The sequence below is a fragment of the Lethenteron reissneri genome, chromosome 6 (genome assembly GCF_015708825.2).
Source record: "Lethenteron reissneri isolate LAM-NWPU_2019-01 chromosome 6, ASM1570882v1, whole genome shotgun sequence".
In the NCBI taxonomy this organism is placed as follows: domain Eukaryota; kingdom Metazoa; phylum Chordata; class Hyperoartia; order Petromyzontiformes; family Petromyzontidae; genus Lethenteron; species Lethenteron reissneri.
This window is the reverse complement of record NC_083784.1, coordinates 395,710-467,798: the sequence shown is the minus strand read 5'-3', so window position 1 is coordinate 467,798 and position 72,089 is coordinate 395,710. Positions and strand designations below refer to the sequence as shown.

The 72,089-nt window shown below is 48.4% G+C and overlaps 1 protein-coding gene across 1 annotated transcript; it reads left to right on the top strand.

Annotated features, from left to right (window-relative positions):
- Window positions 1–29,927: 29,927 nt before the first annotated feature.
- Window positions 29,928–70,283, top strand: LOC133355057 (uncharacterized). Its single transcript, XM_061572329.1, has 12 exons — window positions 29,928–30,994; window positions 33,883–33,969; window positions 34,857–34,987; window positions 35,420–35,528; window positions 37,231–37,618; window positions 57,007–57,291; window positions 58,287–58,411; window positions 58,860–59,047; window positions 61,371–61,479; window positions 66,331–66,498; window positions 67,416–67,551; window positions 68,521–70,283. The coding sequence occupies exons 1-12, from the start codon at window positions 30,725–30,727 to the stop codon at window positions 68,586–68,588; spliced, it is 2,064 nt and encodes a 687-aa protein (XP_061428313.1). The 5' UTR covers window positions 29,928–30,724; the 3' UTR covers window positions 68,589–70,283.
- Window positions 70,284–72,089: the final 1,806 nt, after the last annotated feature.

Here is a 72,089-nt window from a genome sequence, read left to right as displayed (position 1 = left end):
CTGTATTTTTTTCTTATATGTATTAAAAATAAGTCAAAGTGTCTGCGTTCTCGAGTGAGCATGGGGCACTGCTCATCTCCATTGTCGACCCTGAGCTGTCATCGTCACCATCATCTATGATCTATCTACCACTGCGTGAATTCCACACACGCTCATTTATTTCAGTGTCTTGCTTACATTTTATCGACGTTTCACTCCTATCAGGTTGTTGTGCTGTTTGTTGTAATTTGCTGACCAGACCCCTACTGAGCTTCGTAGCTCATCGTCTTCCTTCAGGATGAAAACATATTCTTAATCTGATTTCATTGATCCGTCACTGCAGTTGGTGTCCTTGAGGAGGTGTTTCCTCATTTGGCTGCCACTCCATCATCAAGCTCGACTACCAGCTGTAAACTGTTCCTGCCATATCAATGAGGATTTTCCATCAGTGGGCTCAGGGCCTCGTTGTTTTACAGAATTTGAATTACCTGTAACTTGTAGTGGTCCGAAAGCCTCAATGTGAGCTCGGCTTGAGCCGTTGTGGCAAATGTTAACTACCTCGCCTGGTATACAGGAGGTCGTGAGTTTTTGTCCCGACCTCTCTGTCTCTCTCTGTGGTCTCTGTCTCTCTCTGTGGTCGCGAGGAATTTTCTCCAGGTTTTTCCTTCCACATTTAGAAACATGCATTTAGAGTAGTTGGCTGTTATACATTTTCATATGGTAAGTCACTTCGTTGAGCTATCATTTGTGGGCAGGTTGCTTCTGAAAAATAGTTTCATAGCTCAGTGGGCCTTACCTGGTAAAATAAAAAAAATAGTTTAGTTTTAGTTTTGAGCCGCTCAACTGCATCCAAAGACGCACGAGAGGCTCGGCCTTGGCTCGGCTCATCCTCAGCTCGTGCGGATCCTGAGCGGCGTGGCTCGGGCCATGCTGGCTCAGTTAAGCATGACTTTGAGCCAGCTCACTTGAGCCACAGTCAAGCTGGAGCCGAGTCGTGACTGACAAAACGGGCCTAAGACGAAAAATCCTACTCTTACATAAATGCCTAAAGTGGACCTGGATGTAGATTATGAAATCAAGAGGCAAGTGGGAGCAGGTTAGAGTGCTATCGAAAAATTAAATGGCATAATGAAAGCAACATACAACTGTGCCTGAATAAAACATTTTGATCAACGTGTGTTAGCTGCTATGACGTGGATTTGAAACATGGATGATCGTGACAAACAGAGTGGCACAAACATTTTTAAGCGCACAAAGAAGCACGGATAGATGGATGCTGGGAATGACACTGTGATCGGAGAACAAACTCAGATACATGCAATTGGCTGGGCAAAGTCACATCGCGATGATGGCTGCTAGTCCAGACTTGGTGATGGAATGGCAGTTAATTAAACAGAACACATCTGAAAGAATAAACACCAAGGAGATGGAGTGAATATATCAGCCCAGCGAGGTTGTATCGCAAGCCCATAATGGATGGTGGCAATGTGGGGAGTCCTCCATCATGGCTGTTGACGATAATGGTATCAACGATGGTAATGATGAAAATAATACGTAAATAATATGTCCTTATAATGCAGGAGGAAACGTTTGAAGAATAAATTTTATACAGGGGATTATCGAATACTGCACGGTATATTGATTTATTTAACGATTCCCACACAGAGCCAACGTTTCTACAAAATACATGTGGCGGGTTCTGTTCATCTCAACACCAGGCGTTACTTTTCGCCCCAAAGGCTTAAGAAAAATTCATCCTGACAGCATGGCTGCTCGGCAGTGACATTAAAGAGCTCAATTTGTGAACCCCATCTGTGAACTCCACGAACATTCCTCATCCCTCCATGCCTCCCTGCCCGAGAAGAATTAACGTGGCCACGGGGTGAACATGCGAAATCCAAATATACAACAGGCATCGTCAGGGTCGAACCCACGACCTCCTTCTGAGGTCACCGATTTGATGACCTCATAATATTCTGGGGGGGGGGGGGGGGCGACAGAAATAGGACGCCCTTCACACCAACATTTAAGAGCTAAGAATGAGTGACGAAGCGTTTGACTGCTTTCGACTAAGAGCATGAGTAACTGTCGATGAAATCCTCAAACTAAGATGTGGCTGAAACTGCACAGGCTGTCCTCGACTAGACTAGGAGCACGACGACAACACTGCTGGCTGAACGAACTCTGCTGTAGATGTACTGACACGGTGCTCGACATAGCTTGGTTGGTTGGATACTGGAACAGGGTGCCAGACAGCATAATAATCATTTACAACATTTAACGTTTTATAAAATGTTTTTTGTAATTGTCATTCTTCTGAGTAGTGTAATTTCATTCTTAACTTGTGTTTTCTTAAATATATGCAATTGCGCGCTCTGTAGTGATAAGTTACAAAAATATATCTCCGGTTGCATGAGTGAAAAATGGGCAACGTATTTGGCCAATCGTGGCCCAGTTGACTCACAACGTAATCAGCGAACCAAGGGCGCCGAGACGCCGACACTGTGGCCACAAAGAGACCAAGAGCCGGTCGATGCATCACCGGCTCTTGGCCGGGGGTCACGACTTGTTGAACGGCACGAGCAGCTGAACCTAAAAGAAAGCCAGATTAAGAATCTTCCACACAAACTCAATCTCATTTGGTGAATGCTTGACTTTAAAAAGGTCAATTATTGACCATTTAATGAACACAACTCTGTGGATTGACCAAGGTGAGTGTTAATGACGCAGCAGCAGACGCTTTGAGGACGATTGTATATTTGGCAGATGGGTCGGCTCATGGTTAATTCACTCAGCACTGAGTCGACAATTCGATTGTTGCTGCTTCTGCTGCTGCCACCCGCTGATTTATGTAAGTATAAACAAAAGTTTGTCCTGGCTGGCTGGCTCGTTGTGCTAATGGATTGAATAATGCGTTCGAGCAATCAGCTGGCACTGCTGATCGACATCCTGGCTTTCAACCCAGGCGGTCCACACATGATTAAAATGAGTTGATGATCTCACCAATGTACATGTATTAAAGCAGGGTGGGCTAAGAGGCCTACGTGAGGCAGAAGGCATGTTTGTCCTGCTGCTCACACGTGGCTCGTCTGCTGAGCTGCAACAACTCGTAGCCGGTGCCACTCTCGAAGAGGGCAACCTGCACCTCGACCTGATGATGGCTCATGACGTAATTTCTTCCATAATATAATTTTTGGGGTAGATCGCGTAAATATATAAATGTGTCACCACCCGACACAGCCAACTAGTAAGGGTTGTCACGTAAACAGAACATGCCAATTCGTCACTATTACAGCACACCGGTGTGTTGGAGAGCCAAGCCACAACATTTACAATCTGAGTATGACGTTTCGCCAGTAATTACAACCAGCTTCATCAGGCTGTCGCCGAATGACGCTATTATGGATATTGGTCGTGAAAGCCTACGTGTTCAACTGACATCATTTCTGTCAGCAGCTGGAGAAAACAGATATTTGACCTCACATTGGCCTCACAACCCAACTCTACAGTTTATTTGTGTCAGTCCACTGCTGGATGAGGGCTTCCCCATGCCTTGTGGGCCGTGGTGGATATATTGTCTATACTTCACTACACATGGTGGTCACACGTGTGACCACTCTTCAGGCGCACAACGAGAGGCCGACCGAAGTTCGGTTCCGGCGCCGAAAGTTGGCGAATGGCCTCTTCCGGCATACTTTCGGTTTCGGCCGAAAGTCGATTTTTTACTTTCGGTCTGGTTTCGGTTTCGGCCGAAACTGATATTGACTTTCGGCCGGTCAGTCGACGCTAGGCAATCCTATTAGATAGGCTGCAAACACACACACTTGTCAGCTGCAGCAGCAGCAGCTTGGGAGCGAGGTGACAGCCGCAACCAGCGTCAGTGGCCCTCTACGAGTCCCATCACACACATCAACATCAGCCGCCTCGCCCAGGCTGGTGACACGTGGGCTCCGTCCATTTAAAACCTTTATCAACAGTTTGCCTTTAGAGGCTAAGCCCCTTGTCCTGATGACGACCGCTTGTGTTGCGATCGAAACGTCGTAGCTTTTTGTTATTTTCTTTGAACCTATCTACGTGACTTTACCGAAAGACCCAAATAATATCAGAGACCTGCATACGATCGTCAGATGAAAACGGCAACAGTCGTTCATGCACAGCTAAGCGCTTGACAACTTTCCATCCGCTGTGTAGTGAGCTCAACACTGCCCACGCCAAGCTCAACATGTGATGGTATTCCTGTCGCCGACTAGAATAGCCGTACAACTCACGTGAATAATTAGAATTCAGCCCTGGCCCGGTCGCGCTGACTATTTCTGTTATAAAAAAAAACGCACCGGTAAAACGAGCGGCGTGGGAATCAGCGAGGCTCTTCGCGTTCACTTTCGGCAAACAGCACCCGGGAGTCCGTTCATTCATGTGGCAGCGGTAACAACTTGGGCAGCAACACACGCGGAACCGTCGTCACTGATACCGCTGTGGTGGTACTCAAAGACAATGTCACATGAGTCAAACTGGCCCGGTGCAGAGCACGGGCGATGCAAAGAGAAGGGGGCACAGAGAAACCGCGGGCAGAATCCCCAAACGCGGTGCTCACACAGAAATGGGTTAGCCACCCCATGAGTCAGGGACTGCGAGCGGAGCTGTGGATGTTTTGTTTACAAGGGGAAGCGAAGGCAATGGAAGAGGGGCAGAAGTGATGGGGGGTAATGTGGGGAGTGAGGGGGGGGGGGGTCCAAAAACAACAAGGTCTATGAGACAAAGTAGCCGACACGCACGAAGCGAACTTTGCATCGACACGAAGGGGCGCCCAGGTGGCGAAATGTTAACGCCCTCGCCTGGTATACAGGAGGTTGTGAGTTTGATCCCGAACCTGACGCCTGCTGTATAATTGGAGGTTGCGTGTCGCTCTTGGGTTAGGTCGCATAATGTGAAATGTGTCGTTAAACCCACCACAGCCAATTAGTGAGGTTTGTCACGTAAACAAAACGTAACAATTATCTACTACTCCAACACAGCGGTGTGTTGGAGTAGTGTGTTGGAGAGCAAACCCACAACATTTACTATTCGATCACCGTGACGTCTCGCTGGGGGGGGCGGGGGGAGTGAAGGGGCAACTGGGGGGGTTCGGGGGGAGAGCTCGGTGGGGGGGGAACTGGGGGGGGGTAACTGGGGGGGGGGGGGCAGCTTTCCCAGCTTCCCCCACCGCTCCGGGGCCGTGGTGAATGTCGCCGCAGTTTGCTGAAACATGGTAACGAGCATTGTTAGCCAAAGTAATTATCGCCAACCAGATCGATGTTGCACTTATACAAACAGCGCACTGACGCGGGGTTTTATTTTCAATATGACTGGTCACAACACTGGAGTATCTCTGAATAATGCATACGTTTTCTCCAGAATAAATGACTACGCTATATATGTGTGTATATATAGACCATAATACATCATGAATTGCTCATTAAAGCACAAGGACTGGAGCGGTGGCGCAGTGGTTAGCACATGGCATTGTGAGCCAGGCTACGGCTCACATCCGAACCGGTTCTACCCACCCGTTTTGACGTAAAGCTTTCGTGACTGCAGGCATTCATACTCTTGCGGTCTTTCGGTAAAGTCACTTTACCGAAAGACCCCAAGAGTATAAAAAATCATTTCGAAAACACAAAGTTCCTTCACTTATATCGATACGTCTTTCGTGCCATGAGTCACGTTGTGCTATAGCCATTATTCAAAATCAAGTGAGCCAGAGAACATGCGAGCGTTGGTCAAACACGTGCAAACATTGCTGGCATTCGCTTGGAACCGTTGCACCAACGTTGGCTAAAGTTCCATGCTTACTGGGGTGGTGGCGTAGCTATTGAGTGTGCAGGCGGTGCAGCTGCGTCAGGGACCAATGGGATGGAGGGGCCCATGTTCTGGGCTACTACGAGGGTGGTTGGGCGAACGTTGGACAAAAGGCCCCATTCCATTCGTGGCACCAGGGCCCAAGTCAACCCCGCACCTCCAATGAGCACGGTTGGTTATGTACGGTGCGAAAGAAGTTCAACACACTGTACATAATACTGTGCCACTGAATCCAGCGAATGCTGTTGCTAGCTATTTTCAGAAGTCAACTTTTGCCCATTCATGATACGGTAAGAGCAAATGTGTCCAGGTTTCGGTTGTATCCAATGCCAAGTTAGGGTCAAAGACTGCAAGATTAAAACGGTGGGAAAATAAATGGCTTTATAATGAGGTGAGCCAATGCGAGAGAGAAGATGATATATTGTTTTAAAACACTTTGCCAAAGCCATGCCAATTTGAATGTTAATATGCACCACATTATATTCCACAATAATACTCCTCACCATAACGACTTTTACATAACACTATTACAAAATACGAATTTGCTATCTGGACCTAAATCATTTGTAACGTGCACATTTTTTTTACAGTTTTTTGATATGTTTTTATTTAGTGTGTCACCTATGTATAATTTTGCTTATCCATTATTTGAATAATTTTTTTTGGTTTGTATTTATTAATCTGCAATGTAATTTGTGGGCTTCATGAAAACTCTGGGTGTATTCAAAATCTCCACTTGTCTGCATGAATGGTAATTTACGGTATAACCCTCGTTTCATTACATCTTCCAACAGAAGTTTGACAGATTTGTATATTTACACATATTTAAACACCTTGGGTGAAACAACGTCATATCATCATAAGCCATTATTAATCCACTGCTATATCAAGGCCTCCCTCCCCAAGTTCTCACAATCTTTCACGATCCTGTGTTGTAATAGGATTAATGAATGTATTCATATTGACAATCAGGTTTATGATACATGCATTATGTTGTGTGCGTAAAAAGCTACTTATGTTTCTTCCAACTTGCATGTTCTATACTAAGGGTCAATGACACCCCTACAGGCACTGGAGGCGCTACCATTCACCACAGCGCTATACATAGAATTCTTGGTGACAATTGTGACACATTTAACAAAATATTTAAAAACTAATATAACGTTTAAAAAGTTTTAAAAATAATCTGTTTACCCAGTTGTGAGTTAATGATGGCATAATACCCTGAAATGCAACGCACCACAATACTCCACAATATAACTGCCTTGGCCACACATCTCAGAGCCGATACAGAATACATAGTGCAGTTCTTTGTCAATACAATGGTCAGTGCGGGTTTGTGTAGACAGCAACAATAAACGACACAGTACCCGTAGTTATGTTTCTCCAACCAGGCAACGATATCACACCTCTCAGAAATGTTCTCGGGTTGTGCCATGTCCCACATGTCGCTCCACGTGCTGGGCGCTCCTTCAAACAATTGTCATGAGAAGCTCCGGGCACGTGGAGCGAAACGTCGTACGTACATCGCGCAAAACAATGCGCGTTGAAAACCCCATAGACACATCAGAGAGCTGCACACCGATGTAGAAAATCAGTTTTCTGAGTTGTCCCAAACCATTTTCTAACAACGACCACCACCATCGACCGCCGACGTCGTCACGTACCGATGTTCGTCGCACGACTCACAAAAGCGTTCTGACTCTCACACAAAGCATCTGACTCTCACACAAAGCATCTGCCTCTCACACAAAGCATCTGACTCTCACACAAAACATCTGACTCTCACACAAAGCATCTGACTCTCACACAAAGCATCTGACTCTCACACAAAGCATCTGACTCTCACACAAAGCATCTGACTCTCACACAAAGCATCCGACTCTCACACAAGCATCTGACTCTCACACAAAGCATCTGACTCTCACACAAAGCATCTCACTCTCACACAAAGCATCTGACTCTCACACAAAGCATCTGACTCTCACACAAAGCATCTGACTCTCACACAAAGCATCTGGACTCTCACACAAAGCATCTGACTCTCACACAAAGCATCTGACTCTCACACAAAGCATCTGACTCTCACACAAAGCATCTGACTCTCACACAAAGCATCTGACCCTCACACAAAGCATCTGACCCTCACACAAAGCATCTGACCCTCACACAAAGCATCTGACCCTCACACAAAGCATCTGACTCTCACACAAAGCATCTGACTCTCACACAAAGCATCTGACTCTCACACAAAGCATCTGACTCTCACACAAAGCATCTGACTCTCACACAAAGCATCTGACTCTCACACAAAGCGTTCTGACTCTCACACAAAGCATCTGACTCTCACACAAAGCATCTGACTCTCACACAAAGCATCTGACTCTCACACAAAGCATCTGACTCTCACACAAAGCATCTGACTCTCACACAAAGCATCTGACTCTCACACAAAGCATCTGACTCTCACACAAAGCATCTGACTCTCACACAAAGCATCTGACTCTCACACAAAGCATCTGACTCTCACACAAAGCATCTGACTCTCACACAAAGCATCTGACTCTCACACAAAGCATCTGACTCTCACACAAAGCATCTGACTCTCACACAAAGCATCTGACTCTCACACAAAGCAAACGTGTAAGGCGTGCTATCCGGGGGGGGGGGGGGCAAGGAAGCGCAGTTCAGACAGGACAGTGTGCACGTGGATAATAAGAGGGGTTGGGGATTGAACGGTCAGTGGATGTAATTTATCATTGTCTTGGCGGGGTTAATTTAAACAGCCAACTTTCCCTTATACCCCAAGCACATAGATGATACTCGCCAGCAAAGATCGCCGATAATGCAAGTGAAGGCTTGCCGACATAGAAAGTGAATTTGTAAAGGTCATTTACAATCCACGTTATAGTTTGGTTTCGCAAGATAATGATATACCAACATCGCATTGTTTTGCACATGTTCAATAAAGATTGTTGAAACTTGTTCTATCTAAAATGCACTGATTTGTGCTCAGGTATGAAATACGATCATGAAGATGATGGATTTATTCATTAATTGGTGAAGCGTGAATTACTTGAGACGTCATTTTTCAAAAGGTTAAATAATTTTTTCTACTAAATTATAAATATTCTTGGGTCTTTCGGTGAAGTCACGTAGATAGGTTCAAAGAAAATAACAAAAAACTACGACGTTTCGATCGCAACACAAGCGGTCGTCTTCATTTTTCCTGAAGACGACCGCTTCTGTTGCGATCGAAACGTCGTAGTTTTTTGTTATTTTTTGTTATTTTCTTTGAATCTATCTACGTGACTTTACCGAAAGACCCAAGAATGTGAATTCCTGCAGTCACGAAAGCTTTAGTTAAAGATTTAAATATTTGCTTGATTACACGTTTGCATACATAGACAGTGCTCTATGCACGGCAATCTGCACCTGTCCTGTGTTCGATTCCCACATTCCCCATCAGCGTCGAGTAACGTCTCAACTCGGTCCTGGGACCTCCACTCCTCTGCCAACGCGATCTGACCAGCATGGTGAAGTATGGTCAAACAATCTCCATAAACACCACCGTGGGAGGAAGCCTTCGTCCTGCTCGTGGATTGACAAAAGTGCTGACAATTTGAATTGTATTTAAATTATTATTCGCAATAGTGTGATGAGACGTTGTACACTTTCAGCGGGGCTTAATTGGAGGCGGTGTCCGCAGCGACATCCCGGACAATATTTCCCCGCCCGGCACACCACATCCAGTATACATCTCGGTATTGCTGTGGCTACCGGCCGTGTGACCCCTGCCACAGTCATGGAGACGGCTAAACGCATGCTCAGGTTTATAATAGAGCCGCTGTGGATTAAAAAAAAAACGGCTGATGCGTACTCGCAAGGACAGAGCAATACTTTATGTTTGAAGGCTCGTGACCTCCCAGCCAGCCCGCAGCAGCAAGAGAGAATTCTGCAGCGGATCACGCCTCATTTAACAAACGTCAGCCCCGAAGCTTCATTCCCTTAGCAGGAGCCGCAGTCGCCATAATGAGCAATCGCGATGCTTCAGGCAGAGCGTAGCCCGCGAAGGTGGCAAGCCTTCCTACGGGACTATACATTCGGTTCAGAAAGTTAGTACTTTATTGAATTAGTTTTTACTTGGTAGAGAATGCGTTTTTCTCTTCTTGTCCATGATGTTTCATGCTCAGGCACCAAAAGGCGACAAAGTGCCGGATGGGTGACTCATTGGGCGCCTAATAGGAGCGGAGCGCGTCCGAGATGGAGCCACGGCGGCCATGAGATGTTGACTCCCTCGCCTGGCACGCAGGAGGGCGTGGGTCGATCCCGACGCCTGCTGCTGCTGTATATTTGGAAATTGCGTGTCTCACTCATCATCATCACGGCGGCCATGAGATGTTGACTCCCTCGCCTGGCACGCAGGAAGGCGTGGGTCGATCCCGACGCCTGCTGCTGCTGTATATTTGGAAATTGCGTGTCTCACTCATCATCATCACGGCGGCCATGAGATGTTGACTCCCTCGCCTGGCACGCAGGAGGGCGTGGGTTCGATCCCGACTCCGACGCCTGCTGCTGTATATTTGGAGATTGCGTGCCTCTCTCCCCGTGGTCATGTGGATTTTCTCCGGGTCTTCCGGTTTTTCTCCTCCACATTTAGAAACATGCGTTTAGAGGATTTGGCTGCTTTCAATTTCCACATGTGTGGCCAGGTCGCTTCTGACAAAGAGCTATCCAGCTCAGTGGGCCTTGGTAAAATAAAAAATCATGTAAGGTCTATAGGTGGTAGCTACCTTGGCGACCCACTTTCTTCGCTGCAATTGGAAGGCATACGTAAGCGTGCGTTTGTTGAATGCAGGCCTCAATTTATCACTCGATGTGTTTTTTTACAGCTTGCCAGAAGACCGAAGTAAGCTCTTCACGAGTTGCCACGGGCATGGCGCAGGGTGCATTGTGGTGGTTTTGGTCGTGTGCGCGGTGCTTGGAGTGAAGCCCCAGTGAGACGCCGTCTGTCATTCCCTCGTCTGTCATTCCCTCGTCTGTCATTCCCTCGTCTGTCATTCCCTCGGGGTTAGTCTCAGTTCCCGGAGCGTCGCATCATCCAGGGGAAGTTGTATTGGAGGCAGTTCGATGCGAGAATGTTGACATGAAGAGCTGAACAAGAACATGACAGACTGTCTTCGGAAAAATGAAAAGCAACATTTTAATGTCCCTGAAAAATAATGTATTTAGTACACATCGCCTGCCGTGACGTGGATGATCAACATGGACAATGACGAAAGAGGAGGAACACGTGAAAAGTGCACAAAGTAGCATGGGAAGGAACACGAGCACACACGTCATGGAACACACACACACACGTCATGGAACACACACATGTTATAGAACACACACGTCATGGAACACACACGTCATGGAACACACACACAAGTCATGGAACACACACACATGTTATAGAACACACACACGTCATGGAACACACACACATGTAAGAGAGTCATTACGTGTGGCCAGGTTGTTTCTGAAAAAGAAGCTAATAGCTCAGTGGGCTTCACCTGGTCAAACAACAGAGTTGAGTGTTATTGGTATTTTAACAGATATCCCGACTGGACATCTGTGGAAAAAAGAGCTTTATAGCTAATCGGATTCCTCCAGTGTAAAGACATACTCTGATTCTGAATCGAAGGCCAAAATAGCCTCTAGCAGAGGCCCTTTCGCCAGCAGTGGCGTGAGCAAGCCATTGCAGGGCTGCCCTTTTACCATTAACAAGGCCACCATTAGATCGTCGCTTCCAATGCGCATCGTGTCGGACGCATCTCCAGTGCCCAGGGATGCCGCGTGCTGTGCCAGCAGGCGCCACGCGCAGTGCAGTCGACAGCGCGTGGCGCTTCCACTGAGCTGCAGTTTTGTGTCGGTCTCGTCCGCAACATCCTTGTTTTAATTAGACGACCACGAGGCCTGAGCCCCACATCCCAGGGGATGCGACCTCTGTGTGGGCAGGGGCTCCCACAGCCTCCAGCCAGCACTCATTACAACCAGGGGCACAGCCACTGTGGAAGTTGGGGGTGTGCCAATACTGTGTGTGCTGTGTGTACTGACTGTGTGAATGTGTGTGCTGTGTGTACTGCCTGTGTGTATGTGCTGTGTGTACTGACTGTGTGTGTGCTGTGTGTAGTGTGTGCTGTGTGTATAGTGTGTGCTGTGTGTGTGTGTGTGCTGTGTGTGATGTGTGTGTGCTGTGTGTACTGCCTGTGTGAATGTGTGTGTGCTGTGTGTACTGCCTGTGTGTGTGCTGTGTGTACTGACTGTGTGTGTGTGCTCTGTGTGTGTGCTGTGTGTGCTGTGTGTGTAGTGTGTGCTGTGTGTGTGTGTGCTGTGTGTACTGACTGTGTGTGTGTGCTGTGTGTACTGCCTGTGTGTGTGTGCTGTGTGTACTGACTGTATGTGTGTGCTGTATGTACTGCCTGTGTGTGTGTGCTGTGTGTACTCGTCACCTGCGCAGTCCCTGCCCTGCAGGTGACGAGATCGCAGTCCCTGCCCTGCAGGTGACGAGCTCGCAGTCCCTGCCCTGCAGGTGACGAGCTCGCAGTCCCTGCCCTGCAGGTGACGAGCTCGCAGTCCCTGCCCTGCAGGTGAGGAGCTCGCAGTCCCTGCCCTGCAGGTGAGGAACTCGCAGTCCCTGCCATACAGGTGAGGAACTCGCAGTCCCTGCCCTGCAGGTGAGGAACTCGCAGTCCCTGCCCTGCAGGTGAGGAACTCGCAGTCCCTGCCCTGCAGGTGAGGAGCTCGCAGTCCCTGCCCTGCAGGTGAGGAGCTCGCAGTCCCTGCCCTGCAGGTGAGGAGCTCGCAGTCCCTGCCCTGCAGGTGAGGAGCTCGCAGTCCCTGCCCTACAGGTGAGGAACTCGCAGTCCCTGCCCTGCAGGTGAGGAACTCGCAGTCCCTGCCCTGCAGGTGAGGAGCTCACACTCCCTGCCCTGCAGGTGAGGAGTTCGCAGTCCCTGCCCTGCAGGTGAGGAACTCGCAGTCCCTGCCCTGCAGGTGACGAGCTCGCAGTCCCTGCCCTGCAGGTGAGGAACTCGCAGTCCCTGCCCTGCAGGTGAGGAGCTCGCAGTCCCTGCCCTACAGGTGAGGCACTCGCAGTCCCTGCCCTGCAGGTGAGGAGCTCGCAGTCCCTGCCCTGCAGGTGAGGAGCTCGCAGTCCCTGCCCTACAGGTGAGGAACTCGCAGTCCCTGCCCTGCAGGTGAGGAACTCGCAGTCCCTGCCCTGCAGGTGAGGAACTCGCAGTCCCTGCCCTGCAGGTGACGAGCTCGCAGTCCCTGCCCTGCAGGTGAGGAGCTCGCAGTCCCTGCCCTGCAGGTGACGAGCTCGCAGTCCCTGCCCTGCAGGTGAGGAACTCGCAGTCCCTGCCCTGCAGGTGAGAAGCTCGCAGTCCCTGCAGACTGAAGTCCCCCCGGCTGCAGACCTCACCACCTGTTTAGCACGGCTTCTCTCTCTCTCTCCATCTCCGCTTCCCCATCTGTCTCTTGAGTCTTTCTATTTTATTTGTCCCCTCTATTACACGCTGCCACTCGGACATCCATTGTTGTAAGGGTGCCTTATCAATTTGAATTTTTAAAAAATCCTGCTCCGTATCTAAATTAATGCATGTACGAGAAATCTGTGGAACAAATGTATCAACGCACCCGAGCTGCACAAGCAATGCATCATCTTAATAGGGTGGAGCGTTAGGGAGGAGAGCCTCCTTCCAACACAAATCTCGACTCTGGGACGGTGAACGGTACCACTACAAGCCCTCGGCTAAGAACAAACATCCTTGTCGCGACCAAGAGCGCAGATGTACACGACGGCGTTCCTGAGTGTTTTCACAAGTCGCGTGAAACGCACGCAACAACCTCTGCTTTATGTGTCCGTTCATCCCGTGATGGGGTATTGCGTGAGTATCGCCGGTATACAGTGGTGTGTGTGTGTGAGAGCAATGTGACCTTCACAGCTCTCTCCATGCCGTGGCAGTCTATGAATAGAATGTTGGGATATTCTCTTCCCTTCTCATCCTGTTCCCATTTCATCCTCCAATAAATCCTGACCTTGTTCTGAAACAACAACGGTATGTTAAAAGTATATATAAAACTAAACTATAAACTACACTTTTTTATTTTTATTTTACCAGGTAAGGTCGACAGAGCTACGTAGCCCTTTTTCAGAAGCGCCCTGGCCACAAATGACAGCTCAACGAAGCGGCTTATCCCGTGGAAATTTATAGCAGCCAAATACTCTACACGCGCGTTGTTAAATGTGGAGGGAAAACTGGAGGACCCGGAGAAAAATCCACGCGACCACGGGGAGAAAGACATGCAAACTCCAAATATACAGCAGCAGGCGTCAGGGTCGGGATCAAACCCACGACCTCCTACGTACCAGGCGAGGTAGTTGACATCTCCTATCCACTGGGGCTCCTGTTTAACGCGGCCTCCTCTCTCTCACTCTCTCTGCTTCTGCTAGATCAGCTTTCGTCATACATCGCAGTTAGCCAGGCGGGTGGCTGAGGGCTCTAACTCACAGTTGACAGGATGTTGAGCTCAAATCTTGGTTGAATGGTGATACGACCCATCATTCCTCTGGAGGTTGATAACATAATCACGAACGAATGGCTCAGAGGTTAACGCTCTCGCCTGGCTCCGTTTGAAATCTTGGGTTTGATTCCGGGTTTGAACAGCCTCTAATTAAATCACATTTTCTAAAATAATGAGTTCATGGTCTCCGAACAAGACACCAATGACTGCACACATCGCGTCAAATTCGGTGCCGCATGCAATTCGTAGAAAATTCCAGCTCCGAGGATGAATACAGTATATCAGACTGGTTGTCACGTCACAAATATGACTCATATTTCATTCTATTTCTTGTACATTTCCAATTTTAAAGACATACGTTTATTAGAATTTGTATTCAATTATTGTTAAATATCGCCTAGATTGGTTGAATCTCAATGTTCACATTTTCTGTTCTATATCTCAGGTTGCTCTTGCAAAAGTGGCAATATCCCATGTCTCTTAACAGGTCGATGCTTCATCTCCCGGTTAAATCAAGGATACAACTACTCTACGACTACTATTACACATGTCAGAGTGGGTGGGGAAGTGCTGCCGTCTTACTGTGTGACCCAGAGGTCACTTGAAGAGAAGTCAGAGGTAGCTCTGCGGTGTCTGCTTACGTGGTCCGTTCTCAAGCACGAAGGGTCGTGCCGCTCTGCAAGAGACCCAAGTGGATGATTCCTTCTGATGACGCGACGCCCGATAGCACGATCCGGTTAGACTGGGGGCTGGGAGTTGGGGGCTGGGGGCTGGGGGCTGGGAGTTGGGGGCTGGGGGCTGGGAGCGGGGGGCTGGGGGCTGGGGGCTGGGGGCTGGGAGTTGGGGGCTGGGAGTTGGGGGCTGTGGGCTGGGAGTTTGGGGCTGGGGGCTGGAAGTTGGGGGCTGGGGGTTGGGGGCTGGGGGCTGGGAGTTGGGGCTGGGGGCTGGGGGGGGGCTGGGGGCTGGGGGCTGGGGGCTGGGGGGCTGGGGGCTGGAAGTTGGGGGCTGGGAGTTGGGGGCTGGGGGCTGTGATCCGCCCCTACTGGACATCTGTGAAAAAGAGATTCAAAGCTCATCGGGTTCCTCCTGCAGTATGAGCACAGTCTGATTCTGAAACATTCTAATGCTGATTGTCCCACGAGACAGCTTGTCATTGCCAAAGGAATGCGGCACAAATTCAGGAGTCGCAACACTCATCAAGGCCTTCCTGGGATAATTGTGGCATCAAAATGTGAGGGATGGTAAATTCATGGAGAGTCCTTCATCCAGCAGAGGATAAACAATAGCAGATACTGATGGGTACATGAATATATGTTCTTATTATAACTGCGAACGTCGTGGGGAGTGGTGGCACAGTGGTTAGTGCACTGCGATGTGAATCCAGCAACCCCGAGTTCAGTTCCGAGCTAATGCTCACCTCAGTCCGAAGTAATATCTGAACTGGGCTGGTGTGTCCTGCTGTCACGAGGTGCCCAGCGTGGTGAAGTATGGTCACACAATAGAATGTTATTTATGGAACTGAAAGGATGATTCTGCGATCCAGCATTATTTCAAACAGAGTGTTGCGTTTAAATAAAGGTTTGTTTTCTATAAAGATATATCCGAAACGCGATAGCTGCATAACGCAATGTCCTTGTGTCAATGTCTCGAGTAATTGAAGTGTTCCTTGTCCTCTCTATGAGGGACTGGAAAGCCCTCTTCCTTGAGATTTAATTCAACAAAAATGAGGAGGATTTTATGACGCGTAAGCCATTTTATAATTAAATTGCGTCTTCCGATAAACATGCAAAATGTTCACATTCAAGGCATTTGCCCTCCGCATTGCTTTCATTGCAATTTTGTTTGCAGAGTTGTGAAATGTGCCATTCCATTACCCGTTTTGCACAGATTACAACTCAAGCCAAATAAATTCCTCAATATGAATTTGCATTGTTTTTGTGTTAAAAAATTATTATGACATGTATTTTCTTAATGTTTGGGTATATTATACATTTAATAATTTGCACACCGGGTAAAAGTCTAAGAGGTATAGGTGTGATCATAGTCTTTACCAAACGTTGCCTATCCACTTCTGGACGAAGACCTCCCCGTCACGGATATTTCTAGCAGTCCTACAATGTCACAATTCACCTCCCCCACGTGGGCCATTGGAATTACTCCATCTCCACGGTGCACATCTTCTTCAGCTTTGCCAAAAGACATGCAGGATTCGGCTTCAATTTAGATGTTTAAGTCTTTACTTATTAATTAAACAAGGATGTTTAAGTCTCCACTTATTAATTAAACAAGGATGTTTAAGTTTCCACGTAAAAATTCTTGTTTAAGAAGGCGTTCACATAATTTGATCCATAAGAGGTGTTTTGAGTTAGGTCGCGTAAATATATAAATGTGTCGTTAAAACCCGCCACCACCCGACACAGCCAACTAGTAAGGGTTGTCACGTAAACAGAACGTGGCAATTCGTCACTAGTACAGCACACCGGTGTATTGGAGAGCCCAGCCACAACATTTACAATCCGAGTTTGACGTTTCGCCAGTAATTACAACTAGCTTCATCTTTAGGCTCTCCTTTTATTATTATTAAACACGTTAATTGATAGGTTTTTATGCTTTTTTATGCATATTGTTTACAGCTCCACGATTGAAGAGCCCTATAAAGTCAAACATTTCTTATTATCCTTTGACTGCCATTCCATCACCAGTCTTGTCAATTGGCCACAAACCCTGCGAGTAACGTGTCTCACCAAAGCCCAAAGACTTGTCTCAGCACGCTCTACGATGTCTCTGGTTTGCATTTGTTACCTAATCGGTGTGTTCCCCTTCCTCTCTGTAATTATGAAAGTTCTGAGCATGAATCCATGCTTCTCTCGGCCCTTTTCAGTTGTGTTTAAATTATCTTTGTCAGTGTCAATATATCTGATCAAGACGTAACGCAGGTGGGCATCATACGCACGTGACATGAATAAGAATCGTGTTATTTAAGTCGTACATTCCGCATCCATGTAGACTGACTTGACGGGTTACAGACAAATGTCATCTAACAGAGAAAAGATTGTGAGTGCAGCTTTCACATGTAAGCTGTATACGGTACTTGTGTTTCAAGTACTCTTCATGTGTTTGTGTGGGTAATGATGTGTATCGATCTGCCAACGCACGGAGTGATTGCGCAGTAGTTAACACTCTACGCTACAAACCCGGCGACCTGTGATCGATTACAAGGCATCATTAACATCAGTCGTGAGTGATATCCAAATCGGTCCTGGGTCTCCACTAGGTAGACCCAGCCTTAAGCGAGTACCCGTTGCGGTGTGACAATGCAACTGGGGAGACAAAGGTGGACGGGGCAGCGCTGACCACAGTACCCCCTTGTGCGTCGTGCTCACTCACAGCACTTGCCCCCACAGTGTGAACAGGCTATACGGGGGGCCTTTGTCTTCGTGGTCTACTTTGCGGACAGGCAAGAGAAGGACACTGACACGTGACGTCCCCAGGCGCCCTGTGCTGCTGTTCAACTGGTGAATAGGTTCGAGCCAAGTCTTGCAACGATTCGTTACGTAAAGAAGAAAAAAAACCCACACCCCACCAGGAGTTGACAATATTGTTCACTCATCATTATGGAACATGCAGGGGCTTGGGAGCGGAAAAATAAGTTAATTAAAGCCGATATTCCCAAATGTCATCGCAAAGACAAAATATAACTGCACGATGTCCTTTCACAATGCCGTGTGTGTTGACTTGTTTCATCTCCTGTGTATTTGTGAGCATTATTCTATTCACACAGATAAGGCAGTGCTGCTGTGATTAGCACGCGGAATTTTATTTTGGACAAACTGAGTTCCATCCCTGGCCTTGAACACCATGACACCAGTGACCAATGATAACCCAACCCGGCCGGGGCCTTCTCCTGAGGTCAACTCGCCTCGTGAGTGGTGGCCTGCTCGTTGATGACGTTCGGGAGACGACTTGGGTGAGGCCCACGTGGTGCTGCTCCTCACACCAGGCCCCAATGTCCTCGGTAGGGCCTCGTTCATGGCTGTCCAACTAAAACAGAACATCTTTGTTTATGTTTAAGCAAGTTGTCCACATGAGCCTATTATACATTTTAAATCGTCTAGATTGAAAACTCACCTCTTTTAGGACTGGTTTTTGTGTTTAGTTTGTTGTCCTTCCCCGCACCTCCAATTAGCACGACAGCCTACGTACGGTGCGAAAGACGTTCAACGTACATACAACGTACACGCACACTGTAAGAAGTGAAACATTTATACGATTAAAGTGGCACTGCAAGATAACTCAGCAGTGGAAAACGCTGGCCGGAGGTGAGAAAAAGATGGTAAAAGTGTATCTCCACTTTTCGGACTTGTAGAGCAATTGTGTGTGACCCCTCTCCGTTAAACTTGGAACTTTCTCACTCGCCCATGATGGACATCTGTGAAAAAAGAGCTTCATAGCCCATCGGATTGCTCAAGTATAAATACATATTATTCTGATAATGTGTAAAGCAACTTTTACATGTTTTTCTCACCTCCGGCAATGTTCCCCACTGCAAAGGCATCACGTTGTGATACTTTCATCATCATCATGTTTCCTCCACTGCGTCTTAAAGTGTTTTTAAATCAATATTGTATATGTTCTATTTCAGATGATATCTTTTGGCATATCACACATTCTAATATTGATGGCATACTGTAATTCATAAGCACGGTACGCGCTGTGGTCACACACACGCGCCTCGTAGAAAGTAAAGCCTCGGTTCCATTCCCGACTCAGGCGACGTTCTGCGTTGAGTGCGTGCAGAATGTTCTCCCTCTGTTCATTTCTCTCAGCTCGCTACATCTTTGTCTCTTGTCCATATTTCTTCTACAATCTCACTCGGAGATTATAAATTGAAGAAAGCGAGATCCTCAAAAATAGTTTTGCTTTGAGGGCTCAGTGAGGGTCGGCTCAGGATTGGGACCAATTGCTTCTCAACAGCGAAATTGGAGAAACTCCCAGTGACCCAAACCCTTTCACCACCACTGCACACATGGACAAAACCCGCATTCGGGTGCTTGACGATCTGGTTTGCCACTAATGGACCACTGGGATGGGATGCTGCCCTTGCGCCATGGGGAGCACACAAAAGGTTGCCGATTTCATTTACTCTCCCGGCACGGCAGTTCAAGCAAAGACCACGCTCCTTTAATTATCCCACCTCTGTCCACCTCGCAGTATAAACGGGTACAAGGCAGGTAGTCTATCGGCAAGTCACGTGTGGTGGGGTAAAGTGTGGGTACAACCTCCTCTTCCAAGATGTCTGGCCAGCATGGACGAGCAAGTTAAAATGCCATCTAGAGATGCTCTCTAGCGCTCCCTCGAGTGGAGGCCCTTCTGCCAGCAGTGGCGTGAGCAAGGCATTGCAGGGCTGCGCCTTTACCTCTTGACTGTGGCAGATAATGCGGCAATGAATGTGGATCCCCTTAAGCTTTGAGAGGGCATTATATGGCCTCTGCTTCTTTCACTGATCAATATTCATTGACTGATGAATACAGATGTTGGTATTTAATGTTTTAAACTCTAATCTTGGGTTGCTGTAATACAGCGCAAGAGAGCCGGTGAATAATTCATCCTTGATTTATGGCACAGAGCTAAATCGGCCAACACAGAAGAGCGGGGAAGAGTGGTCAGTCGGGGATGACTCTGCTTTGGGAGATTCGTTGCTTTGCCCAAGAATTAATTCAGAGTCTGAGAAATGTCCACATAAAAACAGCCGTGCATTTGTCATTCACCCCATAACGCCACGTTCTCGTTTAATGAGCACCTGAGCAGCAACTGCGAGGTACAGAAACCTGGGACATATCATGGAAAGAAGGATGTCTCACACTACCAGAAGACGGTGGTACTACATGTAACTGAATTGTCTCGAGTGGTGTGTTCGTACACAACTGATTAAAAAACACAAGCATTTAATACCCCGGGAAGATTTACAGATTTCCCAAGACAGCGACCAAACACAGAGGGCAATATTATCCGGCACCTCCAATTAGCACGGTTGGCTACGAATGGTGCAAAATAAATTAAATATATATACATATGTAATGACAGAGGAGTCAGCCTGCAGTGAGAGTGGACTGGCGACCACGGGAGGTAATGACAGGGGAGTCAGCCTGCAGTGTGAATGGACTCGTGGCCACGGGAGGTAATGACAGGGGAGTCAGCCTACGGTGTGAGTGGACTAGTGGCCACAGGAGGTAATGACAGGGGAGTCAGCCTGCAGTGTGAATGGACTCGTGGCCACGGGAGGTAATGACAGGGGAGTCAGCCTACGGTGTGAGTGGACTAGTGGCCACAGGAGGTAATGACAGGGGAGCCAGCCTGCAGTGTGAATGGACTCGTGGCCACGGGAGGTAATGACAGGGGAGTCAGCCTGCAGTGCGAATGGACTAGTGGCCACGGGAGGTAATGACAGAGGAGTCAGCCTGCAGTGCGAATGGACTAGTGGCCACAGGAGGTAATGACAGGGGAGTCAGCATGCAGTGCGAATGGACTAGTGGCCACGGGAATGATCGAGAATAGGAGCGTGGTCAGGTGACGCAAGAGGACGGTAGAGTCAGCTGGTAGAACGAGTGGTCTAGAACCAGCGAGAAGGTTCGGGAATGGGGGCGTGGCCACGGACCGTATAGAAGGGAGATGCGCGGGTGACTCGGGACTATGGAGTGGGGGTCTCCGCCTGTCCGAGTGTGAGAACGTGGCTCCTGAATAAAGAAAACATTCCCAGGACAAGTGTGTCAAAGTCGTCTTTCCACATACATAGCATATTTATGGGACCGTTTTGCCACTATCAAAAATACAAATAAAATAAGAACTGGCTTTACCTTCTCTGCAATAAAACAGGAGGTGTTAAGATGTTCAAACACCACATAGATACACCTATTGCAAGACATTAAGTCTGCATTAGCCATACATACTTGCAAAAAACAAACATACTCTGCTTAGTTTCTGAGATGTTGATGAGATCGGACACATTCGGGGTGTTTTGGCCATAATCACATGTGTACTACTGTACCTAACAATACACACATATAAACATTAATTCTGGTCCACTCAGCGTGTGTACATTTTCCAATGTGCTTTTAAATGTCATGTAAAACATGTTGTAGACGAGCTTTTAAAAATCTATTTACCTCTTAAAGTAGTCGCCCCCCCCCCTCCCCGTTTGTTTTAGCTTGACCTACAGAACGGAGCACTCTCTGCCCATCCTTTGAGAATAGCTCCACTGTGGTTATGAGTTGTACGGGTCAAATAGAATGCGTTCAGTACGCATTCTATTTTACACTGGATCTGGTTCAATTCAAACTCGATCATCGAAGGAACAGCTTGAACCCCATTAAAGTGTGCTTGTTTAGCCACAGACAATTTGGCATTAGAATAATACGAATGATATGTGAGAGAATATGTATAGACATGCTATAGATGGGGTACCGCGGTGGTGAGATGTTAACTGCCTCGCCTGGTATACAGGAGGGCGTGAATTCGATCCCAACCCTGACGCGTGCATATTTAGAGTTTACATGTTCTCCCTGTGGTCATGTGTATTTTCTCCACATTTATAAACATGCGTTGAGAGTATTTGGCTGCTAGAAATTTCCACACGAGAAGCCATTTCGTTGAGTTATTATTGTGGCCGGGTCACTTCTAAAAAAGAGGCTATGTAACTCAGTGGACCTTACCTAGTAAAAATTACATAGTTTCATGTTTAGTTTAGAGCTAATACTGCTGCTCATTTATCTGGGGATGAGTGGGATTGGATGATGATGGTAATGATGATTAATTTCATTGATAAATGATATGTTGGATGACGATGATATACAGATTACCATCACTAAAATGACGATGCAATGATGAGATGTTTAGTTTTACTCTTTGGGTCTTTCGTTAAAGTCACGTAGATAGACAAATAATAGATCACGACGTTTCGATCGCAACACAGGCAATCGTCTTCAGGCGAGAAAGTCCTAATTTCCATGCTGTCATGATTAGCACACTGGACTTGCAATCGAAAGGTCACTGATTCGATCTTCCGGTGCGGCAGCTGAAACAATGGCGATGGTTTTCTTGGATCCTCCTCCACCGCTGTCCATCCCGGAGTATAAAACACGACGATGGCGAGGTCACGTACGGCGGGGTAAAGTGTCGGTGCTGTACTCCCAACTCCTCCGAGACACCTGGCCAATCGCGTTGCCACGTGTCCTGGCTTTCCCAGGATCGTCCTGTTTTCGAGGTAGCTGCTGTCCTAGGGTATTTGTACGTTTTTCTGGGGTATTGACATTTTCGGTTGTTGCCAGTTTCATTATAATAAAGCACTCAAGGCAGATGACTGACATGTCGTTCTCCCCTCGTCCAGTATTGTGAGATATTCTTTGTCGCATATGTCCCAGTTTTTGTACCTTAGAGGTGAAAGCCCTATTGGGCAGGATGGAAGAGTAGGCCAATTACCCTCTATAAGAGGCCCTCTAGAGCTCATCTAATGCAGGTCATGTCGCCAGCAGTGACGCGAAGCAGATATTTCAGGGCTGCGCCTCTACCTCTATGTTACCTCTGACTCGTGTTCAAGCTTGCGCACTCCAGACGTGAAGGTCTGTGCCCAGTTTCCTCTTGGTCTACGATGGACAGTTATTTATAGAGGCTGTCACGAGGTGATCTATTATGTTTCTAGCCGTACGTACACAACTGAAAGTTAGTCATCTGTTGAGAATGCTTCCTATAATGTGACGCAGAATGTTCGAGCATCATGAAATGAATGGACGCGGCTGTCTGTAAAATTGAAATATTTAATCAATGATGGCCCCTAACTGGAACGGCTAATTTAATAGAGCAGAGACCTTCAATCAGAAAGTGCGAATTGGCTGCTGTTAATGTGCATTCACCATCGCCGTGCAATGTCGGAAATTATTGACCCAAATCACTCGATAACTGAGCTAATATTTATATAATATTCTTTGGGCCTTTCGGTAAAGCCACGTAGATAGAAAAAATAATTAAAATATCACGACGTTTCGATCGCAACACAAGCAATCGTCATCAGTTGAAAAAAATTGCGGGGTAGAAACCCTCCCCGTAGATGCGGTTAAATATTGACTTAAAGCTTGCGTGACTGCAGGATTTCATATTATTTTATATTATACTTGGGCGTTCACGACCAATACGATGTTATCGTTTACAATTGTCAACATTTTGCTCGCTTTTAAACATTTCAGTCTGCTGAAAACCGAGTGGCATATTTGCCCACGTGGCAACTTGATTTGCTTGGCTCTGTCGGGTTGTGCAGGGTTAAAGTAAAAAACACATTATACATTTAGTATGCTCTAACACACAATCAACAAATCATAGAGCTAAAATTGGTTGAAACTTTGCGCTGAAAAGAAAACCATGTACGTCTGTCGGACTGTATCTGGTAAGAGCATCAGCATCATCAGTTGTGGATTTATGGTCAATCGACTGCTGGATGAAGGGCTCACCAAGCTTCCATCCTCTCTCACAATCCTATGATGGAACAATTCACCGAGCTCGTGAAAGGGAAGAGCATTACCTTACATATATGTCTGTGCGTCTACTACGACAGCAATACAACTTTCAGCTTAACCAGCAGGAAGCTTTCGCAACCAATATCATCCATAAAAGAGTTTTTTTTTGGGTTAGATCGCGTAAATATATAAATGTGTCGTTAAAACCCGCCAACACCCGACACAGCCAACTAGTAAGGGTTGTCACGTAAACAGAACGTGCCAATTCGTCACTAGTACAGCACACCGGTGTGTTGGAGAGCCACGCCACAACATTTACAAACTGAGTATGACGTTTCGCCAGTAAATACAACTAGCTTCATCAGGCGACAGCCAAAGTTGTGGAGAAATCCTCCGCTGGTGTTGTCGATACCAACACAATGAGCCCATAACACTGACCATTAAAATAGGCCTTCACGTCAACAGGTCTCTTTACCCACACGAGGAGCACCACCTTCTAACGCGCAGCATAGATTGTCAATCGCGTGAAAATTAAACTAAAAGATTAGGTCTCAGAGATGGAATAAGCCATATTATGTGAAAACTCAAATTAAAAAGTTACGTGGGAGTTTTTTTTGCAGTCATTGATGAATGGGTTGAGACCACCAAAGCACTACCCATGAGAACCCCGTTAAATCACAGGAGGCTGAGACCCAGATGCTAATGCTGGATCTCAGCGGTGCCAGCTCAGGGCTCTGACCTCTGAGTCACTCGGCTACACCACAGAGTAATTTTATGTGCATAGTAATTAGAAGGGGAAATTGTATAAACTGAGCGCAAAGACGGGGCAAAATATATCCGAGTTTCTCATCGATTTGCCTGTTTGTCCTTTCCATGCAACTGTGTCTCCTGGATAATTGTACCATAGAGAATTGAACTTGTTAGGGTCTTGGGTCAGTCCCAGACCGAAATCATGGTGATCACTTTAGGAAGCCTGACACGGAGTTACTATTGTGTGGCCCCTACAGATTGACAATGCAGGTACATTAATAAAAAGGTTCAGCACTCCAATTTCTTACCACGCCACTGCTGCCAGAAAGGCCCCCAACAAGCAGGAGGAGCTATGGAACGGAGAGGGTATTTGGTCGACACTTTACCTGATGAGAAGCGACCTGTTGCTTGACTGTGGTGATTCCCAGGTATTTATGCTACAGGCGTGGGCAGCTGTGCTGCCATGGCTTGATCTTCTGCGCCTGATAAATAATGAATCCGCCGTTGTGGGTTGCTGGCCAAATAATAATACCGGCATTTTATATAGCCTCATTCATGCTAATTGCATCCCATAACGCTGTACATGTATTATATATAAGGACAAAATCCTATATACAGCCACACCAAGAAAATGAAAACCCTGCTACCAAGAAAAATAAAATGAAAAATGAATATACAAATAAAGAAATAGCACCTAAAAAAAGCACAAACAACAAAGGAGTTACCACAACAAATAAGAAATGAGTCCATGGACCACAGTCCCAACCTCCCAACCAAGCCAGGAAACTTTCACAGGAGGGGCGGTGGAGTGTCAAACACGTGACGACTCATTCATGGTGACGATGGAAGACGTTGAGGGTGACCCTGGTGGGAGTCTCAGAAGGATCGCACTAAGTCCGCCCCCAATTTTCCGTGTATATCGAGTGAAACTGTACAGCAGGTACATGCCGTACATCACGCACACGCACCTACGACTGGCTACTTGGCGTGCGCTTCTGCGGAGATAATGGTTCCGTCGCCAGCGTGGTGAGCATGTGCAGTCCAGCATCACGTGGGTGTCTCTGAGCCACGCACCGTGGGGGCATGCGGACACCCACAATATAGATTTTAAATCTGGATTGAAAACGCATTGCTTTCGAACTGATTTTAGTGTTTGAGTTTGTTGTCCTTCCCCGGCATCTCCGATTAACACGGATGGCTACGTACGGTGCGAAAGAAGTTCAACATACACCACCCGCAGTGGCTGCGCCTCTGCCAACTGCTCTCGTCATCGACCTCGCGGCCCTGACGGTGGCGCGTTCATTGTGATCGTTCTCCTTGATGCGAGCACCCAACGCTGCTTAATTAGGCTTAAATGCTACAGCAGGCATTGCAGTAAAGTCTCATTAAGGGTACAGCAATATATCAGGTGTAATTAAGTTTTATTCCGCGACTCGATAATAAAGAGAGAAATACGGCAGCTTCGCATTACACGGGTGATTATTCACCGCGCAGAAATACGACATCAACAGAGGAGTTTTAATCAAGAGGGCACTCTTTAAGTAATGCTGCACGGGTTTTATGGCATTGCCCATGAGCCTGACGATGCCCCTGCCACTTTGCTAGCCCATCAGCAGACGCGATCGTTTTCAGGATGACCGTGCTAAGTAGAAATAGCACCAATCGAACGCGAAACCTTTATCATCTCCCCAAGCCCTGTATGGTCTCGTGGTGTAACTCGCCGAAGCGCAGGTCCGGCTGTTACAGAAATAATAAACATGTGAGTGGATGCCCGCGGCAATGAGCACAGGACGGCGGTCGTGTTCCGCTCACTCCGAGCGAGTGGATCTCCGGCCAGGTTTGAAATCGCAACCTTCCGATCGCAAACCGCGTTCTCTCTCTCTCAGCACTGCATCGCCTGGCCAGCTCAATGGGAAATGAATAACTGCAGGTAGAGAAGAATAAATGCAAAACTATTTATATATTCTCCCTAACACCCACCGTTCTGGTTCCAGTGAGACTACGTGTCTCAATATTTGGTCAATTCTGAACGAGGAGAGCTTTGAAGTGGCACGCAGATTCTGTGGCGTTAGGTGGTGTTAGGTGGCATTAGGTGGTGTTAGGTGGTTAGGTGGTGTTAGGTGGCGTTAGGTGGTGTTAGGTGGCGTTAGGTGGCGTTAGGTGGTGTTAGGTGGTGTTAGGTGGTGTTAGGTGGTTAGGTGGCGTTAGGTGGTGTTAGGTGGTGTTAGGTGGTGTTAGGTGGTGTTAGGTGGCGTTAGGTGGCGTTAGGTGGTGTTAGGTGGTGTTAGGTGGTGCCGTCTCCCCGCGACAGGCGTGCACGCGGAAGGGCTGACACGCACGACTTTCACTCTCGAGCTACACGTGGAGTGATGAGCTGAGACGCGTTCATACGTCGAGAGCGAATGGAAACCAAACGGATGAGTGGACAGAAAAGGAGTATGTACCAGCTCTTGTTGTTGTAACAACTCGCTCGCTGGTTCAGCAGTTCCACTGCTGCATTCTTATTTTCCGCCTGAGGACGACCGCTTGTGTTTCGATCGAAACGTCGTGATATATTATTATTTATTTTATTTTTCTACCTACGTGACTTTACCGAAAGAACCAAAGAGTATAGAAACAGAGTAATGAGGAGATTCTGTAGCAGGTTCAGGAGGAGAGACAATCTCAGAACAATCCAGAATAGGCACAACATGTACGTGTGCTGAACGTCTTTCGCGTGGTGCGGAGCCAACCGGGCTCATCAGAGGTGCGGGGTAGGGACAACAAACTAAACACAACAAAGCAGTTCTAAAGAATTTAGTTTTAAAACTCGATTTACAAGTGCATAGCTCTAGTGGCTTTCTAATATCGGAAGGGAGAGCGTTCCAGACGGCCGCAGCAGCGCATCTGAAAGTGCGCGACGATGATGCTGTGACCGCCGCCTTTGTTCGATGGCTGAGCCAGAATCTGCTGCTGCTGCTGCTGCCGCTTCTGCTGCTGCCGCTGCTGCTGCTGCTGCTTCTGCTACTGCTCCTGCTGCTGCTGCTGCCGCTGCTGCTGCTTCTGCTGCTGCTTCTGCTGCTGCTGCCGCTGCTGCTTCTGCTGATGCTGCTGCCGCTGCTGCTGCTGCGAGGATGAGCGGAGGAGTTGGCGTGACGATAGTTCACGATGCTCTTTGACGAGATCAGCGGCGAGGCACTGTGTTCTACTCGTGGCAAGCTCGTTGTGTGTAATATCTGAATTGGACGCATTCTCACTGGCGGTAGCTGATGTAGGAAGTTCTGGAAGGGGTAGCGATGTTGAGCGAGAGGCCCCAAGAGACAGAACGAGACAAATTGCCGCTTGACGAATGCAAGGAAGGCAGGGCCGGAGAAGGAGGTGAAGGTCGGACAGGATGTGATGCGATGATGAAAACCGACATCATTCAATACATTGGCAGGAGTGTGACGATGCATTGAAACATGCCGTAAAATCGTATTATTTGGGTCGTTCGGTAAAGCCACGTAGATAGAAAAAATAACAAAAATCACGAAAAAAATCAAAATCACAAAAATTCTATCTATGCGGCTTTACCGAAAGACCCAAAGAAGATGAATTCCTGCAGTCACGAAAGCTTTCAGTCAAGATGCTTGTATTCATCCATCCGTCAATAGGTGTATCTCGCAAGCAATCACCATTGACCAGTCACCCCACTCAATGTTTGTTTCCCACTCTGCAGGTCACAACCTCTGAAAATAAAAATTTGGATTTTGAAAAAAGGGAAATGTGTTTGGTCGTGTTGGGTGTCCTGATCAACCTTGTGTTCGTGTCGGTTCTCAAGGCATAATGGTGACAACCAGCTTTCAATAATACATCACGAGCAGTCTGACAGTTTAAGTGCCACGGTGTCTGTAGTGCTGCCTATCGGTAAGCAACGCTGAACTTGCCAGCACGAGTTTACTCTTAATACTTCGTTTTCATTGATTCCCTCAATTTTTCTACGAGTAGAAATGTTGTCGATTATTCTAAACAGCATAATCATAACAATCATAATATTTCCCATCCCTTTTTCAAATCAATGATCCATGAAGGATTCACTTTGCCACGTAAGACGCGGGGGTGGTTTGGCCATACTTCACCACACTGGTCAGTGTGGGTGGATATCACCCACCACTTATTACTTCTAATTGTATTATGTATTCATGTTGTACATACATAGAATGTGATTTACTCCACACTGGTGTTTGTATTGTGGACTGTTGTCAGTCTTGGGCATGTGGAATCTCCACCGCTGACTCCGTGTCCCATTGTCTATTTGAGAAGGGAGACAATGGCTCTTATCAAGTCTTACAACTGCTGTATTGTATGTATGTTGTATGTATGTTGTATGTATGTTGTATGTATGTTGTATGTATGTTAAACTTTTTTCGCACCATACGTAGCCAACCGTGCTAATCGGAGGTGCAGGAGAAGGACAACATTAAAGTGTAGAGATGCCCAAACACAAAAACTTAACACACTCGTTCACAACATCGACTTATAAGAAGAAAATATACAATCGTCGACGTTTCAGGCAATGGTCCTTTTTCATAGCTCATACACAGAGACGTCACATAAACAAATAAAAAGAGCCAGGGCCATCCATAGCGGGGTGCTGGGTCTGGGGCAATCACACTGCAAGCCCCCTGACGCCTTCAAACGACATCTGACACTAAATTACAAACTAAACTACGTTGATTTTACCAGGTGAGGTCCACTGAGTTATACTTGGCCACACATGATAGCTCATCAAAGTGGCCTATCGTGTGGAAATTTGAAGCAGCAGCCAAATACTCTGAACGTGGCGTCGACACGCCGAGCCCCTCAAAGCGCGGGGTCCGGGGCGGTCGCCCCGATTAGGAGCGGCTGTGTGTAGAGTTAATGAGAGTTAAAGACTGCACTTAACACCTGGGTACCTGATGATGCGAATTAAAACATTTGTCTGATGACCAGTTTCTAAGTGGGCATAGGAACAGTTACCTAGTAGTAGCTATTGAGTACCAAACAATATCTTCAATATTCAAAAGTAAACCCACTCAATAAACGAATTCACATTCAAAGTTAAATCATGAAATGTTGCTGGCACAACGCATGTCGGGTGAGTTTGTTCTCGTTAGGACAAACGAGGCACCATTTTCCCGGGCGCAATTACCATTTGCTGCTTCGCACTCCCGGCTCCGCGATCTTGGCCGCGTTTTGTGCCGAGCCAGGAGGCGCGCCCAGGCGGGGTGAGAGCGGCACCGCTCTCTCTCTCTCTTTCGTGCGGGCTGGAGGCACCGCTCTCTCGTGCGGGCTGGAGGAGGCTCTCGTGCCACCAACCCCGAGGCGGCGCCCTGAGCAGCCGGACGAAACTAGAGCGCGAGCATTTGTTGACGATTCGGAGCAGCCAGTGGTCATGTGAGCACCGACAGCCATTGTGGGTATTTATCCCAGCAGCGACGAGCGGCTTAAACTCCGTACTCGAGCACTCGATCTGTGTGTGTGTGTGGATATTGCCACATCAGCATCATTGCCTGTGTCGACTTAGCGCAAGTGTCCTCGCTGAAAGCTGCGTGAAGTGTACATCTGATGCTCATTCCGTAACTCAACGGCAATGAGTTCATTGCGTGCGGAGGCATTTATCGGTTAACAGGATACATCTGCCACGGTTGGTAACGTGGATCTGTGACAATGTCCAGCCGGTACCCAAAACAAGCCAAGGATATTCATTTGACATCGGTGGATTCCATTAGTCATCTGAAGACTTAAACAAATCAGTTGACTGCCGTCTTATAAACAACATCGCGCTGTATGGTTATTGCAGACATATCCAAGATCGAAAAGAGCTGAACTTGCACGGCTGCCGACATGGACTACACCTAGAGCCGTGACTTAATGCCTCTTCACTCGTGATGAACACATGAGATCGCAGTGGCTTTGGAAAGAAGAAAATGAAGAAGTCATAGAAAACGAAGATCCCACGAGGTTCACAACTTAATTAGCAACAACGGCAAACATCAACGCTGTGGTGTCCGAATCGGACAGAAGATCGATCTCGTGGTTGTCCTTGGCTGGCACCGCCACCGTGACTTGCGACCCGCGCGGACATGAGCAGCAGCGACCAGAGTGGGCCTCTCTCGGAGGGGCACGCGAAGTGCCGCGCGTGGAGCCGCGGGGCCGAGGGCGCCGTCTTCCAGCTGGCCTCCGTCTGCATGCTGCTGGGCGCCACGGGCGGCTCGGGCCTCGCGGGCCGCCTCTACTCGTACGGCCTCTTGGGCGCCGCGTTCCTCTGCCTCGTCGTCTGGGCCTGGCTCGACGCTTGCGCCATCGACGCATTCGGGTGGAACTTCTTGCTGCTCGCGGCGTGCCTCGGCCAGGTGAGCGCTCTGCACCTCACCTGCTATCTTCCCGGTGGCGTAGGTAGCGACATTGTGGCCGCGATGGCTCACGTGGAGCCCCAAGGTGTGATTCGTCTCGCATGGTCGCACTGAGGCTATTGTATATCGCGGCTCATCTTGCCCAATCACATCGCCGTTACGCTCACGGTATCGAACATTTAGCGCTGTAGGGGCGCTCTGTTTTAAATAAGTGTTTGTTCTTTTACACTGCTGTTGAAAACAGATCTCATGGTGGTTGTCAAGGGGGCCCCGACTCGTAGTTTTCGTCACTGGGGGGGGGGGGGGGGGGGGGGGGCGCAAAGCACCCCCTTGCCCCACGCTCGCTACACTACACAAAGACAAAGATCCCCCTATAGCCCCAACAGGCTGCTGGGGAAAGTGCTGTTAGCGAGCACCGATGAATGCTGTCACGGCACACGAGGGGGTGCGTGACCTACACTACGCACCGCCGCCTTTGTCTCCCCAGTGGTGATGTTCACACACCGCACCAGCTACTCATTTGAGGTTTACTACCAGTGCCGCCACCACCACCACGAGCACCATTGCCACCAGCATCCACAACCAGCATGGTCGACACATGGACACCTCTCCCTCCCATTGTGACAACTCTGGTAATGACCAATGGGCCAGTGTGTAGATCAGTGGTGGGGAAACCTCTTCATTTATTGAGAAACGAATGAGAATTTCAAATTCCTTTGGCCAGCCACACATTACTAACACACACTTCAGTCACGTCTGTCACTACAAGAGGCCCTTGTAGTGACAGAAGTGACTGAGAATGTTAAACTTCTAAAATATTCCCCTCTGGTATTCGATTGTTACGGCTCATATGTTTCCAGTAAATAATAAATGTTGTTTTCGGTAGTCGTCCTCATGTGAAATTAAGTCAGAGTTAGCATTTGGCCCAAGGGCCATTGGTTCCCTGGTGGAGTCGGTAGCTTTATAGACAGAACTCAGGGTATGTTTTTTTTTAAATAAACAAGTTGACTTGGCAATAATGTGAAGGGGAACGCCGTGAGCCTGCGTTTATTCCCATGCTGCCACTCTACTAATAAAAAAATAATTTCATATTTATTTATACAGGAAGGGTCCGCCGAGTCTCGTACAGGGGAGGCGCGCATTTTTGCTCGTAGCCCAACTGTTTGTGGCAAGTAAAGTGTTGACATTCAGGCGAGAGCCACCCGCGAGACGGAGTGTCTTGTAAACGAGAGGACGCCGAAGTACTCGGAGAAGACCCACGACGGGCGCTGCGGGGAGTTGATGATGTGGCACCGATTTGTGATTGTGCAATGTTTTAGATCTGCCATGCGACGCGGCTGTTTCTTTGTTGTTCTATTCCTGTTTGCTTCTTGGCTGCGGTGACCTTTACTATTTCGTTTGTTTTGCCTTCGCCATGTTTGGTGACCCAGCACACTCTTGCAAGTGAGACTGTCCCTGGAATCTTGAGTTCCCACCGCTGGTTGAACAAAATAACTTAAACTTGGCTTCGTCGTGGAGTGTGCACGTGGTGCAACTGCAGCACCGCAGCACCGCAGCACCACGGGTTAGAGAGGCCCAGGCGCCGGTTGTCGAAGGGACACATTTCGAGGTCGCAAATGAACCACAATGCCTGCCTGATCTTGTCAAGGAGCATACACCATCACGCAAACTCCGGTCATCCTCGCAGCGGATTTTGGCTACACATCGGACAAAAACGGCCACTGCATCGCGCGCTTTTAGATGCGCTACTGCGGCCGTCTGGAATGCATACGTAAAGTAGAGGGGGGTAAATAGGACAGGGGCCCCCCATTCAATGTATTTCACCAGGGCTCTAGTGAACCACGCTTACCCCCTGCTGAACTCACTTCTCTTGGCCACCTCACAGCACAGCCGCTATTTGCGTTTCACGAATCTCTCTGCGATCCACCACCCGGGGCCCTCCAAATCGCCGAATGGCAAGGATGGCAAGGATGGCAAGAATGGCAAAGGACGAACGCCACCGCAGTCAGCTGGCCGAGAGCTTTTCTTTCTCTTTGTTGTCAAGATGCAAGTTGCTTAAGACTCGATGAGGTGGGAACAGGTTGGCAACCCTTGAGCCAAGGAGGACGCACCGTTTCAAAATCTAGAGCAGCAGACAGGGCTTACTTCGATACAATTGACTCCCGGCCAGAATATCGAGCAAGGGTCCGCAACCTGCAACGGCTGCTTCGTCAAGTTAGTAAGGAGCACCACCTTCTCGTATTCACGTGCCATTACGGCTCTTGAAATATAACTCTAAAAAAGTGCCGACCCCTGATCTAGAGGTCCCACTCTTCTCACTTTGAGTTGGTGGTCTGACATGGCAATGCATGATGGGAGGACTGAGCCTATGGTCACAATTACCCTCTGCTGCCTGTACAGACACATGCCACGAGTGTGTCTACATCTGTGTCAGTGTAATACATCTGTATCAGTGTATGTATAGTATTTGAGTCACGCTATACAGATACAGACTCGAAAGGTGTGCGTACAGCATATCTCTACGAGTGTGTGTGGATAACTCTGTGTCGACATCTCTCTGTGAACTCGAAACAAACGCGGACTGAGTCTTTCGTCTGTCGTCCTCCCCCCGTACCGCCGATGAGCACGGCTGGCTGCGTACGGCACGAAATAAGTTCCACGTGCACACTGCGAGTCTTGCGCTCTGCCTTTGTTTGGCCATTTTCCATAAAGTCTCTTCCGTTTGGTTTCCTCCATGCAGGTGGATTGACTAAAACAACGTTGCGTGACTGACCGGATGATGAAGTTGATTCTGCCTACACACACACACTCACACACACACTCACACACTACATACACACACTCACACACACATACTACATACACACACACGTGTGTCATCGCTGCAGGTGTTCTATCTCGCATACCAACTGAGACCGGCGCAGTTGGACCAAGCCTTTGAAGAACTTTACACGAGCATCTTTCAGCCTCTCCAGGTACCAAATGAAACAGTTGACAAATTTTGGCCAAAAAAAGAATCACAGCTTAGTGTTGCAAACATCACACCGCGGCCTTTCATAACAACCACAGTGTTCACATTAAAGAACTCCCCGTGCCACTGCTGTATGAGTCATGGGAGTTGTTTGAGCATACTTCACCGCACTGGTCAGCATGGCTTGGGGAAGGAGGTGGAGTGGGGCGGCTAGGGCTGGATCAGGTTCCGCTCGCCACTGATGTGAGCCGTGATCGGCGATTGGATTCAGGCTGCTGGTTTTGTAGCGCAGCGCGCTCAGCGCGACACCACCGCACTCTCGTCTTGCACACACAGACAAAGATCCCCCCGATAGCCTTTACCAGACTGTCAGGCCAAGTGCGTGTCTGTATAGAGTTATTCATATAGACACACATTGATACAGATAAACACAAATACGAATGTTCAGTTTGATGTCCTTACCCCGCACCGTATGTTGGCTACATATGGTGTGAAAGAAGTTCAACATGACACGTTAGAGCAAGTGCTGTAAAGTGAGGCACCTATGAAGGCCGGCACGGCACACGAGGGGGTGGATGGCCAGCACCACACCCGGCGGCCTTTGTCTTCCTAGTGAGGCTGAGTCGACCTAGGGGAGGCCCAGGACCGATTCAGATAATCGTCACTGGTGTTGGCCGTGAGCGGGACTCTAACTCGGATCGCCGGGTTCAAAGTGCAGCGGCGCTAACCACTCCAGCACTCACCGCTCTATTGGGCAGCTTGTGTCACTGCAAGAGGCCTGACACAAGCCAAGACCTCAGCACGCTGGCCAGCACGGCTGGGTGAGGAGTTGGTTACGGCTGACGGGCGTTACGCTCCTCCTCCTCCTGTCCGTGTGTCGCGCTGGCCAAGGTACCACGAGAAGCCTTCCGCAGGGTCATGGCGTGCAGCGCCCAAGAGGTTCTGCTTCTCAAGCCCCACCACCTCTACGCCATGGAGGGCATCACACCCATCGACAGGCTCTCCATACTCCTGGCTGGCAGGTGTTCCGCTCACTCGCCGGCACCACCACCACTGCCATCATTGTCATCATCATTGCTATTAGCACCACCACCACTGTCATCATACTGACTATCATCATTACTATTATATCATCATGATCAACATCGTCAGCACCATCGCCTGCACCACCGCCTGCACCACCATCATTACCATCACCACCATCATTAGACGATTTGGAAGATGTGTTATGCCCACACTTTACCCCACCACAGGAGGGTTTGAAGAGATCTATTTATACCGTCTTGCCAGGAGACTAAACTGGTGACCTTTGGATTGCAAGTTCAGCACGCTAACCACTACTCACGGTCCTCCATAACAATGGATGAGTTCGTGTTGTATCTGACGCACACAGACGAACACTGAGCGTCGTCACACCCGAGTCTTGTCGGTGTCCGTCACTGTCTAACCCCCAGGATAAGGGTGACTGTGGAAGGCCACTTTCTGCACTTCATCCATCCCTACCAGTTCCTGGATGCCCCAGAATGGGAGTCCCTGAGGCCGTCCGAAGATGGGAAGTTCCAGGTGAGCTCGTGTGTGGCTGTGTGCTGGTGGTGGTGAGCTGCTGGTGGTGGTGAGCTGCTTGTGGTGGCGAGCTGCTTGTGGTGGTGAGCTGCTTGTGGTGGTGAGCTGCTGGTGGTGGTGAGCTGCTGGTGGTGGTGAGCTGCTGGTGGTGGTGAGCTGCTTGTGGTGGCGAGCTGCTGGTGGTGGTGAGCTGATTGTGGTGGTGAGCTGCTGGTGGTGGTGAGCTGCCTGTGGTGGTGAGCTGATTGTGGTGGTGAGCTGCTGGTGGTGGTGAGCTGCTGATGGTGGTGAGCTGCTGGTGGTGGTGAGCTGCTTGTGGTGGTGAGCTGCTTGTGGTGGTGATCTGCTTGTGGTGGTGAGCTGCTGGTGGTGGTGAGCTGCTTGTGGTGGTGAGCTGCTGGTGGTGGTGACCTGCTTGTGGTGGTGAGCTGCTTGTGGTGGTGAGATGTGAACTGCCTCGCCTGGTATAGAGGAGGGCATGGGTTCGATTCCAACCCTGACGCCTGCTGCTGTATATTTGTAGTTTGCATGTCTCTCTCCCCGTGGTCGCGTGGATTTTTCTCCGGGTCCTCCGCTTTTCCCTACACATTTAGAAACGTGCGTTTAGAGTATTTGGTGTAAGCCACTTCGTTTAGCTATCACTTGTGGTCAGGTTACTTCTGAAAAAGAGCTATATAGCTCAGTGGGACAAAATAAATGTTTTTTTTAAATTGTAGTTTATAGTTCAGATACAACACATTAACAACCAGGTTGGTTGTGATTACATGCAAATGTGACCTTGATACCTCCACAAGGATATCCAAATAGCTGAGATAACATATCACTCAGGGAGTATATCAGAAGAAATACCACAGAGCCAGGATATCACGCAGCTTGAATATTGATCAGTAGGACTCTGTGGGATACGTGTTGATCAGTAGGACTCTGTGGGATACGTGTTGATCAGTAGGACTCTGTGGGGATACGTATTGATCAGTAGGACTCTGTGGGATACGTGTTGATCAGTAGGACTCTGTGGGATACGAGTTGATCAGTAGGACTCTGTGGGATACGTGTTGATCAGTAGGACTCTGTGGGATACGTATTGATCAGTAGGACTCTGTGGGATACGAGTTGATCAGTAGGACTCTGTGGGATACGAATTGATCAGTAGGACTCTGTGGGATACGAGTTGATCAGTAGGACTCTGTGGGATACGTGTTGATCAGTATGACTCTGTGGGATACGTATTGATCAGTAGGACTCTGTGGGATACGAGTTGATCAGTAGGACTCTGTGGGATACGAGTTGATCAGTAGGACTCTGTGGGATACGAGTTGATCAGTAGGACTCTGTGGGATACGTGTTGATCAGTAGAGAGCAGCACAGTCCGGTGGTTAAGTGCAGTGTGATGTATCCTCTTAGCAGCAGAGGCTTTTGGTTCGCGTCACGCGGCTCTTTCACACGTGCTTCTACAGCCGTCTAGAACGCTCCTTCTTCCGATATTATAAAGTGACTGGAGCTATGCACTTTTAAATTTGAAAACTAATTTACTAAGAACTTATTTTTGTGTTCAGTTTGTCGTCGTTTCTCCGCACCTCCGATTGAACCGGTTGGCTACGTACGGTGCGAAAGAAGTCCAACGTGCACGCGTAGACAAGACGGTGAGTCTGGCACCATCAAACACCCCCCCATCCTCCGTGCTCTCTCCTCCACGTGCCAGGTGACGCTGACGGCCGACACGGCGTGCCGCTTCGTGTCGTGGCGCCGCAGGGAGCTGTACCTGCTGCTGGCGAGCGACCGCTACGCGGCGCGCCTCTTCTCGCTGCTCGTGGCCCACGACGTCGCCGAGAAGCTCTACCTGCTCAACGGGCGCCTCGGCGGCCCGCGGGGGGCCTCCCGCTTGGACGTGCGGCTGCCCGGCCTCGGCCGCGACGCCGGCGACGCCGACGGCCGCGCGAGCGTCGCTCCGGCGAGCCGCGTGCGGCGCGAGAACCCCGACGGCGGTGGCGGCGGCGGCGCGGGGGACGAGCCGCGAGCGACAAATGTCGGCGACACGACCCGGGCTGAGCCGCGGAGGGAGGGCGGCCCCCACGCGAGACCCGCGCGCGGTTTTCAGGGGGGGCGGTCGGCCACAGAAGAGTGCGCGCCGAGGTTGGCACGGCGCGACGGGTTCCCTCCGGCTGCTGCGGACGGGCGAGGAGAGTTGCTCCTGAGGGGACGATGCTCGCAGGAGACGCGGTCGTCGACGCAGACCCTGCACCTCTGACCGGAGCGTGCCCGGAAGAGGCGGCTTTCCGTCGGCGCCACAAACTCTGCCGTCAACTTTGAAGTTCGGTTATACGCAGAGAACCCATTCCTCACACGCGCTGTCCTCGTACCTGGCTTACGATCGCCGCTACGAGACACCACCATAGATTTTGATGTACCCGAGAAATATTCCTTTACAAGAACCCGTTCCTGGCTTTACGAACGCCGTTTACAAACATTGTTATAGAAGATGTAACTAGATGCACGAAACACATTTTCGACAACAATTCTATAACACCTTGTCTTCCCCGCTGTAGTTTAGCCACCTGTTTCGATCAACCGTGAAGAATATTACTGTATCCATCTACAAGTTCACGATCCCACCCCTGTCTACGACGAAGCAATGAAGATAAATCACGCACGCGTATGGTTTACGTAACGCTTCACAAACATGCGGCTGTCCTCTTAAATGTTTTTTTTGCAATACGGAAGCCAGTGGGGCAACTTTCAGGGCAACACGAGATGAGCGCGTTGCAAGTTGCATGTTGCAAGTTGCGTGTTGCAAGTTGCGTGTTGCAAGTTGCGTGTTGCAAGTTGCGTGTTGCAAGTTGCGTGTTACAAGTTGCGTGTTGCAAGTTGCGTGTTGCAAGTTGCGTGTTGCAAGTTGCCCCTTTCAGTGTTGGTTTTGTGTCTGCAAGTTTGGGGTAACCCTTGGGCTGGTTTTAATAGTCCATTATCGCAAGACAACTTTCAACCACAGGCTCATTCATATTGGATCACCTCTGTGAGAGTTGCCACGTGCTGCTATTACAGACACAGACGGACGGACGTGAGGTCCCCACACCTCCGATTGGCACGGTTGCCGACGTGCGGCGCGAAAGAAGTTCGAAATGCATCTCTACAGGGAGCTGGAACACTCGCACTTTCAAATGTTGCCGCAAAGCATGAAACATGCTGATGCCCAAAACGTGCGCTTGTTTTACTGCACACGTTTCACTTATACGGCAGTGTCAGTCAATTGTGGATAGTTTCAGGAGATAGTTCTGCACTGTAGTTAATGAACGATGAAGGTCATTACCAGACACAGTAACGTCTTGATCTTTTATTTCCGTGTCTGCTGATGTGGCAGGTGTTTGTTATACACAAACGATGGACAGTTGAGAGTTGACGCTTTTGAAAAATGCGATCGCATATTGTCTGAGATCACGCTGCTGCTGCACACTGATTGGGAAATGATTCACCGTCCTTTCCCTGAAATTTTATTGGAAAAATCAAATTGATTATTCATCTCACTTCTGTCTGCTTGCGTCTCCTGCTCCGCGTGGTACGTCTCAACCTGCTTTAGAATGAAGTTAGCATTTGCACGTGATTTAATATGAAATAATTTATTTTGTCATGGACTTAAAGTGTCATTTCATTGAAATAATCAATTCATATTTACATGGCTAGACTTGCAGATGGCTGGACTGTTTGACCATACTTCACCACAGTGGCCAGTGTGTGGGTTATTGCAGGCAGGGGGCCCTGATCACTCATCACTGATGTTAGTCGTGGACAGATATTAAACTCAGGTTTGTAACCCAGCATGCTAACCACTGCACCATTGATCAACTCCCTTACCCTTGGGTATGTGCCCTTAAAAGCTTCTGTTAATACTGTGAAATATTTTAAGCGAAAGTGTCCACTTCATGCCAAGGAGCGGAAACGTCGAATTGAACGTTCGCTTTGTAAGTCGCAAGACACAGCAAAAGTAAAAACTTTTTGAAGCTGCCATGAAGCTGCAATATTCTTTCAAAGCCAATAAGTTAAATCGGTGGTCACGTGAGTGCACAACATGAAGGCGACTAAACCGAGACGGTGCATTCTACGTCTAACATAGGTGAACAAAACTACGTTTTGTATCCGAATTTAAACGAATGTTGGATGATCTATTTGTTTTATCCAGGCCATAAGACATTACCCCGGATAATCTCGAGTTGAGTTGATATTTGTTGCAGCATCACCGATCGCACATGACACTGCCAATTGTCCCAAGTGCAACGAGAGACGCACGTGTCTCGTTGTGCACAGAGGCACCTCCTGGCCCATCTCCGTGCCACTCAAGACGACATCGTTTGACACTTTGTTCTGGGTCAGGGAGTCTTCTGTCGCCCTTGTGTGCAAAGAACATGACACCAGTCCTGATGGACGCGTCACCAAGTGCCAAACTGGACAGTGATCTGTTTGAAGGGAACAACTAAATGGGAATAGTGGCGTCGACTGTAATTGCGTGCGTGGCAAGTGTGGCACGTGTGATTTGGGAGGAATTTGAAGAGTGAATCTCTCTCTATTCCTGCGCACGTTTCGGCAGGTTACGCTGGTCAGTGTCTTTGGGTTTCCCCGCGTGCTGTTCTGCACAATGTCTGATGTTGAGAAGCGAATTCACTTCCCGAAAGAAGCTCACAGCACAAGGAGCGGAACGTCGGACATTGTGCCGAACAAGATGCGGCACAACCCAACGCACATCAGAGATATAACCGTTATCATCCTGCGACGCAGCGTGGGGGTTTTGTTGTGTATCTGTATGTACCGCTGTACGATGGCTTCCTGCGATGCGGGTCGGATATTTGTTTACAGATAAGCCTGCGTGCTCGCCGTGAACCAGACAAGAGTAGATCTCGATTGCGACCGTTGATGTAGCGGCTGATTTAAAACGCCGCGTGAGATGACGCGTTATCGCGCAAACACGTGCTTCCCCCGATGAGAGGCTGGGCTCCTGTCGCATCCGATCTTATAATTGCCCGTTACAAACAGAATGACCTAGAAAAAAAGTTAATATCTTTAGTTATCACCATTCAGCATAAATGTTCCCGTTACAGACCAAGTTGTCATATATTTGGTTTGGGTTGGTGAGCATATATGCTTTGGATAAGTCTAATGACTTCAATTAACAGAGATAAATTAGTAGCACATTAATTAAATCACATTCTGTTCCATCGCTCTCCTTAAAATATCTTTGAGCGGCCTCTGGGGCCTTACAGACTTAGGGTAACGATCAGCATGTCCAAACTCTGGACCAGTTTTACCCATCTTGGGCTCATCAGCAGAGTCCACTGTGCTAAACATATCCTGCTGGTTTGCTGCATGTTATTGGTAAGTGTCCTCTCTCTACACGACTGGCCATAAGCATAGAAAACAATATTCTACAGAATGTCACTGAGCATTGTCGTGGAATATGCAGGGTAATAATGTAGTAACTTATTAGCAAACAATTAAACAGGGGTAGGATTAAGCGTCGAGTTATGTTGGAGATCAAGGCTTTATAATCTTGCACTAATGTCTGGAATATGCTATAGTTATAAAAACACGACCTTGGCTGCCCTCTGCATGTTGTGCCCTCTGTATTTACAATGGATAACGGCACACGAAGTACTCTATAGCTGAAATAATACAAGAGACAACACCGTGTAAAATTACCTAAGGCACAGGCACACACAGCATCACCTCAACGTCCTGTAATTATGTACTTAAGGTAAAGGTGCAGCCCCTGCAATATCTTGCCCCTTACGCCGCTGACAGAAGGGCCGCTCTCTATGAGGGAGTTCTGTGTGGCTCCTCTATATATTTGTAACGATGTGCAATTTAGGGGGGGAAAGGCCGCAAAGATTTTTCTTAAACACATGATGAACACCCATGTTTCAAGGACAATTTAAATCAGTAATGAGCATATGTCCTAAATCTTGCTTTCGTGCCTGCAAGAATTCATATTCTATGGGTCTTTCGGTAAAGTCACGTAGATAGGTTCAGAGAAAATAACAAAAAACTCCGACGTTTCTATCGCAAGGCAAGCGGTCGTCATCAGGAGGATGGAATGACCGCATGTCATCAGGAGGATGGAATGACCGCATGGCATCAGGAGGATGGAATGACCGCATGGCATCAGCAGGATGACGACCGCTTCCGTTGCGATCGAAACGTCGGAGTTTTTTGTTATTTTATTTCAACCTTGTTTCTATTTTTTGTTATTTTATTTCAACCCATCTACGTGACTTTACCGAAAGGCCTATATAATATCATGTCTTCTAGTTGGTTATATATATATATATGTTTATAAAAGCAAACTATTTTTTTAATGCAAAGGTGGAGTTTTTTTACTCGTTGATTTTCATTTGGGCCAACAACTTCATGGAACTGAAAATAAAAAAAACATCCGTTATAAAACACCGTCTATTACAGACTATCGCAGTCAATCACATCTGCCCTATTTCCGCTGCCAAGGACATACATAAATATTGAGGAATCTAAGGGCAACAAAAGAGACCGGTGGTGAAAGTCAACATAAGAACGTTGATTTTGAAAAGCCCTCGTATTGAAAACTTGACATGTTGCTTTTACAACAGACATCAGATGCACCGCATCTTTATTTCAAGAGGTCATCGGTTAAATTCTATCTCTATGCACGGCAGTTGAAAGCCTGGTGCACGTGTCTGAAAGCTCTATTCCTCTGTCCACTCCAGCAGGATAAACGGCTAGTCGACCACAGAGTGGTATGCCACTCGTGGTGGGATAAAGTGTGGGTACTCCACCTCTTTCACGACATCTTTCCAGCAAAGAAGAGTAGGCCAACATCCCCTCTGCAGGGCCTCTCTTGAACTCCGCCTTGTGGAGGTCATTCCACCAGCAGTGGCGTGAGCCGGCAGTTGCAGGCCTGCACCTTTGCACCTGTATACTCTACCTTATATATTCTCGCAGCAATTGCTAGCACCACTCCGTACATCTATTTTATGTGCAGATAATGTCAAGACTTGCATTGTATTCCTCTGTGTTTGTGTACGCCCGGCAGGCAGGTTTGGTTTTTTTCCATCCAAGTGATCAATGCGCAACATTTAAGGCGTGTTCCGAGTCCCAAAGGCTCTCCTCACCCCCACCTCCCCCCGTTCGTCCTTTGTGTGGAATGACCGCATGGCAATTGGGGGCCGGTGCGAGCAATCAGGGCTGTAAATGTCAGCGTGATGTGTGCCACTTATAAAAGGGGACACCCATTACCGGCCCCGTTCGCGCGCGACGTTTACAGACCGCGCTGCGTAAATCAGTGGCTGCTGCGCCGAACGGGGGAATTTGTTTCATAATGAGACGCCTCGCCTCCACATGCACTCCCCGTGGGCCCTGGTGCATGCGCATGGGGGGGGGGGTCTCTGTGAGAGACGGAGCTTCCTCCTCGCGTCTTCACGTTCTAGCCAGAGCAAACACATCCACATGCAATTCACGAGTTGTTATATATTTACATATACAAAGATAAAGACACCCCCCCCCCGTATAGTCTTAACATACTGTTGGAGCAAGTGCTGTTAGCGAGCCGCCTCTGTCTCCCCAGTGGTGATGTTTACACACCGCGCCAGGTACTAATTTGAGGCTGAGTCAACCTAGGGGACGTCTGGTCAGTGTGGAAGAGTAGGCCAAATACCCTCTAGAAGCGCGAACGAGCTTTTCTCTTTGTTTTGTATACAAGCAGAGTGCTAAGACTCCACAATATGCACGGTGATGTCGGGATGTATGTCCGTAAGTCCGCCGATTAAAATATTTTCACAATTCAATATTTTAAATGAAAGCACAAACCATAGCAATAGTTTAGTCACCCACAGGATATGCGTATCATTTACCCAATAACAATGGTATTACTCGCCTTATATGAACGTGGCATAGTAGTTATAAATATAGATCTTGTTTATATCTTGGACTCTTTTACACATTATAATTGCCCGTTGTGCGGTTGTAACCTCATTATCAACAATCGTTATGACCGCCTTCTAAAACTAATTACGGTATAACAAGTTACCAGTTCGGTCACCTCCCCCTTCAGCTGATAACGCAACACGTGCCCAAGGCGGCATTGGATATCTCTTGCATGCTGACAAATGTGCGACTACCCGAATGTGTTTTGTAAATTGTATTATTGGCACTCTCTCTATGTGTGTGTATCTCAACCGAAACAATGCAATTGCTCGCGATGAGGGTATTTTCTATGAGATATGTAACTGAATAAATACTTCGGTTTCGTTATCTTCCACGTGTGTTGGACTTTGTGATGAGCGTAACACGAGATACGACGGCGCTCTGTTGGCTTCCAAACTCCTCCCAACGCATCGCCTCCCTCCCTCGTCTCGTCTCCCGGCTCACTCTGCCCCAGGGACCAATCGCTCCCTCCTCTCCATCAGCGTCAAACCTCGACTCACATGGGTGGTGGTGGTGGCTCCTTCTCCTCAGCTGACACCAACGTCTCGAAACGCCGCCCGTGTACTCGTCCCAGACTGTTCACGCTGAATATCAAAAACCTTCCAAATTTAGAACTCGCTGCCACTGTGCTGGAGGTTTAATCGCTCACTCCGCGCGATGCTCACAGTATCCGCCTCCTCTCGGACGTGCACATCTCGTTCTGTGTGCGCCTCTCATCGTTGGAATTGCACCGACGACTGTAGAGATATTCACCGTCAGTATTTTATTTGAAACATAGAGACCCAGAGGAAGGGTCAGCGTACGGTCAGACAGGATGTGTTGGGGAACATGACGAGGGAGATAACATCTCGCCACGGTGGCTAGGAGATGTTAACTACCTCGCCTGGTATACAGGAGGTCGTGGGTTCGATCCAGATCCTGACCCTGACGCCTGCTGCTGTAGATTTGCAGTTTGCGTGTCTCTCTCCCCGTGGTCGCGTGGATTTTTCTCCGGGTCTTCCGGTGTTTCCCTCTACATTTAGAATCAACAGCACGCGTATACACTATTTGGCTGCTATACATTTCCACGTGCTAAGCCACTTCGTTGAGTTATTATTTGTGATCGCCAGGTCGCTTCTGAAAAAGAGCTACATAGCTCAGTGGGGCCTGACGTGGTACAATAAAACATAGTTTTGGTTGAGGTAACGCGTAATGGAGTAACACCGACAAGCGGGTCAGGGCCCCACAAAGCGGTGAGAGTTCGAAGTGGAGGAGAAACAGAGGAGGGGGTGATGCTGAGGCTGTTCGCGGGTGCTGTGTGCGTTGTATGGGGAGCGGTGGTGGAGCGGTTAGCGCTACACCGCGCTACAAATCCGGCGATCCGGAATTAATTCCCGCTCACGGCCACCACCAGTGACGATTATCTGAACCGGTCCTGGGCTTCCCCTAGGTCGACTCAGCCTCAAACGAGTACCTGGTGGGGCGGGTAAACATCGCCACTAGGGAGACAAAGGCGGCCGGGCGTGGGGCTGGCCACTTACCCTCGTGTGCCGTGCCGGCCTTCATTAGATGCACGCCAATCAGCACTTGCCCCGACAGTCGTTTAAGGCAACACTGGAGATCGTTGTCTTTGCGTGCGCTGTGCAGGTTGGGTGACACACCGGGTGACATTCGGTGGGTGTCACTGGATATAGCTACAGGCCGCGCCTACATTCACTATCACCGTGCAAAGCTTTCGGATGATTTTTGTTTGATGACCCTTGTATACATATAGTTTATTTATGTAGAGTGCTATGACATTGTCATTCTAGAAGAGATAGGTAAACCCACACAGTACACAACGATCTTAGAACATTAAAATGTGCCAAGTTTGTATACTGCTTTTTTGTTGTTACATGTGTGTCTATGGGGAACATATTTCGAATGGTCAGATATTGGTCATAGATGGTTATTGTGGTATTATAATGATCATAATTAGCATCACGATCATCATGGGATGGTACGTTTCCGAGAACACGGCCTCAGAGGAGATGGAGCGACGAATTAATTCAGGCGCTGGGTGAATTAAATCATCGCAGGATCATGAGCGAGTGTGCTGGTTTGGGAAGGCCTTCATCTCGCAGTGGGTTGACCATGGCCGGCGATGATGACTTGTCCTGTGTCGAGAGGGTGGAAGTGGCGCAGGAGTCGGCACACACCACTACGAAGTTGGCAACCCGAGTTGATATGCCTAGCCATGGCTGACGCTAGTGGGAAGCAATATCTGAGCCGTTCCACTCACACACTCACAAGTGTGGTAAAGTATGGTCAAACAGCACCCATGACTGACACGGCATTGAGAGGTCTTCATACAACAGTGGGTTGGCAAAGGGCAATAAATTATTAGAAAAGTATAAACACCATAATATCCGCAGATTTTGCCCTGCATTTCCATGCAAAGTTTGGGGGGTTGGGTTTTATAGTCGGGTAGCTGTGTACCAGACAATATGTATACACTTCTATTGACAGGTGCTTGGTGAGTCCTACTTTCCGGAGCGTCTTAATATCCAAAGAAGGCGGCGGTATTAGTGGTGATGTCATGGTAACTGCAGATATACCACTTTGCAGCGCTCCTCGTGTATTTGACAACTGCATTCGTCACGTCTCTTGTGCTCAAGGTGATATGGTCCTCTTCACAGAGGCGCCTCTATTAATCTCAAAACATGAGTTTGTGCTCAAAAACAAACCACGCATACAAAAACCATTAGTTGCCAATTAGCGATGTACACGCCGTGTGTTCCAATGAGTGAATTCCCGACTCACGAGATGTGCTTAATGAGGCTGATCGTGTAAGAGCACACGATGGCGTGTTGAGTGTAAGTGTGTGTGTCGTGGGGAGCGGTCGTGTAGCGGTCAGCTCGGTGCGCTATGAACCCGGCGACCCGAGTCCGATTCCCGCTCACGGACAACACCACTTGATGAAGCTAGTTGTCATTACTGGCGAAGCGTCGTATTCGAATTGTAGAAGTTGTGGGCTTACTCTCCGACACACCGGTGTGCTGAACTAGTAACGAATTGTCATGTTTCGTTTACGTGACAAATCTTACTAATTGGCTGTGTAGGGTGGTGGCGGGTTTAACGACACATTTATATTTACGCGACCTAATCCAAAAACCTCATATGGATAATATTTGTCGCGAAAGCCTACGACGTGTTAAACTGGTGTGGTGTGTAAACTATCATGTGTCGTACCGGCCTTCATAGGTGCTCGCAAACAGGACTTGCCCCAGCAGTCTGTTAAGGCTATAAGGGGGATCTTTGTTGCTAATTCGCTCTGTGTGTTTATTAGACAAATGGCATTTATGGTCTTTGAGCCATTGGCTCAAAACATGGCTTATTTGAACCGAAAATTCTACACGATAGAAATTACATGGTGGTAGCTTATTGTAAGATTGTTTATTTTACTTGAAGGTTTCCATAGTATGTATGATAGAGAATAATGTTTTGGGATAATAAAAATAAGTTATATCAAATATCTATCGGATATAAGCAAAACTCAACAAATTCATCAATATGTGCCATGAATAAGGGGCATTGTCTGAAATGTCACTGATTGTAGATATATGTTTTATTTCAATGCAATGGATCCATGTGTTGAGTTGTTTTGGTTAATTGTGCTTGTGTATCATTGCCAACGTAGTTTCTCCAGTGAATGTGTTTAAGATGAAGTGTGGCTATGGGACAGGCTACACAGCTGTCTTGGTCTTGGTGGAAACTGCCGATCATCGCATTCTCCACCCCAGATGGTAGCGACCAACACGCTTGACTCGTCCATCATCTGCTTGGAGTCATGAAATAAACGAACAATTTGTGGCATCCCAACACTTGTTGTCCTGTGGATAAACTGGCCCCCAGTTCCATATGAATGTGGAATTTCCACCACTCAGAGCAACGCACAATGTTGGCTTCAGAATGGAGACACATTGGCCCAGGCAAACAAATGTCACCCAAGCTCATGAGTTCTGTAATATTTTCCTGCATGTGTTTGTCCTCGAAGCATCTATTTGATCAATGTAGGTTAACTTCTTAATAGTAACACAACTTTATACTAAAGTTTAAATTACATTGGGTCACTTGTACGAGAGTCACAGTGACACCACGTGATAAATAAGAGCACCGAGCTATGCTTTAACGCTTTTGCCGTGACGTGGCTGTCAAGGGTTAGCGAGTTAGTGGCCGTGTCTCCATCATTACAATGGTTTTCGGGTCAATTTTGTTAACATCTGAAGCTGACGCTTTGCCTTTTGACTCCACTCTATCTTCTCTCTCCACCCACCACCCAGGTAGCCAGGCAAGATAAGTAGCGAGGCGTGGTTGGCATGGGCCCTGGAGGAAGCAATGAAATGAGGCCGCTTGGGTTCGGGTGCAGTTGCACCGCCTGCGCACTCGATAGCAAGGCCACTGGGTAGAAGTTGTCTCGGTTCACCTTAAAGCGACGATGTTCCGCTGTGGAACAATAGTCCCTGGTGGCATCGAGTACGCAAGGACGTTCGGCATCCTGACCTTACAGGATTCCATCAAAAGCTCCATCTGCGGTCTTCACGTTCCCAGCAAGCCGTGCAATGTTATTCCGAGGTCTCGTAATAGCAGCCGTGTGTATATTTAACACAGGTCCCCGTGCGTTCCGAAGGGACTTGCTGTCACCTTCACATCAGGTTATCACTTTCCGGTTTCGAACATCTGGTTGAATTGAAGGTGGGATGCGCAAACCCAGTGGAGCGGGAGCAGTTTTTACGAACCCCTGATGATGCTGGTTGTAATCCCCAGCGAAACGTGGTATAAATTTGTCAAATTTTTCTTGATTTTCAACATTCCTCTGGATTTGATCATATCCCAAGGGGGTTCGATAGTACACTATGCACATGCGCGTGGTTGGCTACGTACGGTGCGAAAGAAGTTCAACATGCATACAATAGAAAATCGTCAATTTTTGCGTACGTCAAATCAATGCATGTGACATGAGCTTAATAATTAATCGGTATTTGAATGTATTAATCGATGCAAGATTAAAGTATGGAAAAATGCCTAGTATCTATGTATATGTCTTTCATATTTGTAAATGCAGAACACGGCTGTGTTACAAAAGTAGACCAATTCAGAACACTGCATTTCTTATTTATTTTGCGGTAGTTGGTCGGCTGGCAGGTCACACAGGGTGGGTTACGTGTGGGGGTTGCCCACCTATTCTAAAGGGATCCCACCAACCGCCTCGTTACCATAACCAACAATATCATCACTGATTAAGGCAGATCTGAAACACGGTAGGACCAATACCTCGGCCGTGGCTGATCATTGTTTTAATGCGGCTGGCTCACGCGAAATTGATGTGTCCGGTTCGATCTCTCGGCGCGGCAGTTGAAGCAAGGGGCCAGTGTCTTACATCACCACGGCGATGCCCACCCAGCAGGAGAGAAATGGGAACCACCACCGTTAGTCGGTGGGCGGGCCGCGTGTGGTGCTGTAAACTGTGGGATCTCCCACCTCTTCCAAGTCGTCTGGCCAGAGTGGAGGAGTATGCCAAGTACCCTCTAGAAGGGCTCTCTAGAGCTCCAACGAGGTTGAGGCCGTTACGCCAGCAGTGGTGTGAGCAAGCATTTGCAGGGCTGCACCTTTACTCGTTACCTTAAGATGAGATCCAGGTGAAGTCGAAGGCTCTTTGTTTACATTCACTCAGCCAACGAGAGCGACGCACACTCTGAGCCGATCGGAGCCCACCCCACACGTATCGATTATCGTGACTCGCCGTCAGAATTAGATGTTTACAAAAAAAATGTTTATACTAGCCAGATGAGAACTCCCACGACCGGGATAGTCTCAAGCTCCACCTCAAAGGAACCTCACCACAGGAATTCGGATTGAGGGCATCACGAAGAACCCTGCGGATGTCTTGGAGCTCTTCTCTAAGAATGACGCAGACGGGAGCGCAGCAAGCAGCAGCTCCTCCAACCTCGACTCCCTCCGCTACTCGTGAGTACAATACAGAACAGTTACTGATGCTATAATACATTAGTATTTAAAATCAAATGTTTACCATCTGTACTGTTAGTGTGATTACCCTAAATAGTAGCGCTCATGCAAAATATTTTTTTCTGCCGGGAACGCATCCCCATACATACAGTGGGATAATGACCCCCTTTCAACGCCGATTCGATTAACGCTGCTCGCCTCTGCAGGAACGCATCTTGCTCGCTAAGCGAGGCCTGCCTGCGCGTGTATTTCCCTATTAAGGCCACACGCAGTGCTCTGCGTGGGACGGACGCGGAAAGTCTCGTGGCTGTATCTGTGCACTCGCAATGAGGTCGCCATCTAGTGTTGACGCAAACTCCACGCGCGCTTGGCAGCTTCCGCGACATGGGAAGAGCACGCGTGAGCGTCCCTCCTCCTCCTCCCGGGCAGCAGGACAAGCCCACGTTCTCCACTCGTCCCACTCCGCCGACGTGAGCCAACCCTGCCCCAGCACTCCGCATTTGTCCATCCTAAAATAGCGCGCGGACGCTCGCGGAGAGAGAGAGAGAGACGCGCAGCACAGTCCAGGTTAGTTAACGCACCTCCACCACCACTCATCACCACCACGCCCCACCACCACGCGCCACCACCACCACCACGCACCACCACCACCACCACGCACCACCACCACCACCACGCACCACCACCACCACGCACCACCACCACCACGCACCACCACCACGCACCACCACCACCACCACGCACCACCACCACCACCACGCACCACCACCACGCGCCACCACCACCACCACGCGCCACCACCACCACGCACCACCACCTCCACCACGCGCCGCCACCACCACGCGCCGCCACCACGCTCCACCACCACCACCACGCTCCACCACCACCACCACGCTCCACCACCACCACCACGCTCCACCACCACCACGCACCACCACCACGCTCCACCACCACCACGCTCCACCACCACCACGCACCTCCACCACCACCACGCTCCACCACCACCACCACGCAACACCACCACCACGCACCACCACCACCACCACGCAACACCACCACCCCGCACCACGCACTATCACCACCACGCACCACCACCACCACGCACCACCACCACGCACCACCACCACCACGCACCACCACCACGCACCACCACCACCACGCACCACCACCACGCACCACCACCATGCAGAGCCCTCGGTAAGTATTGAGTGTTCTAGAATGTCGAGCCGCTCTCCCGCCTGTACTTTTCGGGTTGCTACCGCGGTGTTGTTCGGCGTTGATGTCCGGTTGTACAGCAGCGCGGCACTTGTGCAGGTGAGTGTCACAGTGCCTGTGCAGGTGAGTGTCACAGTGCCTGTGCAGGTGAGTGTCACAGTGCTTGTACAGGTGAGTGTCACAGTGCCTGTGCAGGTGAGTGTCACAGTGCCTGTACAGTGTCACAGTGCCTGTGCAGTGTCACAGTGCCTGTACAGGTGAGTGTCACAGTGCCTGTACAGTGTCACAGTGCCTGTGCAGTGTCACAGTGCCTGTACAGGTGAGTGTCACAGTGCCTGTGCAGGTGAGTGTCACAGTGCTTGTACAGGTGAGTGTCACAGTGCCTGTGCAGGTGAGTGTCACAGTGCCTGTACAGGTGAGTGTCACAGTGCCTTTGCAGTGTCACAGTGCCTGTACAGGTGAGTGTCACAGTGCCTGTGCAGGTGAGTGTCACAGTACTTGTGCAGGTGAGTGTCACAGTGCCTGTACAGGTGAGTGTCACAGTGCCTGTACAGGTGAGTGTCACAGCACTTGTGCAGTGTCACAGTGCTTGTGCAGGTGAGTGTCACAGTGCTTGTGCAGGTGAGTGTCACAGTGCCTGTACAGGTGAGTGTCACAGTGCCTGTACAGGTGAGTGTCACAGTGCTTGTGCAGGTGAGTTTCACAGTGCCTGTGAAACTGAGTGTCACAGTGCCTGTACAGGTGAGTGTCACAGTGCCTGTACAGGTGAGTGTCACAGTGCTTGTGCAGGTGAGTGTCCAGTGCTTGTGCAGTGTCACAGTACTTGTGCAGGTGAGTGTCACAGTACTTGTACAGGTGAGTGTCACAGTGCCTGTACAGGTGAGTGTGACAGTATCCCCTCTGTCACTGTATGATATCGATACCAATCACGATTATGACTATTTCCTATTGTCTTAAACACCGCTTAAAATATAGACCGTTGAAATGAAAGCGTTTGTGATGTTTAAACATTAATGTCGATTTTTTTTGGAAGTCATTGTTGAATAATCAGCAGCAATAATCATAAATCATCTACAAATCAACCTCATTATCGCTAGGAATTTGACATACTATAAATCATCACAATCATCCTCGAATCCGTGGAGGGGAATCGAACTCATGTTGGTGGGGTTCGAACTCGTGTTGGTGGGGTTCGTAGCGCTGTGCGTTTGCCACTTGTTGCGTGTTTAGTTTGTTGTCCTTCCCCGCACCTCCGATTATCACGGTTGGCTACGTACGGTGCGAAAGAAGCTCAACGTACATTAATGGTAGAGCACACTGGACTTGCAGTCCAGAGGCCGACCTGTTCTATCTCCCGGAGGGGCAGTTGAAAGATCGGGGGCAGTTGTTGTTATCACCCCCCCCGCTGCCCGTTTAGACCGCAGTGTCAATTGTTACACAGCACAGTCGATAGGTGGGAACTTCCTTCACACCGTACGTAGCCAACCGTGCTTATCGGTGATGCGGGGAAAGGACATCAAACTAAACACAAAACGCAGTTCTAAATAAGTGAGTTTTCAATCTGGCTCCAGTGGCTTCCTAATATATGTTTTGAGACCCATCGACTCACCACACAGAGACCCATAGACTCAACACACAGATACCCATAGACTCAACACACAGAGACCCATCGACTCACCACATAGAGACCCATAGACTCAACACACAGATACCCATAGACTCAACACACAGAGACCCATCGACTCACCACACAGAGACCCATAGACTCAACACACAGATACCCATAGACTCAACACACAGAGACCCATAGACTCAACACACAGATACCCATAGACTCAACACACAGAGATCCATAGACTCACCACACAGAGACCCACAGACTCGCCACACAGAGACCCATAGACTCACCACACAGAGACCCATAGACTCAACACACCAGGGTGCCCATGCCTAGTTCCCTTGCTGTCACACAAGACATGTACTACACCAAAACAAGTGCTCCTCGTAAAGATCGCAATGAAAACATTTCAGCCATCATTGGGTCCTTTTAACACGTCGGCTTTCACTGGGTCCTCCCTGCAGTGACCGGCACGTAGCAGCGGCTCTGGGAGCGGGCCGTGCTCGTAGATCCAGCATGTGTCACGGCGCAAGGGCTTTTTTGAGCCCCCACTATTAATAGGTCGTGCCAGCTGCTGGTGAGCAGATATGTCCAATGCGCGCCTTCAATTCCCCAGCGCCGAACCGTGCACAGTTTCAAATTGGTTCTTGGGGTTTCCCGTCGGTATACACCAGACGAGCGCGCTGATGGCCACGCTCGCCTGGAATTATCCAGCACTGTGGAGGTAGCGACGGTTGGGGGATCACCGCACACAAATGTTGTGGAAACCCCCTCCCAGGGGCGTCAAGCAGGTGCCATGCCCTGGCTCGCCAGGAGAACGGGGCGCAGCAACAATGTGGAATCGACCTGTTACACGTGGATGGGATAGAGTGTCGCCACCTCGTACGGCGTGGGGTGTCTCCGGGTGTTCCGATTTCCTCCCACGTGTATAAGCACTCATTAATTAGCTGAAAACATCTCAATATATGGAGGGCCGCAGAGCTTGGGCAATTTTTGGTCTCCCTGGATCACCCCCTGGCTGCTGACTTCCTGCTCGTCTTTGGTTCTTCGCGCATCAGAGCCGTTCGCTCCCGTCGAGAGTGAGCGAATACTGAGCAGTGAGTGTCAAGTTTAAATCATTCTAATATTGTGAGAGTTGGAAATGTTAAATTGCATGTAGCTATGTATACTACGGGGTGTTCATAAAGGTTTCATCCGTTCAAAAGAAATAGAGAACAGCGCTTTGTAAATCCACTGCTGGATGAAGTCAGCGACAGCAATCGACTTCATCTGTAAATGAATATCATTACCAAGCACCATCATCACCACCAACATCATCACCACCATCATCACGACCAACATTATCACCACCATCAGCATTATCACCACTAACATCATTACTACCAACATCAGCACCACCAACATCATCATCACCAACATCACTACCACCACCAACATTATCACCACCATCAGCATTATTACCACTAACATCACTACCACCCTAAACATCATCACCACCAACATCACTACCACCATAAACATCATCACCACCAACATCATTACCACCACCAACATCACCACCAACATCATTACCACCACCAACATCATCACCACCAACATCATCACCACCAACATCATCACCACCAACATCATCACCACCAACATCATCAACACCAACATCATCACCACCAACATCACCACCAACATCACCACCACCAACATCATCACCACCAACATCATCACCACCAACATCATCACCACCAACATCACCACCACCAACATCACCACCACCAACATCATCACCACCAACATCATCACCACCAACATCATCACCACCAACATCATCACCACCAACATCACCACCACCAACATCACCACCACCAACATCATCACCACCAACATCATCACCACCAACATCACCACCACCAACATCACCACCACCACCGTTGGTGAGGTTCGGACCAAGCGACCGGTTCATCAATATCTCAACCAACGTCGGCCATGGTGGGTAATCGAACTCAAGTTGCATGCTCCCCACTGTGCCAGCAGAGCGGGCTGACCACTGTGCCCCACCACCACCACACCACGTGCTCAGTGAGGGGTAGCCATCAGACATGCCACGCCATGTTAGACCGCTGTCATTGTTGAGGATTAGTTTGTGTCTCTATGAAGCGAGACTGAGATAATATTGTCGCTGTACCTGATTGCCTTCATTTTGAGACATGCATCGATTGTAACTGAGCATCAGGCATGGCATGATTTGGGCTTGGTTCTGGTCCTTGTGGTTTTGTGGTTGAAGGCTCATCATGTTTTAAAGGCAGTGCAGACGCAGTAAATCACTGCCCTGTTGATTTGAACAATCACTTCGCAAGCCCCGATACAGTGAAAGACCAGTTACAGAGATGTCACTTTCAGGATAAGTATTACTGTCATCTCAATACTGAAACTATCGTGTACTTCCAAAACTCGACCGGCTGGAATTCAGTTTTAAAATTGTTACCAATAATAAGCTGCGGGGAATGCAGAAAAAAATAGAGGCTGACACATTACACCAGTTTATTAATGCTACTGTAATCAATGGTGTAACTTCTATTTTATTTATACACTTACATATGTGTGTGTGCGTCATCCCCGTGTGTGTGGGCTAACGTGGAGAACAGCGGCGCAGTGGTTAGCGCACTGCGCTACGAACCCAGGGATCCGAGTTCGATTCCCGCTCACGACCATTAACAGAACCAATATCTGACCCACTCATGAGCCTTAAAATAAGTACTGGGGGTGCGCCGTGTAAAGATCAGGATTGGGGAGACATGCGGCCGGGTGTGGTGTCAGCCACCCAACCCTGTTGTGCCGTGCTGGCTTCCATAGGTGTCCACTAACATCACTTCCTCCAATCGTGTCGACAAGTCGATAATGGGGAATCTTCCTTGCTGACTAAAGTTATCTATCCACTGCTAGATGAATGCGCCATCCCTCGTGCTCCTGCGATGCCAAAACACAGCGAGGGCTTGCACGCAAGCTGACACCATCGCTCAGCCCCGGTGGCGGAACAACGGTGTATTGATTCGTGTTAAGAACCCGGAAAACTGAGTTTGATTCCTGACGACAGGTAACATCAGCGGTGCGTAATATTTGAACCATTGCTGATGTAGGACCCCCCCCCCCCACCTTCCTTATACCAACCTGTATTGACCAGCGTGGTGACGTATGGACAGGCAACCTCCACGGCTGACATCGTGGAGGCCTTCATCCAGCAGCGTATTGACATGTCTCGTCCTTAAGTGACATTTATTTTGTTTGGTAAATCGATAGGATGGATCCAGGTGTGTACATCCTCCCAACAAATGTATCCTACTCACGAGCACGATGAGAATGTGCACAGTCCCCTCGAGTTTTTTGTCAAACGAATGCCGTCACGAATCAGTCAAGCAGCCCATGTTGGATTCTATTTAATTCCAGACAAGTTACAATCAGGCGCCACTGTGAAATCGGTGCATTCACCACAGCACACTATGCCAGTCGTGCCCGTTAGAGAGAGGTAATTACGTTTTGGAAAACGGTGAGTTACTCAACTTAATCAAGTACAAACATGGCAATTTTGATTTGAATCAGTTGCGTGATATCTTCAGCTTGAAAGTGGAAAACCACGGAATGCCTTCCGTGACCTTGTTAGGCATATTATGTGCCTAACAAGAAGGACCACGGTGCTATGAGGAAGGGCTATTGCCCGAAACGTCACCTCAAGTTCAAGTTCAAGTTCATTTATTAGGTATAGCCCTGTGAGCCATTCAGTTCTTGAATCGGGTGCAACCGCAACAAACAAAAAACAAAAACATGAACAAAAAAACATCTTAAAGTGAATATGTGACTAAGTGCAAACAGAAAATCCAAGAAAAGACAGCAAAAAATATTTCAGAAAAAACACCGTACACCAACGCTGTGTGCAAAAATCCCAGTGGGATGCAAGTCAAACAACCTATTATGTATGTTTCCTTCTAAGGCCGCACACACACACGATGTCATGGACGAATGCGTTGAGTTGTTTGTTACATCAGATCCGTGTGGACATCTGACGAGCTGGAAGCCCATGTGAGCGATTAGAATAAAGGCTTCAGTTACCCACAGATGTGAAGCCTGCGAAACAGATGGCACCGTCAACCCGTCACTCGACTGGAGCCTCTTGCTTGGCAGGGGCATAGCCACTGGGAGTGTCGTGAGGGTCTGGACACCAGAACTCATACCAGGACAAAACATCCTTGGATGAGTCCGCATTTTTCTCCCTTTAACAAGGCGACATAAATGCCGATCATGCTGAATACGGAACCTTTCAATATCCCCATTAACAATCGGCTGGGTATGCGAGTCAGTATCCAGCAGTTGTGTAGCCTGAATATAATGATAGCTCAGAAGAACTCCTCTCGTTTGCGACAAAATGTCAGGAGTGTTGGAACGTCCTGGATGCTGTCTGTTATCCAATCAATAACCACCGAGAGCCGTTCGTGTGGGAGGGCTCCCCAAACTTCCCGGCGTGGCCCGGCGCGTGTCGCTAGTTGTGTAGCAACCGTGCAGCCATCGCCGTGGTCGTCCGTCGTCAACTCACAGCGGTGATTTATATAATTATTCACCGTCAGGACCACAGGAGCGAAGCATGGCAGCACAGCCGCCCGCGGCGCGCGGCGGCAACGTCGTCGCCGCCGCCGCCTCCGCCGCCGCCTCGCTGGTGGCCGCGTCGACCCTGAGGGGCCTCCTGGGTCTGGCCGCCTCCTCCACGGCGCTGCCCCGTGGCCGGCGCGGCGTCTGTGGACGCGCAGGGGCCCGCCGCTCACCGCGGGGCCATGGCGACCTCCTCCTCCTCCTCGACGTCGCCCAACGCCACGTCGGGCGACGAGGGCGAGCCGTGCGTGGCGTGGATGGAGGTGCAGCACTTGACCTTCCACGTCGCCAACGCCTGCTTCTTGCTGGCCCTCCTCGTGCCCGGCACCGTCTTCCTGCACATGGTGCTGTTTCGGACGCTCCTGGTTGCAGGTACGACCCCGGGGGGAGGCGGGGGAGGTGGGGGGAGGGGAATGAGGATTGAGTCCAGCAGTGGTGTTGGTGCTCGCTCATTGGGGGACCTGAACAGAACACATTTTTTGGCGACAGGAGAGATGTAAACAAGAGATGGAGATGTAGGGAGATGAGAAGAGAGCTACAGATGATGACCGAGATGTAATGAAATGAGATTTGAATTCGAGTTCAGATTTGGTTCGGCCTTATTTTTTCCGCAGATCTGGGACCCCTTGGACTGCTCGAGGCCCAAAGCCTTTGCTGAGATTACTCTCGCTTCACGTCGCCACTGGCGGAATCATTTGGCCCTCTCTCCACACTCACGTTGGCACCTTCATTCACACACTGCTCGCTGGAGGTCATTCATTGTTCTCTGCTGCTCTCGCTGGATTTCCTCCCTCATGTTACCTGTATTGATAATTTCCTTCCAGTTCAAGGCACCACCACGCAAAGCATTTACCTACTGTCCTCTGCGTAAGATTGATGAAAGTTAATTGTTTAGTACGTATTTTCTTAAAACACTGTATGCCGTCATTTGAATTTAAGTCAATTATCACCTCTACATGTGTTGTATTGTTTGAAAGTGTCTCGATGATGTGGCATTTAGACCTTTTACATATGAAAATATTTAATTGTCATTGAAATTTAATTAAAATTACGAGTAAATGGCTTTCCAGACCGCCTACGGGAAGGCCCCAGCGGATGGCACCACAGCAGTGCCTCATTAAAAATAACACGCAGCTGCTCCATTTCGTGACAATCTCAGAGTAACCACCACGGGCATTATCTTGGCCGAAAATAAATACGATTTGTAATATTTGTGGCGGCATTCCCCCGTGAATACCAACTGTGCCTGGTGTCATCGCCCATCCTCAGAGAGTCACCGGCTCGTCGCTGTCATGACACCACCGGCTCGCTGGTGTCACGAAGCCTCATGGCCGTTTTGCTCTGCGTGGGTGACCTGTCGCCTCCAGGTTGCGCTCTGTTTATCACGTGGGCGGCGTTGTACCGCTGCGCCGTTGACATCGTGGTGTGGAATTCAATCTTGCTCACCATAAACCTCGTGCACCTTGTCTACCTGCTCTACCGAAACCGCCCGGTGAGTGTCACCCACCACGGCTGTCATTGTGGGGTTCACGCGAGTGGACGCCCACGCTGAACCTGGCGCTCATCGCGGAACATCGCCCCCGATGATCGCGGACCATTGCCCTCGATGATCGCGGACCATCGCCCTCGATGGTTCGGACCTGGCGGCTCTTTGTCGTTGTGTGTGGAGCGGCAGAGTGCGCTCGTGGTTCGCGCGCTGCGCTGCGAACCCAGCGACCCCGATTCGATTCCCGCTCGCGGCCAACATCGGTGATGATTATCTGAACTGGTCCTGGGACTCTCCCAGGTCTACCTATCCTCAAATCGGTACCTGTCGCGGTGTGTGATAAACATCGCCACTGGGGGCAACGGAGGCAGTCGCCCACACACCCCGTGTCTGGTCGTGCACCTCCCCGGCTTCACCTTGCTTCTCGGTGTCGCCGGCGGGGGCCGTCTCCCAGGTGAAGGTGCACGGCGAGCTGAAGCGCGTCTACCGCCGCCTGTTCGAGCCGCTCAACGTGTCGCGTGAGCTCTTCCAGACGCTCACAGGACAGTTCTGCACCATCATGCGGCTGTCGGCGGGGCAGCCGTACAGCGTGGAGGAGAGCACCTCCACCGACGGTCGCCTCAGCATCCTGCTCAAGGGCAAGTGAGTCGTCGTCGTCGTCCGCGTGCCGCCGAGTCGGATCGTCATTCAACTGCCCCGCGAGCCGAACTTGCCACATCGCTCTTCACTACGGAGCAGGAGCGCACTTGCAACGCAGAGGTCGCCACCGGCGTGCTCAAATAGGGGCACGTTTCTTAAATGCTCCCCACCCCACCCCCTACCACCACCACCATCACCCCCTACCACCACCACCACCCCACTCCCTACCACCACCACCACCACCCCACTCCCTACCACCACCATCACCCCACCCCCTACCACCATCACCCCCTACCACCACCATCACCCCATCATCACCCCCTACCACCACCACCCCCTACCACCACCACCATCACCCCACTCCATGCCACCACCACCAGCCCACCCCCTACCACCATCACCCCCGAACACCACCACCCCACCCCCTACCACCACCGCCATCACCCCCTACCACCACCACCCCCTCCCACCACCACCACCACCCCACTCCCTCCCAGCACCACCCCACTCCCTACCACCACCACCACCCCACCCCCTACCACCACCGCCAGCTCTATCCACCCAGCGGTGTGACCGGGTGCACCACGTGTGGTCGAGCGGCAGGTCGTGTGCGGTGGGGTGAAGTGTGAGCGCTCCTGAGTCTTCCAAGACGTCTGGGCCAGCGTGGAAGAGTAGGCCAAATACCCTCTATCGAGGCTGTCTAGAGTTCTTACGAGTGGAGGCCTTTCCGCCAGCACTGGCGCAAGCAAGAAAACAACCCGGACCTTTCTTACCTTCTTCATATTTGTGGGTAATGCTGCTGTGAGAGCAGTCGAATAATCCAGATGTCATGGCAAGTTGGCGCAGTGGTAACAATCACGCCTCACAGCAACAAGCGCCAGGGTTTGATTGCCGACTCGAACCACTTTCTGCGTGGAGTTTCTATGCTATGCCCCTGTTCTTGCGTGGGTTTCCTCGGGGTTCTCCGGTTTCCTGGCTCGCCAGGAAAAGGCAGGACAGCAAGTAGACTAATCGCTGTTTCCATTTGTATGAGGGATAGAGCGTTTCCCCCTCACGCGCGTGGGTTTTATCCGGGTGCCCCGGTTTCCTGCCACTTGTATAATAAACACTTATCGTTAATTGGCTAAAAACATCTTAAAATAGAAACCCAATGTAGTGACAGGGCACTTCGGGAAAAGTCTCCTCCCACTTGGTGTGGCTTTCCTGGATAAACAACGAAAATAAATAATGAAGTGAAACTAGCAGCGTTGTGTCTGTTGAGGGTATGAAGCCGTGCAACGGCCACTGTGTCGGCTTGGTTGGATGTCGGTGACACTGCCCGCTAATCGGCAGTGCGAGGTGCAGTGTGGGATCACGTGACCCATGCTCTGGCTCTTGTGACTGCAGCAGTCACTTTGCGAGTCGCTCTTTACTGTCCATCGATGAAGGGGGTGACCACGTGCCCATTCCCTGTCCTGCAGCCGTTTAGGGCTGATCACTGTTTGCTGGGGAGGTCAACCCGTGGAGTTTTTGTGTATAGAGGAGTGTGCCCCCTAGTGTTTTAATTTGTAAAGAAAGTCACTTGTCAGGATCTCTTGCGTACTCTGTGGTTCTGCCTGGACCAGATCCCCTGGCTGGGCCCAGTGCGCGACGCACACTGCGATGCGTCGCGCTGTCACAGTGACGACATGGCTGTTCCGCCTCTTGTCATGAAGCCGATGTAGTTGAAGTGAAATGTTTTGAAAAACGAGAGGAGCCCTGTTTATGAAGATAATGTGTATCGCATCCTTTACATCATGGACATAAATCGGAATGTGCCATCCAAAAAAGAGCCATAATACTTGCAGTTGTTGGTCTATGGCCACGACTAGTTTGGTATATTCCAGTCTGAGGTCAGGATACCAATTATATTACAACAATACGTAACGAAAATCATGCATATGCTTGTGTCATGTAATTTTTTTCCAATGTGTGTTTCCAATAATATTTGATTTGTAATACGAGCAGCTATCAAAGGAAAATACTTTACATATTTGCAAATATTTTTCCTGCGGTTTTCAAAAGGGCAACTTTGTCATAGCAACGCAACCTTAAGACGAATGTTTGGTTCATATTGGATCGTCAGTAGTGGAGCTACTGTGCCCCTCATTACGGATGGACAAAGACATTCTTTCGAAAACGTTCACGAAAATAAATAATTAGGAATAATTGTCTCCTTTTCTTCTGGATGAGGAAGCATTTGTCCGTGTGGCCAGCTCCTGGTGGCATGTGTTGTTTTATGCTGGACGGACACCTCGTGAGAGAATGTTTACAGATTTGCTTTTCCTCCTTCCGTGCGTGTCGCCAGAATGAGGGTGACCCATCGCGACAACTTCCTGCACAACATCTACCCCAACGCGTTCGTCGACTCGCCAGAGTTCCGCTCCACACAGCTGCACCGCGGAGAAAAGTTCCAGGTGACCGCCGGGGCATGTGGCGAGCGGCGTTAGTCTCTGTGGAAACGAAGTTGGTGATGAAAATATAAATTCATCAAGGATTGCTTTTATTTTATTTCAGTCAACAATAACTATGAGAGGACAACACGAAGCGTGGTGATGGCGACGACGACCATTTTCACATTTTCTTACGAATTTCTTGACGGAAATATTTGTAGAATTTGTATTTATTTTTGTCAACAATGACTACTATGGATGGAGGAAAAGTCAGAGCATGATAAGGGAGGAGTCTACATCTACCAACAAAAGAGCAAAGCATGACTGTCCATGCCAAGACAAAAGAAACTAGTCCGAATGTACATATGTATGTTGAACTTCTTTCACACCGTATGTAGCCAACCGTGGTAATAATAAAAATAATCAGAGAGGCGAATGAAGGTGCAGATTAATATAATACCGAGGAAGACCAGCATGGTAATTGGTTGTGGAGAAATAATGTGCACCTCTCTCACCAAAATGTAATGACTAAATTTCTCTTCTTGGTTCTTTCGGTAAAGTCACGTAGAAGGGAAGTAATAAAATAATAAAAATAAAACATAATAAAATAAAATAATTCTCACGACGTTTCGGCTACAACGCAAGCAGCCGTCTTCAGGTGAAGAATGAGACACTACCAAACTAGGAGCTTATATATAAGCTGCGTTGGAGGTGGAAGAGCGCCTTAACAAAAAGAATGTGCATATGAAGAGGAATTTAGCATATTCATGGAAAATGTGTAGGCGTTGGGCAGGGGGGGTTTCAAAGTCATATTATGCCCATGCATTATGCAGGATCAGCAGCACCAAGGGGGGGTGCAGGGATTAGCAGTAACAAAGGAAAGGAATGTTAATGATATGTGGCTACAGTTACTCAACAACCACGTAGAAGACTAAAGTATAAACTACATAAAAAACTAAAGTATAAACGGCATAGCACCATCAGTATACTTACTATACTCTACAATAAGCTGAGTTACTAACAGCAAGTAATACATTACAATTCTACGTCGTAAAAATTCTATAATATGCTTCCATCTAAACTTTATTCTCTTACATCACACGAGCATATATCGTACTATATACTGCCATAGATAAACCCAACATTAAATGATATACTGTATTGCTGTAAACCAACCTATATCTTATACATTTTAATATAACACTATGTATTATTCTACACACCCTAATGTGTATCGAAATGGTTTATTACGTCCTTCCAATGATTGCTAAGCCAGAATCCATCTTCTCGGTTAAAATTGTCTCTGTGTTTGTATATGTGGATCGCCTCATGAACGAATCTCTCATGATAGCCAGATGGCTTGCAGAGAACCTCTGTCTTGGAGAAGTCAATATCATGTGAGCCCACTGAGTTGTAACAGTGATCTGCCACGGCTGAGGTGTTTGTCCTACCGTGTTTCAGGTCAGCTTTATGTTCACGGATACGGTCCGAGACATGTCGTTTGGTTTCCCCAATGTAACTGCTACCACAGAGGCAACTTAGTTTGTAGACGCCAGGGTACTGTATGTCTGGAACCACATCTTTTACAGACGGTACCAGATCACGGATTTTATGTACTGTGTTGAATCGGACCTGGATCTTGTGTTTAATCAGGATTTTGGAGATCTTTTTTGTGACCCCAGCAATGTAGGGTAAGGTGATGGTCTTGAAAGGCTCCTCAACAGGATCCTTCTTGATGGTTGGAGTGATGGCTTTGCGGATTGTGTAGTCGGAGTAACCATTAGCCTTAAGAGCTTGGCGTACGTGTTTGAGTTCACTGGAAATGTGTTCATGGTCGGAGATGCATTGGGCTCTATGATATAGAGTCTTGATGAGGGAATTCTTCTGGGATGGATGGTGGTGGGAATCCGGTTTTAGATAAGCATCCGTATGGGTGGCTTTCCTGTAGACAGAGTGGCTCATTGAACCATCAGGTCTCCTTTTGATTAGGACATCCAAAAAGGGTAGCTTGCCATCTTTTTCGACTTCCATGGTGAATCTGATGGCTGGGTGTATGGAGTTGATGTGGTCGAGAAATTGGTCTAGAGCAGCACGGCCATGTGGCCAGATGACAAAAGTGTCGTCTACGTACCTCTTCCATAAGGTCGGGCGTAGAGTGGCAGCCTGGATGGCGTCCGTCTCAAATTTCTCCATGAAGATGTTGGCTACAACCGGAGATAGGGGGGAGCCCATTGGGGTGCCCTCAGTTTGCTTGTAGAAAGTTTCATTCCAGGTGAAGTATGTATTGGTTAAGCAGTGTCTCACCAGGGGGGGTACCCCAGCATTCAGTCCATGATGAACCAAGTCTTCAATGATTGCGATAGTGTCAGGTACAGGAACCTTGGTGAATAAGGAAACCACATCAAAACTGACATGCAGGTCGTCTGGGGACAGGGCAATCCCCTTGATTGTCGATACCAGGTCAGTAGAGTTTAGTACCACAGAGGTGGTTTTTACAGTGAAAGGCCGTAGGATTTCAGACAAAAAACGAGCCAATTTATAGGTGGGGGAGTTGATAGTAGAGATAATGGGACATAAAGAAGATACACCTCTTCGTCCCATTGTCTCTACTATCAACTCCCCCACCTATAAATTGGCTCGTTTTTTGTCTGAAATCCTACGGCCTTTCACTGGAAAAACCACCTGTGCGGTACTAAACTCTACTGACCTGGTATCGACAATCAAGGGGATTGCCCTGTCCCCAGACGACCTGCTTGTCAGTTTTGATGTGGTTTCCTTATTCACCAAGGTTCCTGTACCTGACACCATCGCAATCATTGAAGACTTGGTTCATCATGGACTGAATGCTGGGGTACCCCCCCTGGTGAGACACTGCTTAACCAATACATACTTCACCTGGAATGAAATTTTCTACAAGCAAACTGAGGGCACCCCAATGGGCTCCCCCCTATCTCCGGTTGTAGCCAACATCTTCATGGATAAATTTGAGACGGACGCCATCCAGACTGCCACTCTACGCCCGACCTTATGGAAGAGGTACGTAGACGACACTTTTGTCATCTGGCCACATGGCCGTGCTGCTCTAGACCAATTTCTCGACCACATCAACTCCATACACCCAGCCATCAGATTCACCATGGAAGTCGAAAAAGATGGCAAGCTACCCTTTTTGGATGTCCTAATCAAAAGGAGACCTGATGGTTCAATGAGCCACTCTGTCTACAGGAAAGCCACCCATACGGATGCTTATCTAAAACCGGATTCCCACCACCATCCATCCCAGAAGAATTCCCTCATCAAGACTCTATATCATAGAGCCCAATGCATCTCCGACCATGAACACATTGCCAGTGAACTCAAACACGTACACCAAGCTCTTAAGGCTAATGGTTACTCCGACTACACAATCCGCAAAGCCATCACTCCAACCATCAAGAAGGATCCTGTTGAGGAGCCTTTCAAGACCATCACCTACCCTACATTGCTGGGGTCACAAAAAAGATCTCCAAAATCCTGATTAAACACAAGATCCAGGTCCGATTCAACACAGTACATAAAATCCGTGATCTGGTACCGTCTGTAAAAGATGTGGTTCCAGACATACAGTACCCTGGCGTCTACAAACTAAGTTTCCTCTGTGGTAGCAGTTACATTGGGGAAACCAAACGACATGTCTTGGACCGCATCCGTGAACATAAAGCTGACCTGAAACACGGTAGGACAAACACCTCAGCCGTGGCAGATCACTGTTACAACTCAGTGGGCTCACATGATATTGACTTCTCCAAGACAGAGGTTCTCTGCAAGCCATCTGGCTATCATGAGAGATTCGTTCATGAGGCGATCCACATATACAAACACAGAGACAATTTTAACCGAGAAGATGGATTCTGGCTTAGCAATCATTGGAAGGACGTAATAAACCATTTCGATACACATTAGGGTGTGTAGAATAATACATAGTGTTATATTAAAATGTATAAGGTATAGGTTGGTTTACAGCAATACAGTATATAATTTAATGTTGGGTTTATCTATGGCAGTATATAGTACGATATATGCTCGTGTGATGTAAGAGAATAAAGTTTAGATGGAAGCATATTATAGAATTTTTACGACGTAGAATTGTAATGTATTACTTGCTGTTAGTAATTCAGCTTATTGTAGAGTATAGTAAGTATACTGATGGTGCTATGCAGTTTATACTTTAGTTTTTTATGTAGTTTATACTTTAGTCTTCTACGTGGTTGTTGAGTAACTGCAGCTACATATCATTAACATTCCTTTCCTTTGTTACTGCTAATCCCTGCACCCCCCCTTGGTGCTGCTGATCCTGCATAATGCATGGGCATAATATGACTTTGAAACCCCCCCGCCCAACGCCTACGCATTTTCCATGAATATGCTAAATTCCTCTTCATATGCACATTATTTTTGTTAAGGCGCTCTTCCACCTCCAACGCAGCTTATATATAAGCTCCTAGTTTGGTAGTGTCTCATTCTTCACCTGAAGACGGCTGCTTGCGTTGTAGCCGAAACGTCGTGAGAATTATTTTATTTTATTATGTTTTATTTTTATTATTTTATTACTTCCCTTCTACGTGACTTTACCGAAAGAACCAAGAAGATGAATCCCTGCAGTCACGAAAGCTTTAAATCGAAATTTAATGACTAAATTGTTTGGCTAAATGTTTGAATGTTGTAGTTGATTAGACAAAGAGATGGACTACATGAAATCCACAGGTTGCCATTAGCTAGTCTAACACTATGATTAACATGTTGTTTTAGCACACGAAACGAACACTGGCGATGAGTGCATTGATGACTCCATTGCAATCCCGTGTACGATCCCCCGCCCTCCCTTTGCACGAGCAGGTGACGATCACTGCCGACGAAGACTGCGAGTTCCTGTGCTGGCATCGGGAGAGGCTGACTTTCTACCTCGAGGTGGAGCCATTCCTGAAGGAAGTGTTCAAATACCTCATCGGGAAGGACATCACCAACAAGCTGTACTCCCTCAATGACCCCACGCTCAACATCAAGGTGATGCGAAGCCTCAGATGAGCACCTGCTGCGGTGTGTAAACATCAGCAGTGGGAAGAGACAAACACGGCCGGGGCAGGCATGGTGCTGGCCACCCACCCCCTCGTGTTCCATGTAAGGACTTCTTTAGCACCGTACGTAGCCAACCATGCTAATCGGAGCGGGGGAAGGAAAATAAGGTAATGCCAAAAAACAGTCCTAACGAAATGAGTTTTCAGTTTCGAGTTGCCATTGCTGCTGAAGCTGCATGGGCAGCGTTCCCTCTGCAGCGAAATGGAGCGCGCCATTCATCAGCCGTGTTAAAATGACAAATGTCCTCAATTTAACAAGGTAATAATGGTTGGTGTTTGAAAAAAAAAGTAAATTATGCAAAATGGGCGAACGATGTAGCAAAAATCGAAGCAATAATTACGTGAAGGTTCATTAGGGAATCTCACACGTATTTAATTTTCACAATTACGTATATAATGCTCATGTATCATGTGTTTGACCTCATTGTCGTTAATAGCTAATGGGAGGGACGGATGATGAATATATCTAGCGAATGAAACGTCTATATGCTGTATTTGGTTTCTGCTTGCATACGAATGCAATAGAAAAAGACCCACTTCTCACCTCCATAGTGGCACCTAGAAGTGCTGGTGGGCCATTGACCCAGCCGTATGAATTATATGGGTACAATCGATGCATCGATTCACCAATTAAAATGAAAAATGTACATAGGAGAGAGGATAGAATTTCTCTATTTGCTGCACAGCATTTAGTTCACGTGACCCCTGCAGCCAAAAGTTTTGCTCAATGTAAATAATGACTGGAGTGACGCAACTGGGAAACACAATGGCGTACGTTGCGTTGCGAACCGTTTTCTCCGGCCTGGACCTCTCGACCTCTTGTCTCCCCCGCTCCGTCACCGACAGGCGGCGAAGTGCCTGGACCGGCAGCCGTCGCTGTGCTCCCATCTGTCCCTGACGCAGGTCCGCAACAGCCTGGCCAGCTCGTCCGAGCCCGAGGAAGGCCTCGCCCAGCTCCGCTCAACCTCGTCCAATGGGGGCGGTGAGTGAAATTGGGTAAACGTCGCCGTCATTGCCGTGATTACTCTTTGGTTCTTTCGGTAGAACCAAACTCGGGTTGAAAGCGTCAATGCAAGGGCTGTGGTCCACCTGTCCTCTCCATCGCGTCGGTCCGTCTATGGCGTGGGGTTGCGACAACTCTCATACCGACGATCCCGGTATGAACACAACTTTAGTGCCAAGTTGTGTTGTTCTCTTATACTTTCCCATGCAAAATCGGCCACATTTACCAAATGGTTGCCCACAACAAGTTGGAGTCACAGGTAAGAGTGAAAGAGGGCTATCTTGCAAATATGAAAACCCGTCGTGGCCTGAGGGTCATGCCAATTAAACACTTCCGTGGACACGCACGTCGCACAGCGTTACAGAATCCGTGCGAGTGCGTAATTCTTGTTTGTTTTTAACCAGCCAAAGAGATCGCACCACTACTGGAATCATCAGCAGGTGTGCCACCTATCCTAGTTTCCCCAGTATCATCCTGAATTTGAGGGAGCTGCCCTGGGAAATCTTTGAAGGCTTCCCAAGGTCCTGATCGGCCTTCTCACTTGTATGAAAAGGAGGCCTTGTGGGTAATGCACCTGGCCAATGACAATGATTAAGCACGTCACGAGTCAAATTGGGGTTGCTCTTTAATGCAACAATGATTCCTCTAGCACCAAGTCGGTTTTCATGATTGTGATATATTTCTATATGTTCGGCAGGGTGTCCATGCTGCACAACCCTTGGTACAACCCTAGAATATATATTAGAGCCCTAAGTGATTGCTTTGTTGCTGTGTATCGTGGTCTCCGGTGGCGGCAGGGGTCGTGTGTACCCAATGCAAAAACAATCCATTCTCGCGTTGCGTACACGAGTCGATGTGCGTAACGTGAGTATGAGTGGATGCAATCGATTACTCTGCATCGTTACACCCCTAATGATGATGGCAATGATGATATTCCTTTCTCTTCAGGCATTCCCTCACACATGCTGCCCATTGAAGAAATCGGGGAAGATGATGTTTTCCAGGACAGGTCATGAAAAAAACCCACTTAACATTGCAACCAACATCCACCCACAGTGACCAGTGAAATACAGACATTGCTGTGGAATTGACTCTGAACAGTGTTAATGTACACACAGCATATAGAAACCCTGGCCAATTACAAGCACGAAATAAAGTATCTAAAGTCTCAGGCTCTTTCAACTTGGATGTAGCAATACCCTTCATGTTCCTATGCCAACAGTTGGGAGCCTGCTAACTCGTCCTATGGAGGCTCTCTGATGCCGTCATTTGCTGAAGCGGAGCGTCTGATTGCACCATACATTGTGCGAACGGGGCCTGTAATGGCAGCCAAAGTATGTATGACCTGTTACGTGTACATTGTGTTCCCGGGCAATCTACGTCTGGACTACCGCGTAGGGATGCCGGTCGCGCCGAGTAAATATGTGTCCGGTGTATTTGTGGTCGTGCCCCGTGTTGTTCGTCGGGACGTCCGACACGTCGCTGCATGTGCTGGGAGCTCCTTCAGCAAGCTCAGGAATGAGCTCTAAGCACGTGGGTGGTAAACGTCGGGCATCTTTGCCGAACCATGATGCGTATACAACCCTAAAACACATTTTAAATTTGTCTGTCTTTAAAGTATGTATTATATGTATATAAAACATGTATTCAAACAAATGCAACAATCCTCCAGTATAATTGTTCTTGAAGCACATAGATAAAAAAAGCACAAATGTTTTAAGAGACACAACATATCATTTATTGCAGATAGTTTTACATCAATCATTCAATCTCAGCCAACACTCAACGTCACCTCAAAAAGTCTTATTTTCCCCCATTATTGCCAGACATGGTGTACAGGTAGAGGCACAGTCCGGCATTTGCTGCTCGTGCCACTGCTGGCAGATGGGGCTCCACGAGAGGGGCTCTGGAGAGGAGAGCCCCTTTGAGGCGGGGGAGTAATTTTGACTCCGCCACGCTGGGCAGATATCTTTGAAGAGGATTCTGTGCACGATATATATATATAAATATATAAACGTGATGAACTTGTGACCAATGTCGACCGCTAAACTTCTAATAGGATACTCGTACGTGTCGTTTAGGCTTGGCAGGACTAAGACGATGTTTGTCATGAGTGTTGTACCGCGACATTGTCCACGACTGCTCTGACCGCTTTGGTGTTGTGTGTGCATGTTGTATACTCCCCACAGGATTATCAGATAAAAGGCGTCGTTATGGTCTCACAGGTCAGCAATCTTTAAGACTCGATGGTACATTCCATAACTAAAGGTTCATCCTCTGTTCATTGGGATTTAGTTTTTGGTTTCTTAGTACGCCAAGCGAACGGAATTTAAAAGATTCCTTTTCTCGGAACATGAAAATGACTTTTTTTGAGGTGACTGCGAGTATGCAGCTATATCTTCACATCGCTCAGTGCCATGATACTACGACTCAGATTTATGTTCCATTAGAAGTTAAGATTACGTTTAAAAATCACGTATTACTTGTACACACTTTACGTCGGTAACGCTAAACACACGAACATTCATTATGAACGATCAAAGACAATTGTCCGACGTTGTCACTTAAGTGTTTTACAGAAATTCACTCAATTTAAACCAACACGTCACCACAATTTCTTGGCTGTCTGTTTTTCTTTTGTGTAACCAGTTTTCTGCGGGAAGACGTAAAGTCAAATTGTGTATACGCACACAATAAAACACATCCCACGACTATTGTTTTTGTGGAATTTTATAAAATGAAGATTCAATTTTGTAGTTAGCACGTTTTAACGCCTCTGAATTTCCATCTGATTCAAACCCCGAGCAATTGCAATGTTTGCATATCTCATTGCCGCTGCCAAAAAATGAATTCTTTCAAGTTTAAAATGTTTACACAACGATGCAGAAATTAGGACGCACTTTGGAATGACTTGTACTGTGTTACTGCTAAACGCCTGGCAGAGAGCAGACGGCACGTGAATGCAAGCATCACTTTTGCAAAAAGAAAAGATTAGAAATTGACGTGGTTTGGAGTCTCATTACAAAAACATTACTGAAACAGTAAAAAAAGTATGCTTAGACATAATATCCTCGTTATTTAGAAATTAATTATATATCCCTTCTGGACACAACACTGTTTCTCTCCAGAAGGGTTGATAACGCTTTGTGTTTCAAATATACTTTTTATCGCAAAACAAATCTAAAAAGACGACCGGCAGGGCAAATAGGTTACTTCCATGGTCTAGTTTATTGGTTTCATTACGAAAAGTGTGTAATTAAGGACAAGTAAAAAATCCAAATGTCTAAAGGGATATACTTATTTGTGGTTCTTCAGGTGCTTACAAGGGCATTTGGAATAGATCACTACCTCCAAGCGAATCACTGCCCTTGCAAATTATTTTGAAAACACAAAATTACTTGCAAACTTGGTTGATTGGGAGCAGGAATGTTGATTTAATCACCACGCTTTGGTGTGCACTTCTGCACACCGCACCGACACATTACCAGAAGATACGCAAGTTGACATGAGAGCCATTTTAATTGTTTCACGGGGAAAAGTTACAATGCATAGATAATATAATACTTATGAAATACAAACCTGTATCATATAGGTTGTTAATATTTGCAGTCTGTGCTTGAGAATTAAACATTCAATCTATCTTTGAACCAATTCATGGATTAAAAGTGCTGTTCGCGATTGCTAACATCATTAGGCAGAGGTCGCCGTGTCGCTACGTGAAGGTTTTTGTCACGTGTGCCGCTAGATGGCTCTGCGGTGTGAGTGTCGGAGTGTCACGCGTGCCGCTGGATGGCTCTGCGGTGTGAGTGTCGGAGTGTCACGTGTGTTGCTAGATGGCTCTGCGGTGTGAGTGTCGGAGTGTCACGTGTGCCGCTGGATGGCTCTGCGGTGTGAGTGTCGTTGTGTCACGTGTGTTGCTAGATGGCTCTGCGGTGTGAGTGTCGGAGTGTCACGTGTGTTGCTAGACGGCTCTGCGGTGTGAGTGGCGGGGTGTCACGTGTGTTGCTGGACGGCTCTGCGGTGTGAGTGGCGGGGTGTCACGTGTGTTGCTGGATGGCTCTGCGGTGTGAGTGTCGGAGTGTCACGTGTGTTGCTAGACGGCTCTGCGGTGCGAGTGACGGGGTGTCACGTGTGTTGCTGGATGGCTCTGCGGTGTGAGTGGCGGGGTGTCACGTGTGTTGCTGGATGGCTCTGCGGTGTGAGTGGCGGGGTGTCACGTGTGTTGCTGGATGGCTCTGCGGTGTGAGTGTCGGAGTGTCACGTGTGTTGCTGGATGGCTCTGCGGTGTGAGTGACGGAGTGTCACGTGTGTTGCTGGATGGCTCTGCGGTGTGAGTGGCGGGGTGTCACGTGTGCCGCTGGATGGCTCTGCGGTGTGAGTGACGGGGTGTCACGTGTGTTGCTGGACGGCTCTGCGGTGTGAGTGGCGGGGTGTCACGTGTTGCTGGATGGCTCTGCGGTGTGAGTGACGGGGTGTCACGTGTGTTGCTGGATGGCTCTGCGGTGTGAGTGGCGGGG

What these genes read in the sequence shown, in the direction of transcription:
- LOC133355057 (XM_061572329.1), top strand. Translation starts at nt 30,725, where the DNA reads ATGAGCAGCAGCGACCAGAGTGGGCCTCTCTCGGAGGGGCACGCGAAG. An exon ending in TCCATACTCCTGGCTGGCAG is followed by an intron (nt 34,988 to 35,419) that starts GTGTTCCGCTCA and finishes TCTAACCCCCAG; the next exon opens with GATAAGGGTGACTGTGGAAG. An exon ending in AGCATCCTGCTCAAGGGCAA is followed by an intron (nt 59,048 to 61,370) that starts GTGAGTCGTCGT and finishes GCGTGTCGCCAG; the next exon opens with AATGAGGGTGACCCATCGCG.